General features: G+C 47.4%; 4 protein-coding genes across 6 annotated transcripts in view; 3 read left to right on the top strand and 1 right to left on the bottom strand.

Moving 5' to 3' along the window:
* The first annotated feature begins 269 nt into the window (after window positions 1–269).
* tbc1d13 (TBC1 domain family, member 13) lies at window positions 270–8,447 on the top strand. 2 transcript variants are annotated; one of them, XR_001571653.3, is made up of 13 exons: window positions 270–411; window positions 1,050–1,123; window positions 1,193–1,233; window positions 1,313–1,374; window positions 1,572–1,671; window positions 1,774–1,856; window positions 2,118–2,277; window positions 2,413–2,623; window positions 2,692–2,855; window positions 3,161–3,321; window positions 4,290–4,347; window positions 4,627–4,775; window positions 8,230–8,447. XR_001571653.3 is itself a non-coding variant. In XM_015943358.3 (12 exons), exons 1-12 carry the CDS (start codon window positions 389–391, stop codon window positions 4,693–4,695), a joined length of 1,206 nt encoding a protein of 401 aa, XP_015798844.1. In that variant the 5' UTR covers window positions 270–388; the 3' UTR covers window positions 4,696–4,895. The 2 variants fall into 2 exon arrangements, 1 of the variants encoding a protein (XP_015798844.1); XM_015943358.3 differs by lacking the exon at window positions 8,230–8,447 and having other exon boundaries at window positions 4,627–4,895.
* An 8,128-nt stretch (window positions 8,448–16,575) lies between these two features.
* thnsl2 (threonine synthase-like 2) lies at window positions 16,576–45,793 on the top strand. The gene is made up of 9 exons (XM_015943356.3): window positions 16,576–16,719; window positions 30,102–30,333; window positions 34,217–34,411; window positions 34,507–34,659; window positions 36,273–36,503; window positions 41,554–41,702; window positions 41,791–41,916; window positions 41,989–42,143; window positions 43,075–45,793. Exons 2-9 carry the CDS (start codon window positions 30,111–30,113, stop codon window positions 43,304–43,306), a joined length of 1,464 nt encoding a protein of 487 aa, XP_015798842.3. The 5' UTR covers window positions 16,576–16,719; window positions 30,102–30,110; the 3' UTR covers window positions 43,307–45,793.
* Window positions 45,794–47,395: 1,602 nt separating this feature from the next.
* LOC107375017 (DEAQ box RNA-dependent ATPase 1) lies at window positions 47,396–63,818 on the top strand. Of its 2 annotated transcripts, none has more exons than XM_070552512.1 (12): window positions 47,396–47,790; window positions 48,012–48,680; window positions 49,214–49,407; window positions 49,492–49,921; window positions 50,229–50,519; window positions 57,536–57,635; window positions 61,057–61,215; window positions 61,323–61,514; window positions 61,972–62,097; window positions 62,170–62,360; window positions 62,431–62,621; window positions 63,155–63,818. In XM_070552512.1, the coding sequence occupies exons 2-12, from the start codon at window positions 48,189–48,191 to the stop codon at window positions 63,345–63,347; spliced, it is 2,559 nt and encodes an 852-aa protein (XP_070408613.1). In that variant the 5' UTR covers window positions 47,396–47,790; window positions 48,012–48,188; the 3' UTR covers window positions 63,348–63,818. The 2 variants fall into 2 exon arrangements, with proteins under 2 accessions (XP_070408613.1, XP_070408612.1); XM_070552511.1 differs by having other exon boundaries at window positions 57,533–57,635.
* Window positions 63,819–64,738: 920 nt separating this feature from the next.
* LOC107375014 (histone-lysine N-methyltransferase Smyd1) overlaps window positions 64,739–70,561 on the bottom strand; it is a 15,295-nt gene continuing 9,472 nt past the window's right edge. The window contains exons 7-10 of the mRNA XM_015943352.3: window positions 70,422–70,514; window positions 70,188–70,351; window positions 65,060–65,228; window positions 64,739–64,985 (exon numbers count right to left, since the gene is read on the bottom strand). Of these exons, the coding sequence (XP_015798838.3) occupies window positions 64,842–64,985; window positions 65,060–65,228; window positions 70,188–70,351; window positions 70,422–70,514 (570 nt within the window). The 3' untranslated portion in view covers window positions 64,739–64,841. The remainder of the gene's footprint in view (window positions 64,986–65,059; window positions 65,229–70,187; window positions 70,352–70,421; window positions 70,515–70,561) is intronic.

The following is a 70,561-nucleotide window of genomic DNA, read 5'->3' as shown; positions in this document are numbered from 1 at the left end:
CCAAATTAAGTTTACGCTGAACCTCAACAAGGCCGAGTGAGCTAGAAAATTCTGATATCAGTTGGTTATAAAGACCGATTTGGAAATCCATCTTGTTTTTCCTCTGGAACCATATGAAGTCAGGTGCAACAGTCCCGTTGTGTTTTCAACAGTAAGCCGGTTGTTGCAACCGTAGGCTGCACAGAAACTCGCATAGCTGCTCTCTCTGCATGGTCTTTGGAGAGTGAGGAGACCCATCCAATATGGCGGCGACGCTGTTACGCTCTCCAGCGCCCTGATGGAAGTTCGGTTCCTGTGAAGGCGGAAGTCACAGGAATTTACTTCCCTGTGGCTAATAATTCTTCCCCTTCTGGAACATCTGAAGGAGTACAGCTTCACCTGTCCAGACATGTCTACTGCCTACAAGAACAGGTGAATTTTTCTCCTCACGTGGGATTCAGAATGCTCACAGAGGTTCCAAAGGTGCTAGCTGTTGCTAAACTTTCAGCCACAGAGCTGGCATTTCCTTCCAGCTAACATGCTAACCAACCAAAGGCTAACTCAGGCAGCTGAGCAATAATTTAAGTAACTATTCATAAATTATGTTAACGTCAGGTGTGGTTAAAATGTCGCGTGTCACCTCAAACCAAAAGCCGGTGTATTTTTAACGCTTACATGGTGGGTTTAATGTTAGCATTAGCTTCCTTCTAGCTAGCACATCAGCTGACGTCCTCGGCTATCGAAGTGCTGACAGCGTCCATCAGTCTGACACGTTTCTGGGTTTTAGACACAATGAGAATCAGAGCTGCAAGCTGTTTACATAATCAGCTGTTTACACGATCAGCTGTTTACATGATGGGGAACATTCTTGTCATAATCTCTAAAAAGCTGCAGCAAAGTCTGGCTGGAAGGGGAAGAGTTCTGTAGTAACGGGATTCTGCTCGGATCCTTTAGTGGATCCGGTTCTGTCTGGTAACCTGGACCGGACTGCTTCACCTCATCAGTCTGAACTTTAACCCCCTAAAGAGATTGAATCTGAAAAATCCTGACCTTTGACCTTTTGCCTTCAGGATACAAGAGTTTAAAGCAGCCTTAAGGGAAGAAAGGGTGAACCTGGCGACCCTGAGGGAGCTGTGTTTCAACGGTAATCCTTCCAGTAGTTATTCCACACTCAGGTGATGTCCTCTTTAACTCCTGCTTTGGGTTTTATCAGGAATCCCGTTTGAAGGAGGCATCCGGTCGCTGTGCTGGAAGGTCAGCTGTTGTCCTCCTGCTGCTTTGGGTTTTACCTACAACCTTATCGTAAACGGATTTCTGTTCTGAAACATTTTAGATCCTTCTCAACTACCTGCCCCTCGATCAAACGCTATGGGAGTCCTTCCTAAAGAAGCAGAGGTCAGTAGAAGTCACTGTTGTGTTTGAGCTTCTGCTCCTGCTGGAGGAGCTCTGGTGTCTCAGGGTGACGGGAGAACGTAGCTGTAGGTGAGGACGGACATCCTCCCTGTGGTACCTGGATGTGACCCCTGAGTCACTCGGACACCTGCTGGTGAGGGAACATCTTCCTGCTGTGACTGCTTCCTGTTTCCTGACAGGGAAGTTTACTCTCAGTTCCTCAGAGAAATGATCATCCAGCCGGGCTTGGCCAAAGCCAACATGGGCCTGTCCAGAGAAGACGTCACACTGGAGGACCACGTAAGTCTGATCCTAACCCGACCTGCTTCCCGTCACTCAGATCTGTTTCTGTCTGGATTCATTCGAGTCAAGTTGAGACGATAAGCCATGTTCTTGTTTCAGCCTCTGAACCCAAACCCAGACAGCAGGTGGAACACCTACTTCAGAGACAACGAGATTTTACTGCAGATAGACAAAGACGTCAGGTAGGACCTCCTAATGAAACCAAATCCAGCGGAGACATCAGGTTACTGTCATCTGGCTGTCATGTCTCTGCTGGCTGAGTTTGCTGTCGGGTCCTTCCTGACTCAGACGGGTTCTAGACCCATGGTGAGAACTTTTCTCACAGGTTTGAGACTCGAGAGGGAAACGAAGGACCCTGGGGAACTTTTTAAATCCTGGTTGTTTCTAAAGTTTCCTCTGCGTGAGGTTCTGAGTCCAGCTGTCCCCCCCCCCCCCCCCCCCAGGCGGCTCTACCCAGACATGGCGTTCTTCCAGAGACCGACAGACTACCCCTGCCAGCTGATCCTAGACCCTCAGAACGATTACGAGACGCTCCGCCGGCGGGTCGAGCAAACCACTCTGAAGGCTCAGACTGTGAACCGAAACCGCAGCGGCGTCACCAACGTGAGTCTGGGCCTCGGGAGGGGCGGCGACTTTATACGTGAACAAAGTGTAGAAGGCCTTTGAAGAGTTCATCAGTTTTTACTTCTCTGTATTCAGGTTGCTTTACGTTTGCTTAAACCCCCCCCCCCCCCACAGGTGAGCTCACCTGGAAAGGCTCTGAATCTGTACCCGTCTAATGAGTACGAGGTGTTGCCCAACGGCAGCGAGGCGCACTGGGAGGTGGTGGAGCGAATCCTCTTCATCTACGCCAAACTCAACCCCGGCATCGCCTACGTCCAGGGCATGAACGAGATCGTCGGGCCCGTCTATTACACGTTCGCCACCGACCCCAACAGCCAGTGGAAAGGTAGGAACAGCTGATTCGCGTTGGCGGCGGCGGCGGGTTCTGATGGTTGTGCCTGATGTGTTCTTCAGAACACGCCGAGGCCGACACCTTCTTCTGCTTCACCAACCTGATGTCTGAGAACAGAGACAACTTCATCAAGAGTCTGGACGACTCCCAGTGTGGCATCAGCTACAAGATGGAGAGCGTCTACGCCATGCTGAAGGAGAAGGACCTGGAGCTGTCGCTGAAACTGGTACCGCTGGGGTTCTGTTGGGAGGGGAGGAGGATGTGACCTGGTTGCCATGACAACCGCAGCCAGTCAGACTAGGGGCTCTGCTGGGTTTGTGGGAGTTAAATGTCTCCACATGTTTTAGTTTATTATGTTTGCTCTTCAGTCAGCCCAGGGGACTAAAGGTGTTTGTAATCTGCTGGATTAACTCTGGATTAGCAGCCTTCAGATCAGTTTAGATGTTTATTCTGTTAGCAAGCCAGAGTCTCTGGTCACTGAGACCTTCTGACCTCGGCTGCCGTGTGATCCGTGATGGTTTTGCTCTACAGGAGGAGCAGAACATCAAACCTCAGTACTTCACCTTCCGCTGGCTCACCCTGCTCCTGTCTCAGGAGTTCCTCCTGCCGGACGTCATCCGGATCTGGGACACCCTGTTCTCTGACAAGGACCGGTTCCACTTCCTGATCCTGGTCTGCTGTGCCATGCTCATGTGAGGGCTCGCTGGAAACTTTCTGAATCCACAGATCTGACAGAGCCGGAGGTCGCCGATCCTCCTGGATCTAACGTCTAAGAAGGTTCTCTGGGTTCTTTTCCCAGGATTTAGCCTGAAGAACCCAAAAGGACCTCTGTCCCACCAGAATCAGTTCTAGTCCACTAAGGACTGCCCGGGTTTCTAATGAAACTTTCTCACCTGGAGAAGGTACCTGTGTGTGTGTGTGTGTGGGGGGGGTATAGAGCTTACCTACTTCTGGTGCAGGACAGCTGACCCGCTACCATCTGGAGAAGTCTCCACCCGGCTCAGTGTTTCATCTGAACCAGCCAATCAGAACTTAGAACGCGTTAAGAGATGATGTTTAAAGCTTTGGCCCCACAGTCGAGGTGTGAAAATGTTCTCCGCCCTCCACCACCTGCTTCAGCCGCTGAGAGGAAACGGGTGGGACAGAAAAGTCTTCTAGGTCGCATGGAAAATTGGTACACATGGCTCCGCCCCCTTGGCTTAGGACCATCCACCGGAAGGAGAGGGCGGAGCGTGTCTCTTCTAGTGGAAGCTAACCATTAGCATTAGTAACTCCACCACACAGCAGAACTTCTCCAGGCTTGTGTTGTTTGTGGAGATAAAACGTCAATGTTACAGAGTCATGTTGCTGTTAGCCAATCAGAGAACAGGCTTCTCATATCATGAATATTAATGAGTATGCCCCCCCACACTCACACACACACATATACACTCTTCTGACTACCCCCTGAAACGAGCGCCACCGAAAAGGCCTCTGATTCATTCATTCATTCATTCTAGAGACCACCTCAGCGGACACACTAATGACTGAATGACACGTTTAAACCCTGAACTGGGTTCTGGGCGTTTGGGTTTTCCACCCAGTCTAATGGAGGTCACAGGGGTCAGCGTAGATTCTTCGGTTTTTCTCTGATTGTTTGTTTCTTCGTGTTTCTGCTCAGACTCATCCGGGACAACCTGCTCTCCGGAGACTTCACCACCAACATGAGGTCACTGCAGGTAGGAGTTTAAAGTGTTGTCCACGTCTGACCTCAGGGTCGGGTTCTGGTTAACCCCACCCGTGTTTAGAGCTCACTAAACCAGCTTCAGGAACCTACGGCGTTCTATCAGAACTGGAATCAGAACCAGGGATTCTACGAGTCCCAACCAGAGGATGCATTAAACCAGATCTCAGGAGGCGGGCCTTCTGCTGGTGGACCTCTGACGGTTCCGCTGAATAATCTGTTAAAGTCAGCTGATGATTTCCTCCTGACACCTCCTTTGCTCTTTCTGTTCCAGGATTATCCGATCTCAGATGTTCACCTAATTCTGACCAAAGCTAAAGACCTGCAGGACAACTCCTCTTAACCCCACGTCCTCTAGTGTCCCCCATGTCCCCCATGTCCCCATCCTCTCCAGATGCCAGCTGGACGTCTCCTGATCGGATCGTGAGTCCTGTTTCTAAACTCTGATGTTGAGGAACCATTGATTGTTTTGGCAGGAGACGCCGCGTCCTCCTTTATGCATACTGGGGACAACCCCCCCCCCCCAGACAGGGGAGGGGGGGTCTGCTGGTGGGTGGAGCCTCTGTGTTAGTTTGTCCTAAACTCCTCCCACTGATCGTGTCTTCTCATCCAATCAGAGCGCGTTGTTTGAATGTGAGGGACAGGATTTCCTCCCGTGTTTAAGGAGGTGAAGCAGGACGTCACGATGTTTTTATCCCGATGAACATGAGGAGCGACGTGCTCGACTTCCTGGAGTGGAGTTCTGACCCGGTTAGAGCTCCACTGCGTGATGTGAGGCTGCTCCAGAACCAGTTCTGTCCCATTCCCGTTGGCTGGAAGTTGTAGTGATGAAGGATGGAGAACGCTGAGGCCGTCCTCCTCGTGTGGACCAGAGACGGAGTGATGTCATCATTATCAGCTTCCTGTTTATAGATGCTTGATGGAAGTTTTCAGTCGCCACCCATTCTGGTATTTGGGTCGATGCTGACTTCAGGTGAAGATGAAGTGTTAGCATTGGTACCGTGAGTTGGAGCGTAGCGTGGCCCTTTCCTCCCATCCAGCCGTTTGTGTTTAAACCTGCTTCTGATGAAGGCGGCGGGGGAGGAGTCACCCACGTGCTTCTGTTGGAGTTAGGTGCAGCTTTTTATGCGGCGGTCACGGTGACGCGTTCTGGACGGGTATCGGGTATCAGGATGGGTATCAGGTATCAGGATGGGTATCAGGTATCAGGATGGGTATCGGGTATCAGGTACCAGGACGGGTATCAGGATGGGTATCAGGCATCAGGATGGATATCGGGTATCAGGTACCAGGACGGGTATCAGGTATCAGGATGGGTATCGGGTATCAGGTACCAGGACGGGTATCAGGATGGGTATCAGGTATCAGGATGGATATCGGGTATCAGGTACCAGGACGGGTATCAGGTATCAGGATGGATATCGGGTATCAGGTACCAGGACGGGTATCAGGTATCAGGATGGATATCGGGTATCAGGTACCAGGACGGGTATCAGGTATCAGGATGGTATCGGGTATCAGGTATCCAGACTGGTATCAGGTATCCGGACTGGTATCAGGTATCAGGACGGGTATCGGGTATCAGGTATCCGGACTGGTATCAGGTATCAGGATGGGTATCAGGTATCAGGACATGTATCAGGTACCAGGACGGGTATCGGGTATCAGGATGGGTATCAGGTATCCGGACTGGTATCAGGTACCAGGACGGGCATCGGGTATCAGGATGGGTATCAGGTATCCGGACTGGTATCAGGTACCAGGACGGGTATCAGGTATCAGGACATGTATCAGGATGGTATCGGGTATCAGGTATCCGGACTGGTATCAGGTATCAGGATGGATATCGGGTACCAGGACGGGTATCAGGTACCAGGATGGGTATCAGGTACCAGGACGGGTATCAGGGCGGGTATCGGGTACCAGGACGAGTATCAGGTACCAGGACGGGTATCAGGATGGTATCGGGTATCAGGTATCCGGACTGGTATCAGGTATCGGGATGGGTATCGGTTATCAGGACGGGTATCAGGTATCAGGATGGTATCGGGTATTAGGTATCCGGACTGGTATCAGGTATCAGGGTGGGTATCAGGTACCAGGACGGGTATCGGGTACCAGGACGGGTATCCGGTATCAGGACGGCATCTGGATCTACAACCTGCCCGTTGGCATCAGATCAACAACTCCGGGGAGGAATGACTGTGGCATTTTCTCTGACAGCTGAAGAACGTAGCCTCTTAAATGTGGTCTTTTTAATCATGTGTATGAACTTGGTGTTTTTCAGTCATTTCATCACAAATCAAAGCTCTTTTTCTTCTTCTTTTGCCAAACGAGCCTTTAGTGACTCTGACAGTAATTGTAATGAAAACATGGAACCAGTGTTTTGTTTCCATCCGTTGTTTAGCTTGGACCTGTTGTTCAGGTCTGTTGTGACACTAAGCGGTTAGATGTTCCACCACATCAGTGAACCTCCCAGTGCTGCCGTGTAACTTCAGGACCGTTTTTACTTCCACTACATTCAAAGTTCACGTGTAGGACCTGCAGGCTTTTGTTTTCGCTGCGCGTCGTAATGTTGCCGCCACGGTTCTGATGTTTTCCAGCCAAAACTCTCCTCCTTCCTCCCAAATCACCGGCAGGGAGGCGAGTGGAGAAGGTTTGGGTGCAGTCTGAGACCTGACCACTAGATGGCGCTCTTTCCCTGCACTTAGAGAAGCCTGATGAAGAAGCTCCAAACGGTTCTGCCCAGATTCTGGCTCTGTCATCAAACCTTTAAATCCAGAACCTCGCCCGCTTGTGGCTCACCTCCAACATTCACGATGAGGGTTCTTGGAATTTAAAAGTTTGGGAAAAGACGTGTGCAAGATGTGTGGAAACCGGAGAAAGGAGGCACGCTGGGAGGAGATGGAGACCAACGAAACTAAACCGAATGATTCATGGATCATATTTACAAAAACCACGTTTAAAGTCATAAATATGGATCTGCTACAGTCTGTAGAGCTCCTGACACACGCCAGAGTAGCAGCATGAATTTAACCCTCACCACACCCGAAGGTCCTTGTTGTTCTGGGGGTTGTTTCTCGTAAATGATGGGTGTACTGTGTGTATTTATTTCTACACTGACAGTTTTGAGATGATCGATCATAATTTCTGTTATTTGCATGTTTTCTATTTTGTAAGCTGTTTTAGTACGTGTTTAAATAATTGTACATAATTGTTTTTACATGTTTAAAGATGTGAAATAAAATAAAAGTGTCCTTTTAAAATCATTTATGTGTTTGTATATTATTCTCCTCAATTAGCGCTGAGAAATAAGCAGTTCTAGTTTGTCGAAGCTTATTTTTATAAAGCACAAGACTATTTTTCCAGGAGAAGTAGGACTGCTCCTGGTGTGTAGAGCGCCACGTTCTCTCCAAGTTTCTGGAGTTTTGTTTTAAAGTTCGTAAATGAGAATTAAACCAGGGAGCCAACTTCCTGTCCCTAATTACCTTCTCTTTAAAGGGGCAACATCATCTAATGCACCACGTATAGAAGAAGTAACAGTATAAACTAAGGCATCAATTTGTGAGGGGCTAGAAATGAGAATATTCCCTCTGCTATGTTCCTCTGAGATGCTGAAGATAGTAAAGATGCAGCAGCGTTGTCAGATAGAGACCCAACACACATCACTGTGGTGTTACTACGGCCTCAAGACCTTATAAAGCACCTGGGTTATTAAATCTGAAGCAAAGCTAACAATAGATGGAATATATCCATCTAACTTCATAGCCAGACTGAGGTGAACAGATGGAAATAAAATAATTATCTAGATGCATAAAAATAAAATTCAGTCACTAGTGACACGTGGATACTAATGAGTGCATCCTCTGGGCTGCAGGACTAAAAGCTCTGAATGGATCCAAGCAATGGCAGGCCTTCACGAGTGTGGACACGTGAGGATGTCCGCACGAATGACTCAAACAGAGGGAGGGGCCAGGGACTCCTACTGCCCCAAGATAAATCAGCACACCTGTACTTTACCAGTCTCAGTCAAGACTCCAAAGCGCTTTACCCTACAGTGAATCATTCATCCATGGATGTGAGGTGGTTTATAGCTGTAAAAGTGAATAATTTGGTTTAGAATCTCAGAAAATTTGAGTGTTGGTAAATCCCTCAAATGACCACTAGATGTCCTCCTTGTAACATGCCTGCGCTGGCAGTTGACCCAGAGGGTTTTTAGCTGGTGTGGCCATGTAGACTGGGTTGTCTAGACCAAGGTGACCTGGACCTGCTGATTATTATATTATTTTCTGTTTAGAGGTTTTTTTTTTCTCCTCCTATGTTGTTGTATTTGAACAAATGGGGCAGAATATATTTTATGTTAATCTGTTCTTCCTGTATTATTCTTTTCCTTTCTTTAGACCACACTCACCTACCAACATCCCTGTTAACTCTGGGTAATTCTTAATGAGTTGAATACTCATTGCTCAACCCTGCATCATTGTTCTGCGTGCCCCTGTTAGATTGCTGTTGCTACTACTTTTCACCTGAGAATAAAGAGGCCAAGTTGAAATAAAGCCTGAACTTGTGTTCTTACCGACACCCCAGGAAGACACCCTTTAACTCCCTCCCTGATGCAGTCCATCTACCTACCAACAACAGGCAATCTAACACTGGTCCTTCGAGCCAGATTTAGTGCATTTCCTGGAGACAAGTCAGTAGTATGCACTAAATCCGGCTCGAAGGACCAGTGTTCGATTGCCTGTTGTTGGTAGGTAGATGGACTGTATCAGGGAGGGAGTTAAAGGGTGTCTTCAAGGTTCAAGGTTGTCTTTATTAATCCCCAAGGGGGAAATTGAATTGCCTTGGACAAGTAAACACAACATGCACATCCACACAATAAAACCTTCACTGGTCCTGATAAAATATAAAAATATCAAATATACAATCATACGAAATGGTCATTGTAAAAACGCACTGCAGCTGGAATAAAAGAGTTCCTAAAACAATCAGTGGAGCACCGGGGCATTTACATTCGCCCACTGAAAGAGCTCCCAAGATCCTTAAAAATGTGAAGGGGGTGATCCTCCAGAGTCATAACTGTCTTAAGTTTACGCTTCATCCTTTTGTCGATGATCATGTCAAATCAGTCCAAGCGTTGCCCAACCACTGAGCCAGATTTCTTGATCATTTTGTTGATCCTGTTTTTGTCCTCAGCAGTGAGGCTCCTGCCCCAACACAACACAGCATAAAACAACACACTGGACATAATCCCTTGATAAAACACATTCAAGAGCCTCCTACTTATATCAAAGGATCTTAGCTTCCTAAGAAAAAACAATCTGGACTGGGCCTTTTTAACAACAGCGTCACTGTTCCTTTTCCAGTTTAACTTATCGTTGAGGTACACCCCGAGATATTTATATGTCTCCACAGTTTCTACAGGTTGGCCTTTGATGACCACTGGAGAGAATGTTTGTTTTTTCTTTCTAAAATCAATAACCAGCTCCTGTGTTTTGCCAACATTGAGCTGTAGAAAATTTGCATCACACCATCCAACAAAGGAGTTAACTTCCTCCCTGTAAGCCAGGTCGTCACCCCGGGAGATCAGGCCCAGTAGGGCAGTGTCATCAGAGAACTTCTGTAAGTGACAAGATGGTAGACTGTGCCTATAGTCAGCTGTGTACAGTGTAAATAAAAAAGGAGCTAAAACTGTCCCCTGTGGTGCACCAGAGTTCCTGGGGTGTCGGTAAGAACACAAGTTCAGGCTGTATTTCAACTTGGCCTCTTTATTCTCAGGTGAAAAGTAGTTGCAACAGCAATCTAACAGTTATACATAGTCACATGTTGTTGAATTAATATGTTTAAAGTTTTAATAATGTGAATACAGTAATGGTTGATGGGTTAACATCAGTATGAACACATTAACATTACCACATTATTGTTAATGCTTAATATATTCACTTCACATAAATGTTTGACATTTTGCTCCACGTTAGCTGAAATAACCTCTCTAAGGGTTACAGGAAGGAGAGGTGTCTGAGGGTTTTGATGACTTTCACTGATAAACAATAGTTAATAAAAGCTAGTTCACTTCCAGAACACTCCAGTTCTAGCGAGATGCCCGGTTCGGACGACTGGGTAAAGAGCATAAGGAATCAAATTCCCTCTGGGATTAATAAAGTATTTTTTGAATTTGAATTGAATTGAACTCTCTTTTGACCTCGGGGTCAGAGCCTCTGTTACCTGGATCAGATGAGAATAGTTCTGCCAGATTCCAGCAGACACCTGGAAGGTCTCAGACCAGAGGTTTGGGGACGTTGGGACCTACGTGCTCCAAATACCACAGAAGTCCAACTCCCATCGGCAGTCTCTCCGTACCGACTTCTGCAGCTCCTGGATCACACCAGGACCTCCACCACAAGGGTGTGGGGCGTGGGGCGGTTTTTGTTAATGATAGCGTGTTAAATCAGACAGTCAGCTTGATTTTACAACCAGACATCACAAGTTTCTACGACACTTAATCAGGTTCTGCTACAAACATCTACGCTTACATCCCATCATCTCATTCGTTGTCTCGGTTATCTTGTTCCAACCATCATTCATCACCATGGTTCTGTGTCAGCACTACTTTAGAAATATAGTACTACACTGACTTTTATAAACTATATTTTTGCCTGTAAATTATTACGAAGGCGTGGTTTCCCTGAACTACCACCGAGACCTGGTTTCATCTTAGATCAAATAGCAAAGGATCAGTAATTTTGATCATTCCTATTACATCTTATTGATCAATCATTAAAGTAACCGCTTACGTCACGTTACACAAGCCTGAATCTGCAGTCGCACTGGCCATCCCTCCAGAGAGGCTGGCCGCCCTTGTGCCCCCCAGAACTGAGACAATAAAACATCCAACGACACATAATCAACAAAATCATTAAATATAAAACTTATAAACAAAGTGAAGCTCAAAAGTCTGATTGTAAGTGAATGCACCGCTAGCAGTGGTCTCCATCCTCGTTGGCCCAGGAAGGCATCAGGTGACAGTGAGAGGACAAAAACATCCCAGTAAGTAAAATGAAGCTTAGATGAAATTATCACAGACCGTGCTGCCCTGACTATTGCTGCCTACAGCTCTAGTTACCTGGAGTAGCTAGCAAGAAGTTTGGTTGCAGGTCAACACTCCAGTAACAGCCCGACCAATCTTTACCTTTTGAATATTGTGGAGTTTTACTGTGGATAGTGAGATCGTTAGTTATTAATTTGTTTACTTTCACTTCCAAACATCACAGCAGCTGCAGCGCCACCAACACACACACACACACACACACACACTGAAAATCAGAGATGATGATGAACTGAAGCTGGTTTTGTGCTTTGACACATTTTGATTATGTTTGGTTTGGAGCCACTTAGATGAAAGCAGCACAGGTGCTTTTATTTTGAAGCACAGGTTAAAAACTTTGTCTCCAAAGTTTTAGAAAAAATAGTCGCTGCCCAGCTCCACACCCATCTGACACTAAACTCCTTCTATGAACCCTTCCAGTCCGGTTTCCGCCCACTTCACAGCACAGAAACAGCCCTCCTCAAAATAACTAATGATCTCCTCATTGGTGCTGATTCCGGTCTATCCATCCTGGTCCTCCTTGATCTGAGTGCGGCCTTTGACACAATATCTGACTCCATTCTCCTCCATAGGTTATCATCCATCGGCATTGCTAGCATCCCACTTCAGTGGTTTCAATCCTACCTATCAGGTCGCACTCATTTCATTACTATCAAATCCTCCCGCTCACAGCCCTCTTCCGTCTCTTCTGGTGTGCCCCAGGGCTCTGTCCTGGGGCCCCTCCTTTTCATTATATACATCCTTCCCCTTGGCAATATCTTCCGCAGATTCAATATTCAGTTTCACTGCTTCGCGGATGACACCCAGCTCTATTTGTCCAGTAAGCCAAATTCTGCACTTCCTCCCTCATCACCTGCCTTCAAGAAATAAAATCCTGGTTCAGTTCGAACTTCCTGAAATTAAATACAGACAAAACAGAACTTCTTTTGGTTGGTACCAAGAACACCCTCTCAAAATTTGACAGTTTCTCTCTCACAGTTGATGATACTTCAGTTTCCCCCTCTCCCCAGGTCAAGAGTCTGGGTGTCATCCTAGACAGCACACTATCCTTCCAATCTCATATCAATAGCATCACACGGTCAGCTTATTTCCATCTTCGTAACATTAATCGTCTTCGCCCCTCCCTTGATGTCCACTCTACTTCTATTCTTGTTCATAGTCTGGTTACATCACGTATCGATTATTGCAACTCTCTTCTCTCAGGTCTCCCTCAGAAAACCCTCCGTAAGCTCCAGTTGGTTCAGAATGCAGCAGCACGCATCGTCACTAAAACTCCCATCTCTCATCACATCACCCCCATCCTCAAACAACTCCATTGGCTACCAGTGCACATCAGGATTAACTACAAGATTCTCCTTCTCACCTTCAAGGCCATCCATAACCTCGCCCCTCACTACCTCACAGATCTCGTTCGCATCGTCACCTCGTCCCGTTCCCTCAGGCCAAAAGCGTAACGGCAGCTTCAATAGTAGGCTCGTGCACGAGGCGCGCATGCTGTACGTGCACACTCCTTAACGAAAATAACAGCCGAGACAGTCCCGTGTGTGTGTGTGTGTGTGTGTGTGTGTGTGTGTGTGTGTGTGTGTGTGTGTGTGTGTGTGTGTGTGTGTGGCCCGGAGGACAGAGGACAGGAGTACTCACAGCTAATTAATTAAATAATGTGGTTCTGTACCTTTCTCTTCAGCACAGCCGACAAAGGTTTATGATGGGTCAGTCTCCCTGCATGCTCAGATCATTCCCTTCCCTTGCTTGAAAAATTGTTCCAAAATGAAAGTTGAACCCACATCTTTTTTATCTGTGAATTCAATGCCGTTCGGCGAGTCTCAAATAAAAATTTGGGCATCTTACTGTAAAAAAATATACCATTAATGTAAAAAAGAAACTCTAAATAAACTATATTCACATCCAGAATCAAACCAGGGTCTTCTGCACGAGAGTCCGACATCTTTCTAGGTGAGATAAAGCGCTGGTGATGTCTTTTGTATCTGTAACATTTATATCCTTGATGACAGCTGAAACAACGTTCAGAGAATGGTTCAGAGCGAAAATGGCTATTTTGTTGCTAATTTGTAGGAAATATCTAGAAGAAAGTTCTACAGAAAGTAGCTAAGGGTGCTCAGAAATGTAGCTAGTGTGACAGTGTGAGCGTCCTGTCACAGTGTCCCGATTGATAATGCGCCCTGGCTACTTGGCCAAGGGGATGTCCCTTTGGCTGATTGGTTAGAGCGTATGACTCTCACCCGGGAGTCTGGGGATCGAATCCCGCCCGGGCCCTCGTTTCTCCACCTTGCCACACTAGCTTTGTCACTAGGCGTTAGGAACAGCGACAAAGTGGCACTACCTCACTCTCTGCTGCTAAAGCTACGGATAGCAAATGCTACGGGCTATGCCTGAGCGTGAACGCGCATGAAGCAGCCTGCTCGACCCGAGCATCTCTCTTTTTCTGTGATTTTACAGAAAAACAGGCAATCACAGTAAAAATGCCAGGGCTCATCCTACAGGACCAGGGCATTGCAGGAGAATGTATGAAGAAGACATTTATTATTTCTATACATGTTTTGGCTGTCAAACTTACATAATGTCCCTTTAAATATGATGGAAAAGACTGAGGTGGAGGCTGCTTGGGATCACACGTGATGACGCGCTGCATTCTGGGTAGCACATATTGATGGCCTCACGAGTGTAAACAAACCGCATAAACAAACGGTCCATCGCAGAGAAGAAGCAGATTTTGGGGTAAAGAAAGCTAAATCAGCATTATAAACACTTTGGATCTGTACAAAAGACCTGGACACAGGCAACGGGTCCTCATGGAAAAAAAGTTGGGAACCACTGTGCTGGGAGACCCAACACACACATTATCTAATCCCCATCCCACCTTCCATGGGTGGACTCACCTCTCCGAGCTCGGGTCCTCCAGAGGCCTGAGAGCTTGAGGGTTCTGCGGTATCTTAGCTGTCCGGTTGGTTCTCCATCACCATGTAGTCAGTCTGGATCTGGAAGTCCCACAGGAGCTGGACTCCCTCGTTCTCTACCACCTTAGGGGGCGTACGTTTAAAACAGCAGGTAAAATATGAGAGCCAGTGTCAGCGGTGTTGGGTAAAAGCTAACAAGACAAAAGAGTTTTCAAGCAGACGAAACACCTGCAGAGATGGCTACGTCAGCGCTAGCCTGCTGTTTTTACTGAAGACCAGGTAAGCTCATAGATCTGTCCCTAAAATTCTCAGGCACTCGCGGAGTACAGACGCTTCTCTTTTCGCTCCCTTATCTTTTTTTCCCCAAGGCTCTTAGTCCTGTCTGCCCACAGAGCGCTTCTCTGAATTTCTTCTGAAAAACTATTTTTACTAACCATGGATTTGATAAATTGGTCATTCAAAGCAATCGATAAGATTTTTTCAACAATGAGAGCGGAGCACGGGGCTCCCACATGCCCACGGGACACACCCGTTGGGATATATGCTGGATTCCTGGAAGGAATGGAAGATCATATGCCTCTCCCAGCTGTCCATTGAGGAGGTCGAAGATGTGTGGATATTTGGTCTGGTGATTACTGGATTTTTCCTGATTGGAGTGGGAGGATATCTGGTTTTCTGGAAATTTGGGAAGACGGGAGCGATTGGAGGGCGACCCGCACCCACGGAAAGCACCGCCCGTGTGGAGACTTCTCAGACTGGGACGTTACTCGAGGTGAATCGTAAGCTGGACAATGTTCTAGCTGCGATACCGGTATTAGTGCGCAAAATGGATGTCATCTCGAAGAGGGTCACCGGACGGTATGGACAAGTTTAAAAACCCAAAATTGGCTTCACTGAAGGACTGGAAATGATCAGTTTCAAGACTGAAGGCAGAGAGGAAAATTCTCAGCCTACCCAAACAAATTCTTGTTATCCGAATCTGACGCCCTGGTAGCCTTGAGCGACTAGGAACAAACCCCCACGAAGGAATGCAGACAGATGCTGTGAAAACCCGACCTACCCCCCCCCCCCCCCCCCCCCCACCACCACCACCACCTTTGGATTGGTGGACCTCAGCCTGGCGAGGTCATCAACCTGCAGGAGTCAATGCGCTTCTCCCGAGATCTCCCTCCCACCTGTGGCTACAGTGGCTGAGCGCCGTAGATGGCTGCTCTCGCTGGGGGAAACAGGATCCCAGCCCCCCCCCTCCTATTGGAGTATCTATAATGTGTTGTCTGAAGTCTGTTGCATATCTGAGGTGTTTTTTTTTGCAGAGCAAAGCTGCCCTCCTGGTGGGAGGGTAATTCTGAAGTGCCTTTTTTCCCTCCACCTGAACCAATCCTCATGTAACCCTCTTATCTCTATTAAGGTAGCGCGACTCAGGGTTGCGAATGACCACAGTCACCAATTCTTGTCATGTGTCTTGCCCATGTATGTCTGATCTCTAAATTGTGTGTACTGAAACTCTAATTTCCCTCTGGGATTAATAAAGTATCTTTGATTTGATTGATATGCTGTGGAGCACCTCTGGTGGCACTGGACTGAAGAGATTTCTGTGCAGAATATTTACTGTTGCTTTAGCCAGCAATTAGGAACAACGTGGAAAACATTTTATTGTAGGAATGATTTACAATAACGTAAACTTGTCTGTTTGCTAAAGCAACAATTTAACAATCTGAAAAGAAATGGTTAACAATAATCCTTTTAATTCACCAGATGGACTCCATACGGTACGTAACAGTTGTACTGGAGAGTAACAGCATCGTCTGGTTTTATCTTTCAAGCAAGAACCTTTTTTACATGTTGTAGATGTGTCAGGAGTACAACTAATGGGCTAGCTTGAGACGGGAGTTTGAATCACCTGCAGCAGCTCATCAGGCTCTCCAGAAGCCTGATGACGCTTACACTGCCACATAAATGTGCAGCAGAGCCGGTCTGAGCTCAGAGAAACAGGGAGGTAACAAGCAGAAATCAGCTGTAATCACTTCAACCAAAACTGATGAATGATTAGTTATTTACTAATAAATAAAAGTATGAGTTAAATAGTTCACTTTCACTCAGACTGAGAGGGGAATCCTGGATTTTTTTTTTTTTTGTTGTGCTCCTGGTGTTTTTTTCTTCGTGAGGAGGCTGATCCTGTAATCAGCAGGTCCAGAGTCCAGCCTTAATTGTCTCTGATAGCGGGGAGGACATCCTGTCAGCAGGTTTATTCAGCTGAGCAGAAATAATCAGAGACGGAGAAATAAAAGCTGGAGCAAGTCTGGTGTGATCCCAGTTTCTGGTAAATACACGGAGAGGAAACAAGGAGGTGAGCATGCACCGATAATAAAACATACCATTAGTGCATTTATACAGATTTATTAAAAATTCAGTATTCAAAAGAAAAGCTGTTTATCCATTTGATTCTGCTTTTATTTCATTTAAAAGCTGTTCAAACACTGAACACAGGCAGCTGCTCTGAAGTAGAAGAAACAATCTTTTCTAGAGCACTGTAAAAATCACGAGGCGCTTCACAAACAATTTTTTAATGAAAAAAAAAGAGAATGGGAAAAGTCAAAGTTGTGAATAATAATATAAAGAAAGGGAAAAAACAGCCCAAACGTATCCCGAGGGTCTGCTGGGAACTTCTAGAAGAGTCTCCTGTCAGAAGGAGCTTCAATTCCCACCTCCGACAGAACTTCCTAAATGTTCCAGGGGAGGCGGGGAACATTGGGTCTGAGTGGACCGTGCCTCCATTATTTAGGCGGCCGACAGAAGCTGCGGTTGCAGGATCGTCGGTGCCTGTCGTGGTGGTAATCCCCGAACCCGCTGGTGGACACCGGCGGTTAGGGATGTTGTCAAGCTGAAGAAAGAGTCCTATCAGGTCTTTTTGGCCTGTGGGACTCCAGAGGCAGCTGATGAGTACCGGCAGTCCAAGCGGAACGGCTCGGGTGGTCGCCAAGGCAAAAACCAGGTCATAGGAGGAGTTCGGTGAGACCATGGAGCAAGACTTCCGTACGGCTTCGAGGAGATTCTGGTCCTCCATCCGGCGCCTCGGGGGGGGGGGGGGGGGGGGGGGGGGAGCAGTGCGCTACCAACACTATCTATAGTGGGGACGGTGTGCTGCTGACCTCTACTCAGGACGTTGTGGATCGGTGGGCAGAATACTTCGAAGACCTCCTCAATCCCACCGACACGTCTTCCAGTGCGGAAGCAGAGTCTGGGGACTTTTGGTTTGGCCTCTCAAATCTCTGGTGCTGAGGTCATTGAGGTGGTTAAAAAGCTCCTCTATGGCAAGGCTCCGGGGGTGGATGAGATCCGCCCAGAGTTCCTTAAGGCTCTGGATGTTGTGGGGCTGCGTTGGCTGATGCGGCTCTGCAATATCGCGTGGACAACGGGGGCAGTCCCACTGGACTGGCAGACCGGGGTGGTGGTTCCCTTATTTAAAAAGGGGGACCGCAGGGTGTGTTCCAACTACAGGGGGATCACACTCCTGAGCCTTCCTGGTACGGTCTATTCAGGGGTTCTGGAGAGGAGGGTCCGTGGGATTGTTGAACCTCAGATTCAGGAGGAGCAATGTGGTTTTCGTCCTGGCCGTGGATCACTGGACCAGCTCTATACCCTTAAGCCGGGCATACACTGTGCGACTTTTTCACTCGCAGCGTTCAGCTTCAGCTCAAACTGTACGACTTCCTCGCAGAGCAGATCTCACGAGTCATGTGCTCACACTGCACGACCCAGTTCTCGCATGCGACCTGACTGCTCACACTGTACGTCTGGTAGCAACACGTCGGACCTAAAATATGCTAAAAATAGCAGTTTTTACTCAACATGTCAGACTTTTTTGTCTTGTTTTGCCTGTTGTCCTTCAGGAGTGCTGCAGGAGGACACACAGGGATTTATGGGAGTTGGATGAGGAAAACGAAATAAAGAAAGTAAATCTGTGTTTTGTGATCAGTTTAATTTGACATGAACACGACAAACACGTTTTCTTGACAATCTTTGTGAGTAAAAAAATGTGTAGAAACAAAAACGAACAGCGTGTGTTATTAGGGAAATAGCGAGCGGCGTTGATGAAGGATTGCGCATGCGCCGTGAGCGGTTCTGATACTTTTTGGGTCGCAGCTGCTCGCAGCGCCACTTCAACAGTGCGATATCCTCACGACGGACGAGCGAAATTTTAAACACGCCAGAAGTCCGTGCGACCTCACGACTGCTGATCGACAGCTGGTCACGTGGTGTTAATCGCCTCTCGTAACCCCCTGTACACTACACGACCGCTCGGCGCAAAACTCGCCCCGATGTCGTGGATTCTCGCACGACTGGAAAATCGGCTCAAAAAAGTGAAAAAGTCGCACAGTGTACGCCCGGCTTTAGGGGGATCCTGGAGGGTGCGTGGGAATTTGCCCAACCAGTCTACATGTGTTTTGTGGATTTGGAGAAGGCGTTTGACCGCGTCCCTCGGGGGGCCCTGTGGGGGGTACTCCGGGAGTATGGGGTACCAGGCCCTCTGATACGGGCTGTTAGGTCCCTGTATGACCCGTGTCAGAGCTTGGTCCTCATTGCCGGCAGTAAGTCGGGCTCGTTCCCAGTGAGAGTTGGACTCTGCAAAGGCTGCCCTTTGTCACCGATTCTGTTCATATCTTTTATGGACAGGATTTCTAGGTGCAGCCAAGGTGTGGAGGGCATCCGTTTTGGTGGCCTGAGGATCAGGTCTCTGCTTTTTGCAGATGATGTGGTCCTGTTGGCTTCATCAGAACGTGATCTTCAGCTTTTGCTGGAGCGGTTCGCAGCCGAGTGTGAAGCAGCTGGGATGAGAATCAGCTCCTCTAAATCTGAGACCATGGTCTTGATTCAGAAAAGGGTAGAATGCCTTCTGCTGGTAAGGAATGAGGTCCTGCCCCAGGTGGAGGAGTTTAAGTATCTCGGGGTCTTGTTCATGAGTGAGGGAAAACTGGAGCATGAGATCGATAGGTGGATTGGTGCTGCATCTGCAGAGATGCTGGTGTTGTACCGGTCTGTCGTGGTGAAGAGAGAGCCGAGTCAGAAGGCGAAGCTCTCGATTTACCGGTGGATCTATGTTCCTACCCTCACCTATGGTCATGAGCTTTGGGGAGTGACCGAAAGAACGAGATTGCGGATACAAGCGGCCAAAATGAGTGTTCTCCGCAGAGTGGCTGGGCTCTCCCTTAGAGATAGGGTGAGAAGCTCGGTCATTCGGGAGGGGTTCGGAGTAGACCCGCTGCTCCTGCACGTCGAGAGGAGCCAGTTGAGGTGGCTCGGGCATTTGGTCAGGATGCCTCCTGGACGCCTCCCTGGTGAGGTTTTCTGGGCACATCTAACCGGGAGGAGACCTAAAGGTAGACCCAGGACACGGTGGAGGGACTATGTCTCTCACCTGGCCAGGTGTTGCGAGTCCCCACATGCCAAAGACAGTGGCAAGTACGGGGTCAAAAGGTGAGCCACACTGGACTGGCTTGTGTGAGCAAAATCAGCCAGCCGACAGGAGCTGGGCTGCAGGTCAAAGAACTGTGGTCAGAAACAAGGGTCACACAAGGGTCACAGGGACAAGAGGACAGAACTGGGCAAAAGGTCAGGTTGGCTGGCCCCACCCCTGGATCCACCCCTGGCTTGGAAAGATGGGATTGGAGGAGAACAGAGTGAAGACAAGCCCATCAGATCCAGAAGCCCTCTCAGGAACATTGGAGAGAAACTGAAGAATACTGCAAAAGATGATGTAATGACCTGTGTTAAGAAGAATGCTGCATGTAGTGAAAATGACACCAAATGTTTTGTGTTGAGCTACAAAGTGTGTATCTGGTAAATGACCCCATGACCTTAAGCTGGTCCAGGAAGGGTATATAAGAACAGCTCTGAACAGCAGATGGACATTGAGAGAGAGAGCTGGGGCAGGCGACAAGAAGAGACAGAGCAGATTTGGAGGGGTCATCCCCCGTCCTGCTGGATGTGGGATGACAGGCAGTTTTTTGGAGAGAAGCAGAGCTTAGACAAGCTGTTGGAAGGAGACTGGACGGAAGATTCTCAGAAGACAGGAGCTAGTGTAAACTAACTCTTATTTAATCATTTTGAACTAATCCCTCCGTGGGGGATAGCAGTTGTTTTTTATTTACCCATTTTTGTATTTTTGATTTTGTAATAAACCTTTTTTGAAAAAGAAACATAATCCTGATTCTTTCAGGTTTTCTCTAAAGCTTCACGTTTGGAGCCCTGGCCATAATTGCACAGAGGTAAGCATGTCGATCATAGGTCTCTGAATTATCAGGACTTACTTTACAGTTTATAATAAAATAATATAAAGAAACCTTAAGATAAGGAGAGTTTAACTCCCCCCTCCTTGCGAGTAACGAGTTGTCTTAAGGGCGATAAAACCAGAATATTAGAGGTTATTTTTGGCTCTGATTGCAGGTTGAAAAAGTCTCTACCAGCTGGAGGGGTTGGATTAATTAAGTAAATTGATAAAACTTATGTTAGCCTGATCAACTAGCATAAATCATTTTATAGTTACCAACCTCCCACATAAGCTGTTAGAGGCGCAATTAATCCAGATAATCCAAAAAATTGCTGAGAGGCTTGGCTTGCCTCCAGACTTCTCTCTAGTATCTTAACCAAAAGGTAACGAGTTTAAAAGAAGTGGACTACTCTGGGGATTACTATTCGTGCAAGTCATTTCACCTTTAAAATAAAAGACACAATTCTAATTAGGTGGTCCAAACCCGGGTCTGATACGATAAAACTCGCCGACATCCCCTAGAACCCTGATGGATGCACCGTATCATAAGTTCTAACGGAACCGGTAAATGGGACGTGCACGCGACATGGCGCCCAACGTGGGGCTACAGAGCGAAGGTACAAATATTAGATACCGGACTATCCGACGTAGAACTAACTGTCTTTTAGGCTTATAAAAGCTTACGCACCATGGACCGGATAAGCTTATAACCTTGGAGTGAAAACCGCACCAATTTCTCGAAAAGGAAAGAAATTTGGGAGAACGGACGATTAACTCAAAGAGGTATAAAGAAATCACGGCTTTCCGACGTAAGAATAGCCAAGGATAAAAGCTAGAAAAAAAATAAAAAGGAATAAAGAGTAAGAATAAAGAATAAGACGTGAAAACGAATAAAAATAAAATAAATAATAAAAAAAGAGAAACTTTCAACCAGCCATGGCAGATAGATCTTTCAGTATCCTGTAACCAGAGCTTTCAGAATGAGGCTGGAAAAGCTAGTATGGAGCTGCGGCAGGGCGCTGTCCGGGTGCTGAGGCACAAGTGAGATGCGATTAAACGTCATGGCTGGGCCAAAATCTAGCGAAGAAATTACTTGTAAGATCCTAGGTACTCCGGGCCTCATTCTGTTAACGAAGGGGGATTTTGTTAACGATTGTAAAGTGGCTATGTTTCCGGGCTTCATAGAATCTGCAAATGTGTATCGTTACGCGCAATGGGGAGGCTGGAAGCCGGGAACATGTATAATGTGTGAACCTCTGTGTCGGGGCTCCGTGAGGAGAGAAACCGTGCCGCCTGTAAAGGAGGACGGACTTATAACTGGGAGCATTGGAACTCTGCTCCAATTAAACTTTGTTTTTAGAGGATCTGCTTGAGACAAGCACCTAGCTTCCGCTCTCGGCAGCCTGCAGATATGAGAAGAGACAGCTGAACAGAGAAAAAGCACTCAGTCAGCTGAGTAACAACAGACAAGCAGGATGTGGTGACATCACCCCTCCCCCTACTAGTTCTGTTGAGAAGGGAGAGTCCTGAACTAACAGCTCCATATGATTCTGACCTGACAGACAGCTACACTAATAAGGCGTAAGCATTTTTAACCTTGCCACATTTGGTGTTGTTGGCAGGATCCATGTAGTACTGTCAAGTAGGTCCGTGGATGTGAAGTTTGTGGCACCCTGAACGGGAGCACAAGGACGTGCTTGTGGAAAGAAGGGGGAAGGTGTGACAGTGTGAGCGTTCTGTCACGATGTCTCCATTGATAATGCGTCCTGGCCATTTGGCTAAGGGGATGTCACTTTGGCTGAGTGGTTAGAGCGTATGACTCCCACCCCGAAGGTCTCGGTATCGAATCCCGCCCGGGCCCTCATTTATCCACCTTGCCACACTTTATAGTTTTTAGCGTAAGCTTCCCACCAGCAGCTGCTAGCAGAGTTAGCTTGTTGCTGTTCAGGTGTGTGAGGAGAATATTTCAAGCTCTGCAGTAAAATATGTCTTCAGTCTGGAGGGAGAGAGTCTCTGCTTGAAGGAGGAGACTGAGATGTTCCAACCAGCAGCTCAGCTAACCAGATGGCAGCTGAAACTGGTGGAGAAGCAGGAACCTAGATCTGAACCCTCATGAACAAACATCTGGTTCTTCAGAGACTGAAGTGAGTGATGATGATGATGGTGTGTATCTGGACTCTGAGCTGTCAGACTCTGGGTCTGAGACTGGAGATGAAGTTGATCCAGAGGAGGAGGCAGCCCCACCCCAAAGAAGGCTGCTGCAGTCCCCTGGCTAGATTTTTCTCGCATGGGGGATGTTGCGAGTCCCCACATGCCAAAGACAGTGGCAAGTACGGGGTCAAAAGGTGAGCCACACTGGACTGGCTTGTGCGAGCAAAATCAGCCAGTCGACAGGAGCTGGGCTGCAGGTCAAAGAACTGTGGTCAGAAACAAGGGTCACACAAGGGTCACAGGGACAAGAGGACAGAACTGGGCAAAAGGTCAGGTTGGCTGGCCCCACCCCTGGATCCACCCCTGGCTTGGAAAGATGGGATTGGAGGAGAACAGAGTGAAGACAAGCCCATCAGATCCAGAAGCCCTCTCAGGAACATTGGAGAGAAACTGAAGAATACTGCAAAAGATGATGTAATGACCTGTGTTAAGAAGAATGCTGCATGTAGTGAAAATGACACCAAATGTTTTGTGTTGAGCTACAAAGTGTGTATCTGGTAAATGACCCCATGACCTTAAGCTGGTCCAGGAAGGGTATATAAGAACAGCTCTGAACAGCAGATGGACATTGAGAGAGAGAGCTGGGGCAGGCGACAAGAAGAGACAGAGCAGATTTGGAGGGGTCATCCCCCGTCCTGCTGGATGGGGGATGACAGGCAGTTTTTTGGAGAGAAGCAGAGCTTAGACAAGCTGTTGGAAGGAGACTGGACGGAAGATTCTCAGAAGACAGGAGCTAGTGTAAACTAACTCTTATTTAATCATTTTGAACTAATCCCTCCGTGGGGGATAGCAGTTGTTTTTTATTTACCCATTTTTGTATTTTTGATTTTGTAATAAACCTTTTTTGAAAAAGAAACATAATCCTGATTCTTTCAGGTTTTCTCTAAAGCTTCACGTTTGGAGCCCTGGCCATAATTGCACAGAGGTAAGCATGTCGATCATAGGTCTCTGAATTATCAGGACTTACTTTACAGTTTATAATAAAATAATATAAAGAAACCTTAAGATAAGGGGAGTTTAACTCCCCCCTCCTTGCGAGTAACGAGTTGTCTTAAGGGCGATAAAACCAGAATATTAGAGGTTATTTTTGGCTCTGATTGCAGGTTGAAAAAGTCTCTACCAGCTGGAGGGGTTGGATTAATTAAGTAAATTGATAAACTTATGTTAGCCTGATCAACTAGCATAAATCATTTTATAGTTACCAACCTCCCACATAAGCTGTTAGAGGCGCAATTAATCCAGATAATCCAAAAAATTGCTGAGAGGCTTGGCTTGCCTCCAGACTTCTCTAGTATCTTAACCAAAAGGTAACGAGTTTAAAAGAAGTGAACTACTCTGGGGATTACTATTCGTGCAAGTCATTTCACCTTTAAAATAAAAGACACGATTCTAATTAGGTGGTCCAAACCCGGGTCTGATACGATAAAACTCGCCGACATCCCCTAGAACCCTGATGGATGCACCGTCTCATAAGTTCTAACGGAACCGGTAAATGGGACGTGCACGCGACACAGGTAACGCCTTGGGATTCCCCCGGAGGAGCTGGCCCAAGTGGCTGGGGAGAGGGAAGTCTGGGCCTCTCGCGGCTACTGTCCCCACGACCCGACTCCGCATAAGCGGATGAAAATGAAATAATGGATGGATGGATGGATGGATGGATGGATGGATGATGGAAGGACGGACGGACGGACGGAAGGAAGGAAGGAAGGAAGGAAGGAAGGAAGGAAGGAAGGAAGGAAGATGAAAATAGAAGAGGTGATCAGTGGATCCCGGGAATGGCAGAGCGGTAAAAGAGCAGAACAAAGAGAGGGTGATGAAGGTCCCACTAAAGCCTGAACAGGTGAGTTTAAAGGAGTCCACTGAGTTCATTGATCTCAGGCTCAGTTGGAGAGAGGTCCAGAGTCTTGGGGCCACAGCAGCCGATGATCTGTCACCTTTAGTCTTTAGCCTGGTGCTGCACAACCAGTAGGCTTGTAGTATTTATGTAGTTGTGGTGGCTTGTCCATAGGGGGCACTAGAACACCATCCACCCCATTTTTTGGTGCCCCCTTCCTGATGTGAAGGCAAGACTATAATCTAAAAATTACAAATATTATGTTCTTATATTTACTTTACATGTATCCATATTTTTCTTAATTGTGTGCACCTATGTGCAATTTGAATTATTTACACATCAGTTCACCAGCTGTCTCTTACAAAAAGGCAAATTTCCTCCAACAAACTCACTAATATCAACCCTGGGGCACAGGGAAAAGTGCCCCTGAACTGCAGCTAAACAGCCTGTCATGTTTTGTTGCTAGGGAGAACTGGAGAATTTTTGGCCAATTGGTGGAACTGAGCATTGCTCTTTGAGGTGCTTTGAGCAGATGATTGTGACATAGAATTTAAATTTAAATACAGAAAAGAAACTAATGTTAAAATAAAATATGGATTAAACAAAAATGGACATTGTGGAGTTCAGATACTCTTAACGATACACCATATGCTGTGTATCTTAGTCTAATTTATCTGTAAATTACTTTGTTGCACATTTAACTAGCTCTAATGTGATTAATTAAACTAGCACCTCACTGTTAAGCGCTCATTTTAAATTCAAGTGTGTGTTTATATATTTATGGATATGAACAAAAACAGGAAATGAAAATTGAGATTTATTTCATAAAACAAATATCAATAACTGTTTAGAGGAGGTAGGAATCCTTCAAAGCAATTTCTTCTGGAAGAGCCTGATGACAGCACAAGAGAACTAGCTGCTGACACCAGAGAAGAGCTACTAGAAGAAGAACGAATCAGTGTGTTTCCTGTTTGTTTAGCAGATGCCATTCCCTTGACTTTACTTCTGAGGTTGAATCAAAGTCAAAGTCGTTTTTATTGTCATTTCTACCACATGTGCAGGACATACAGAGAAATGAAATTGAGTTTCAGTACACACAATTCAGAGATCAGACATACATGGGTAAGACACATGACAAGAATTGGTGACTGCGGTCATTTGCAACATGAGTCGCGCTACCTTAATAGATAGATGAAAAGGGTGTTACATGAGGACAATTGGGGGTAAGGTAAAAAAAAAGGCATAGCAGAGTTAGACCCAGCGGGGAGTAACTCTATTATACAAAAAAACTCCTCAACATAGAAGCACAAACAGCACAAATACAAACATCAGAGTCCGATGGGGAGGCGGGGATGGGCGGGATCCTGAAGCCTCCAATGGGAGCTGCCAGTACGGCGCATCAACCAGCTGCAGACCAACAGGTGGGAGGGAGAGATAAGGAACAGAGAGCACATTGAGTTTCCCGCAGGTCGCTGACCTCAGCAGAAGTCAGAATCTGAAGGCCGGGGGGTAAGGTCGGGACACAGCATCTGTCAGCATTTCTCCTTTTGTGGGGGAGTGTTGAGCAGCCTTGAGAGGCTGTCTTGGCGTCAGATAAGGGATAAACATGGCTTTGTTTGGGGCAGGCAGAGATAATTTTCCTCTCTGCCTTGGAGTCTATAAGTGGTCATTCATGTCATGGATGCTAGAGGATCTGGTGTCGGGCAGCTGTGAGAACGTTTTGTCGGTTTGACTTGGCCAGGAGGGGCATTTGAGGAATCAGCCAACAGCCTATATAGGTCCTGTACTACGGTCTTCCAACTATGCTCCCGTTTAATCTCTCTCAGTGGGTAAGGGGCGGAAGTCTGGTGGAGGAGCCTGTTCCACAATGCAGGTGGAGAGCTGGGGTGCCACGAAGAGAGACCGTGGTGACTTGTCGCCAGTTGATGTTGCAGCGGATGGCTCTGCTAAGCAGCAGACGACTGGTGGCGTTGGTGCGTCTGGCCTGGTCGTTCACTTGCGGGCGTCAAGCGGTAGAGGTTTCTCTTCCTCCAGTCCTCTTCGAGTGTCTAGGGAACTGCAGGACACGGTTGGGGATGTTGTGAATGCCACAGTCCTGCCTGGTGGTGTGTTGTCTGTTTTTTGGTGGAGCAGCAGGATAAGGTGCTTTGGTTTGAACAGTTTTTGGATGTGGCAGTTGTCGTTTCTGTGCCGAGTGTCAAAGTTGGAGTTGGGGGGGACAATTTACAATGTACTGAAAGAAGTCTCCGGGACGGAGTTGTTGCACAATCCGAGAGGAGGCACTGTTGCGGCCGTGTGGCGATTAGGCTATAATGCTAGTGGGTTGACTCCCTTGCTGATAATGTTTGGCGGGTTGGTGTTGGCTGATCGTGTTATGTTGGTTTTTTTTAGTTATTCTGTCAAGGCTTTTGAGAAGGCCCCGGTGCGGTGTTTTTGGTGCCAAAGGTTTTGCCATGTGGCCAGTGTCTGTAAGGAGGGTCTTGGTGGTGTTCCTAGACATTGAAAATGTCTTTGATATGCTGTGGAAGGACAGATTTTTGATTTCCCTGTATTTGTCTGGGGTTCGTGGGAGGATGTTGCGCTGGATCTGGGATTTCTTGCGGGACAGGACGATCCAGGTTAGGGTGGGTTCTGTGTTGTCGTTCTCTGTGGGGTTGGACAACAGGGTTCCACAGGGGAGCTTGGTTAGCCCGGTGCTTTTTAATGTCATGGTCAATGGCTTGTTCGACTCTTTGAGTGGTGATGTGGGGAGGCACTTATTTGCTGATGGGGCGTTTTGGAAGTGGGGCCGGAACCTTCCGTTTCTGTTCTGTAGGGTGCAGGACAGCTTGGAAGGTATGGTGGTCTGGTCGAGGTGTTGGGGCTTTTAGTTGTCCCCAACCAAGTTTATGGTTTTTGGTTGTAAGCTGAACGTCCCGACGGTGGGTTTGCAGTTGGGTACGCTGCAGCTGGAGCGCGTGCCCTCTTACAAGTACCTGGGCTTGTGGGTGGATGAACGGCTGACCTGAGGTGTTCATGTTCGGAGCCTGGAGGCCAGGTGTGGTTGTATTCTGAATGTGATGCTGTGCTTGGCCGGCTCTAATTGGGGGGCAAGCCGGTGGACCTTGCTGATGGTGTATAGGGGTGTGATTGTGTCGGCCCTGGATTATGGGTGTTTCCGGTATGGATCGGCTGCCCCTACTACCCTGAAAAGCTTGGATGTCTTGCAGGAGGTAGCTTTGAGGGTATGACGGCGTTTTGGTCAACCCCAGTTGCTGCCCTTCAGGTTGGTGGGGCTTCCCCTACATCAGGCCTATTCGACCTACATTGGGAGTTTGAAGGGTGGGGTGGATTTTCTGACCAGTTTAGGGAAAAGGCAGACACCTTGGGTTACCTCGGTTGGCCCGTCTGTTCACACCTGGTCTGGCCTGTGGATTTTACCTTTTTGAGGTGTGGCCATGGTGGTGGAGTGGCTGGTGATTTCCAGGATTTCTTGGGGTTGGAGTGGGGCTGTTATTTGCAGCTGCATATGGACGGTTCTAAGGATCCTGACAGTGGATAAGTGGCAGTGGGTTTGGTGGCCCACAACTGAACTTCAGTTATGGATGTTGGATCCGGGACCGTTGCTTTGTTTTTACAGCTGAGTTGGTGGCTATCATGTGTGCCTTGCATTGGGTGGAGGAGCATATCCCGGAGCATGCTGTTGTCTGCTCTGACTCAGTGGCTGCATTGGAGGCTCTGTCTGGGACGGGTTCTAGTTCTAGATGGGATCTTGTGACTTCTGCCAGGGTCTTTGTGCATGAGCTGCAGGCTTGAGGCTGTGAGGTTTGTTTTGTTTGGGTTCCTGCTCCTGTGGAGGTGGTGGGCAACAAACGGGTGGATTCTGTGGCCAGGGCAGCCTTGACGTGCTGTGGGACTGGACGTTGACATGGGCTCCCCTGAATTTTGTTCCGTGATAGGCAGGGAGGCTATGAAGTTGTGACAGGCCTCTTGGGATGGGTGGAGTGGTGGGTAGGGGGTTTTATGGGTTGCATTGGTTGGTGGTGGACGTGGGCCGGTCCTTGCTTTTGGGAGGAGGGACTCAGTGGTCCTGATTCGGCTGAGGTGGGGTCTTGTGGACTTCGAGGCGGGCTGTTTTTAGTGGGGAAGCACTGGGACGGGAAGTGTGATTGTGGGGAGCTTGAGACTGTGTGTCACGTTCTTCTGCAGTGTGGACTGTTTGATTGTGTGAGGGGGACCTATTTTTGGAGGTTGGGGGCTAGCAGACCTTGCTGTGATTGGAGGACCAGCATAGGGTGTGGGCTTTGTTAAGCTTTCTGCATGAGGCTGGGGTATATGAGAGGCTGTGACGTCTTTTGGTTGTTTGTTCGTGCAGCTGTGGCAGCAATACGCATTGTGGGTGTGTAGCCTGCCTGATCCACCGGAGAAGAAGAAGACACCAGAGAATCACGTATGACCAAGAGAACAGCTGGTATTCGTGAATAAATAATGAACTCAGGGCAATTTTAATGGGATGCTTGTTATTGTGGAACATAAATGAACACATTACAGAATCATTTTCTCCTGGGGTATTTTTATTTCTAACTGGCTTTTCTCTGCAGCAGACAGTAACTTTAGCTAAGGGTAGGTGGCCGTGTCCTAGAGAGCTGCTATCCACCACGTTTCAGTGGCTTTCCTGCTTTAACAGGTTAGGTTAGATTAGCTGTTCAGCAGCTCAGCAATTTTCTGCTGATTAAAACCAGGTGTGTTGAAGCAGATAAACCTCTAAAGCATGCTAGATAACAGCTCTTTAGGGCCGTGGAGCTGAACCCTGCAGCTAATCTAATGCTATGGCTAATGGCTACCTACCATTCAGAGCTGGTTCATTTGGGTCGGTTCTGGTGGTTTCAGGCAACTCACAAGCTCAAAACAATAAGACTCAGGTCCGCTTGTCTCCTCCAAATAGACTTGGTCCCTTTCTTCATTGTCTGGGTAAGAAGGGGGAGAAAAGTCCTCCACTTGAAATGACAGCTCAGAGTGAAAAGAGCTAGCATTGCCTCATCAGCCATCGTCTCCGTCACTGCCGCGGCTCCGCCCTCACGGTCCACCAGGCAACGCCTACTAATGTTGCATTTTTCAAAATTGATATGGGTGAAGAAGGACTCTAAGGCAGGGTTGACGACCAGGCTAAGGCAGTAGATGGTTCAGAGCTATGATTCTGTGTAAGTTTGGCAACTGTACTTAAAAAAATTTAGGATTATTCTTATTCTTACAGAAAATTCCTATTTATTCTGCACAGTTTGTTTAACAATAAAAAACGCCATTACGTTTATTAATGATCTTAAACTATTAAGTTAGGAAAATGCAGTGAAAATCAGTCAGAAGCAACTGACTCTGTGAATCAGCTCAGGAGTCCTTCCTGTGCAGCAAATCTGAGTGTCTGATTCTGGGTTTGTAGGCCTCCAGGATGCGGTTCTGCAGTACTCGTGGTGGAGTGAGAGGATGGGACTTCAGGGATGTTCTGTTCTCAGGCTACGCTCCAGATGGAGGGATGTTTATGCCGGAGACCCTGCCCCAGCTAAGTCCTGAGACGCTGCAGAGCTGGAGGGAGCTGTCCTACACCCAGCTGGTAGTGGAAGTATCCGCTCTCTTTGTTCCAGATCAGCTGATCCCCAGAGAAGACCTTCAGGGTGAGGCCTTCAGCTTCTCAGCTACAAAAAAAATTAATTAAAAAGGTTATTAAGAAATTAAACCAGAATCAGAAACCTGACAACTTCTTTCTGCTTTCCACTTGTATGCTGACGACTGTCAGATCTATGTCCCTCTTCAGAAAAAAGGCGGATACCGCATACAGCCATTACTTCAGTGTCTTGAGGACATAAAGGCTTGGATATCTATTAACTTTTTAAAATTCAATGATAAAAAGACCGAGGTGATGAATTTTGGTAGTCCTACTGAGACCCCCAATGTGTATGTTGATTCCCTGGCCCAGTTTGTTAAGCCAACTGTCACAAACCTGGGGGTCAAAGTGGACTGTGATCTGATGTTTGATTATCAGATTAGGGCGGTGGTAAAATCTAGCTTCTTTCACCTCAGGCAGCTGGCGAAAATAAAGCCAATTCTTTCACGGCAGCACTTCGAGACAGTGATCCACGCCTTTGTTACCACTTGGCTGGATTACTGTAATGCATATTGGGGTCAGTGCACCTTATATTAGTCATCTACAGAGGGTGCAAAATGCCGCAGCCCGTCTTTTAACTGGCACTCCAAAGTTTGAGCACATTTCCCCTGTTTTAGCTTCACTTCACTGGCTGCCCATTTCTTTTAGGATTCATTTTAAAATTCTTTTGTTTGCTTTTAAATGTCTCCATGGCCTTGCACCTTCTTATCTCTCTGTCCTGTTACAGCCTTACACACCCTCCCGCGCTCTCAGGTCAGCTGATCAGCTGCTCCTGAACGTACCCAGGACTGGGCGTAAACTTAGAGGATATCGCGCCTTTGCTGTAGCAGCTCCTAAACTGTGGAATGAGCTTCCTTTAGAGATAAGACAGGCCAGTTCCTTACCTGTTTTTAAGTCACTCTTGAAAACACACCTCTTTACCCTTGCTTTTGACACCATGTGAGATGTTGGTTACTATTTTTTGTGCCTTATTTTAGCTGTTTTTGTGTGTTTCAATGCTGTTTTTATGTAGTTTTTATTCTTATTATTGGGCTGTTTTAATTTTATGTCTCCTGTGTTTTATTTATTTCTCTTTGCTGCTTTCTGTTTATTCTATTGTTTTAATGTATTTTCTGTACAGCACTTTGTTCCTGTGCTGGGTGTTTTAAAGTGCTTCATAAATAAATGAACTGAACTGAACTACTGGAGCTAAGATTCGCAATACACATAATGCTTCAGTGGTAACCGTTACTAGTGTCTGCATTAGATCTAAACCTTTAAATGACCATCCACCATCCACCATCCATCATCCATCCATCCATCCATCCATCCATCCATCCATCCATCCATCCATCCATCTATCCATCCACCCAACATCCATCAATCAAATCAATCAAATCAAAGATACTTTATTAATCCCAGAGGGAAATTAGAGTTTCAGTACACACAATTCAGAATTGGTGACTGTGGTCATTCGAAACCCTGAGTTGCGCTACCATCCATCCATCTATCCATCAACCATCCATCCATCATAAATCTATCCATCCGTCATCCATCCACCATCCATTATTTATCCACAATCCATCCATCCATCCATCCATCCATCTATCAATCATCCATCCGCCATCCATTATTTATCCACAATCCATCCATCCATCCATCCATCCATCCATCCATCTATCAATCCGCCATCCATCCATCTATCAATCATCCATCCGCCATCCATCCATCTGCCATCCATCCATCCATCCATCAACCATACATCCATCCATCATCCATCCGTCCATCCATCCACCCATCATCTATTCATCCGTCATCCATCCACCATCCATAATTTATCCATAATACATCCGTCCGTCCATCCATCCATCTATCTATCAATCATCCATCTGCCATCCATCCATCTATCCATCAACCATACATCCATCCATCATCCATCCACCATCCATAATTTATCCATAATCCATCCGTCTGTCCATCCATCCATCCATCCATCCATCTATGTCATCCATCCATCATCTATCCATCCATCCATCCATCTATCCATCAACCATACATCCATCCATCCTTCCATCCATCCACCCATCATCTATCCATCCATCTATGTCATCCATCCATCCATCCATCCATCCATCAAGCATCCATTATCCTTCCAGCCACCATCCACCATCCATCCATCATCTATCCATCCATCATCAATCCGTCCATAATTTATCAATAATCTATCCAACCTTCCATCATTCATCTGTCCATCCATCCATGCATCCATCCATCAACCATCCATTATCCATCCATCCATCCATCATAAATCTATCTATCCATCATCCATCCACCATCCATTATTTATCCACCATCCATCCATCCATCCATCTGTCAATCCATCCATCTATCTATCAATCATCCATCCACCATCCATCCATCCATCCATCAACCATCCATCCATCCATCCGTCCATCCATCCATCCATCCATCTATCTATCAATCATCCATCCGCCATCCATCCATCCATCTATCCATCAACCATACATCCATCCATCCGTCCATCCATCCACCCATCATCTATTCATCCGTCATTCATCCACCATCCATAATTCATCCATAATCCATCCATCCGTCCATCCATCCATCCATCTATCTATCAATCATCCATCCGCCATCCATCCATCCATCCATCCATCCATCCATCTATCAACCATACATCCATCCATCATCCATCCGTCATCCATCCACCATCCATAATTTATCCATAATCCATCCATCCATCTGTCCATCCATCCACCCATCATCTATCCATCCATCTATGTCATCCATCCATCATCTATCCGTCAAGCATCCATTATCCATCCAGCCACCAGCCACCATCCATCCATCATCTATCCATCCATCATCAATTCGTCCATAATTTATCAACAATCTATCCAACCATCTATCATTCATCTGTCCATCCATCCATCCATCCATCAGTCTATCATTTTTCCAACATGAAGTCACGAATGGGATAAATCACAGCAGATGGCGCTGCTGGACAGACAACACTTAACTCTATTACTGGGACGCAGCATATGAACACACTACATTTGTTAAATCATCTAAATAATCAATGGACTCTTTAAACTTTTCCCAATCTGGAATGATAAAATGTCCATGAAGATATTTTCAACAGCTCCATCCACAACCAGGAAACGTGAGAAAAGACAGAAAACTGCAGACAAATAGTTTTATTTGGACTGATGCTGACTGAGAGGAAATAATCCACAAAAGTATGATAATAGTAATGATAATAATTATTATTATTTGGTAAATTAAATAATAAATAACTTAAAAACAAAGCCTAGGCTCTTGCTGCGTGGTTACTGCGTGAGCATCAGTAGCTAATATCTAACTGAAGCTAAACATGTCAGAAACTGACGTTTTCTGGCAGAGATGTTCGAAGCGTGGCCCAGGGACCATTTCTGACCCTTGGAGTGGTTTTGTGCCGCCCCCAACTGTGTTTGTGGAAAGTTGGACTTTTGTTTCTTCAGCAGGCTACAGCTGTAGATAAACTCTTCTAATGACCAGATTCCTACTAGTAGGCCCATTTTAGAACAGCACAAATAAAAAAATCACCTTAAAAAAATATTTTTGCATTTTTTTTAAAAATCCCATTTTGTGGCCTGCAAAGATTCTGAATTTAACTCATTTGGTCATCATCTTGGAACGTTTGGAAAGGCCTGTTTTAAGGTAGGAATCGCCTGAATCAACAGGATGCAACACATGGTACCGGGGATTGAGGGGGCGGAGCTTAAATCTGCAGCTACTAGAGAGCGTTTGTAACTGTGTCTGGTCTCCAGAGGATTTTAGTAACTGGTAGTTAATCTGTTAATCCAACAGTAACCACTCCCTGTTAATGACACCATTTCCTGTTTTGTGTGTAGTGTTGGTCTCTGACGCCCTGGCAGGTTTCTCCGTACCTGAGGTGGTCCGTATAGCACGTCTCAAAGACGGTCTCTCCATCCTGGAGCTCTTCCATGGAGACACTTTGGCCTTTAAGGACCTGGCTATGACCTGCACCGTTCACTTCATTAACTACTTCCTACAGAAGGAGAACCGCAGGGCCATTGTTCTAGTTGGTAAGAGACTGGGACATCCATTCCTGGCAGATCATGATGTTTCTTTAGGGCAGATCCAATGTCTGTAAAGGTCTTTAGGGATCTGATCCTCTCAGGAACGTCTGGTGACACCGGCGGCTCGGCCATCCACTGTGCTAAAGGTCTCTCAGAGTTGGATGTCCTGGTTGTCTTTCCTCGAGGACGCGTCACTCCGGTTCAGGAGAAACACATGACTACCTGCCTGGAGGACAACATCCATGTGTTTGCAGGTAGAAGCTGTAAATCAGAGGTCTGCAATCTATGGCTCTGGGACCACATGTGGTCCTGCAGAGTGTCTGCTTGGACCTGATGAATGTTTCTGTGTGATTTGGTAGCAGGTCAGTGGAGTTTTCTGACCTCTTTCAGCTGCTTGTGGGAACTTTAACAGGAACAGATTATTAATATTCACCTAAATCTTTGCTTTAGTGTTGGATCTAAAACGTTAGAGGACCAACAATGTAATGTAGTTTGAATTTTTTCTGTTTAAAGAGCAAGTCACCCCCAGATCACCTTATAAACGAGTGTCTGATAGTGCTGCAGACATGTGCATCTTATTTAAAATGTATAAGTTCAGCTTAAAACCATCAATATTGTGTCTTCGTCAGGTAAAACTCTGCTCTACATTGATTTTTTTATCAGCCATCAGTTGGCTAAAGCTTAATTTACATTTCTCCGTCGGCTCCAGAGACATTTTGCTCTCGGACTTCTCCGTCTCCTGGTGAGTGTTGCAAAGCACTTCCCCTCCAGGACAGCAGAGGGCGTAGCGCTGTTCTGTGGTATCCGGTCCCAGATAGTGCATTAACTAGTGTGTTTATATTGTGTATTTTTTGTTTAAGAGACTTTAATGTGTCCCTCATCCTCCTCCACCCCTCCATGCACGCGCCACCTCTAAATCCACGTTTCCCGTCATTTTCGTCTGCGAATAAAAGGTTTGCTACATGTCTTTTCCCTCCTCCAGTCACGGGTGCATAAACATTTATGTTTTGAGAGTTTTTCCACAAAGTATTCTTCAATCTGCTCCATGTCTGCTGCTAGATATCCTTGGCTCTCTTTCTTTTTGGTGGCACAATGGCACCGCTGTCGATGACATTAGCGTCCTGACCAATCACAAGCTTGCATTCTCCATCTCGTTGGACGGATGTTTAGAAAAGAGAGCTCGACTCCGTGCGTCCTTGCAAGCCTGCTGGAGAGCCCTCGAAAGGATGGATAATGGCGTGGCATGTGTGTCTGTCCAGACGCAGACGAAGTATAAATTAGGCTTTAGAGGCACGCTGTGACGTTGCCCATACCATGTCACATGGCTGCACTGATGCAGAGTCTCAGCCACGCCTCCAGACGGCTCGGCCACGCCTCCAGATGGCTCGGCCGCTCACGACTCTTCAGTCAGAATTGACAAAGCTCCTCGTATGAGAAGCAAATTGTCTTCAAGAAACAAAAGAAGTCCAGTTGTCTTCATTCGGAGCCGTTTGGGCCGCTCACGAGCGATGCAACACAATACGCCTCAGAGCTGCTCGCCTCTAAAAAACATCGTCTTTTCTATTGAAAAACCGGGAGGAGACCTAAAGGGAGACCCAGGACACGCTGGAGGGACTATGTCTTTCAGCTGGCCAGGGAACACCTTGGGATTGCCCCGGAGGAGCTGGCCCAAGTGACTGGGGAGAGGGAAGTCTGGACCTCCCTACTGAGGCTGCTGCCGCCGCGACCCGGCTCCGGATAAGCGGAAGAATATGGATGGATTGTTGTGTGGCTCCATAAATAAAGTTGGTCGGAATGTTTTAGGAGATTCCAGGTCTGAAGAAGCTCGTCTGAAACCAGGCTCACTTCTTGTTTCCTGTTTCTACAGCCGACGGCAGCTCCGACAACATTGACCAGCCCCTTCGTCGTCTGTTTGCGGATCAGAAACTGGTGACGTCACATGGCCTCATGAGCCTCAACTCGGTCAACTGGTCCAGAGTCATGGTGCAAATCGCCCATTTCGTCTATGCCTACATGCAGCTCAGCGGCGTGGAGAGGGGGCTGGAGCTACCAGAGTTTGAGGTGGTGGTTCCAACCGGAGGGGCAGGAAACATCACAGGTGGGTTCAGGTGGTTCTGTTCCAGCACTAATCTGGGATGGCTGGGTTTTCCTGCCTGTTCATGTTATTTGTTTTAAAATTCACCTCCACGAGTGAAAATCCAAATTATCACTGGTAAGTCACCTATTCATCTGCTCTTCATTTATTTTATAAAGACCTTCATACTCAGTAGTGTTGCAGGGAGCCAAAGGACAGGTCTCCATTCCAACACAGGGACAAACAGAGACAAACAACCAGTCACAGCTAGGGACGATTTATAGTCTCCAGTTAAGGTGACAAGAATGTTTTGGTCCATGGGAGGAAACCACAAAAAAAAAACACTCAAGCATGAGGAGATCATGCTAACTTCACACATGCATGAGAAGAACATGCTAGCTCCACACATGCATGAGAAGAACACGCTAACTCCACACATGCACGGGGAGAACATGCTATCTCCACGCGTACATGTGCAGAACATGCTATCTCCACACGTGCATGAGAAGAATACGCTAACTCACCACATGCATGAGGAGAGCACGCTAACCCCACACATGCATTAGGAGAACATGGTAACTCCACACGTGCATGGGAAGAACATGCCATCTCCACACCTGCATGGGGAGAACACGCTAACTCCCCACATGCATTAGGAGAGAACTCTAACTCCACACATGCATTAGGGGAACATGCTAACTCCACACGTGCATGGGAAAAACATGCCATCTCCACAAGTGCATGGGGAGAACATGCTATCACCACACGTGCATGAGGAGAACACGCTAATTCCACACATGCATGAGGAGAACAAGCTTACTCAACGCATGCATGAGGAGAACATGCTAACTCCACACATGAGTGGGGAGAACATGTTTACTCCACACATGCATGAGGAGAACACATTTATACCACACATGCATGAGGAGAACACGCTAACTCCACACATGCATGAGGAGAACACGCTAACCCCCACACATGCATGAGGAAAACATGCCAACTCTATACATGCATGAGGAGAACAGGCTAATTCCACACATGCATGAGGAGAACAATAACTCCACACATGCATGAGGAGAGCATGTTTACTCCACACTTGCTTTAGGTAAACATGCTAACTTCTCACATGCATGAGGAGAACACAATAACTCCACACATGCATGAGGAGAACATGCTAACTCCACACATGCATGAGGAGAACACACTAACCCCACACATGCATGAGGAGAACATGCTAACTCCACACATGCTTGAGGAGAACATGCTAACTCCACACATGCATGAGGAGAACATGATAACTCCACACATGCATGAGGAGAACACGTTATCTCCACACATGCATGAGAAGAACAGACTAACTCCACACATGCATGAGGAGAACACGCTAACTTCACACATGCATGAGGAGAACAGGCTAACTCCACACATGCATGAGGAGAACACGCTGACTCCACACATGCATGAGGAGAACAGACTAACTCCACACATGCATGAGGAGAACACGCTGACTCCACACATGCATGAGGAGAACAGGCTAACTCCACACATTTATGAGGAGAACATGCTAACTCCACACATGCATGAGGAGAACACTCTAACTCCACACATGCATGAGGAGAACACGCTAACTCCACACATGCATGAGGAGAACACGCTAACTCCACACATGCATGAGGAGAACACGTTAACTCCACACATGCATGAGGAGAACACGCCAACTCCACACATGCATGAGGAGAACAGACTAACTCCACACATGCATGAGGAGAACAGGTTAACTCCACACATGCATGAGGAGAACAGACTAACTCCACACATGCATGAGGAGAACACGCTAACCCCCACACATGCATGAGGAAAACATGCCAACTCCATACATGCATGAGGAGAACAGGCTAACTCCACACATGCATGAGGAGAACAATAACTCCACACATGCATGAGGAGAGCATGTTTACTTCACACTTGCTTGAGGTAAACATGCTAACTTCTCACATGCATGAGGAGAACACAATAACTCCACACATGCATGAGGAGAACATGCTAACTCCACACATGCATGAGGAGAACACACTAACCCCACACATGCATGAGGAGAACATGCTAACTCCACACATGCTTGAGGAGAACATGCTAACTCCACACATGCATGAGGAGAACATGATAACTCCACACATGCATGAGGAGAACACGTTATCTCCACACATGCATGAGAAGAACAGACTAACTCCACACATGCATGAGGAGAACACGCTAACTTCACACATGCATGAGGAGAACAGGCTAACTCCACACATGCATGAGGAGAACACGCTGACTCCACACATGCATGAGGAGAACAGACTAACTCCACACATGCATGAGGAGAACACGCTGACTCCACACATGCATGATGAGAACAGGCTAACTCCACACATTTATGAGGAGAACATGCTAACTCCACACATGCATGAGGAGAACACTCTAACTCCACACATGCATGAGGAGAACACGCTAACTCCACACGTGAATGAGGAGAACACGCTAACTCCACACATGCATGAGGAGAACACGCTAACTCCACACATGCATGAGGAGAACACGCCAACTCCACACATGCATGAGGAGAACAGACTAACTCCACACATGCATGAGGAGAACAGGTTAACTCCACACATGCATGAGGAGAACAGACTAACTCCACACATGCATGAGGAGAACATGCTAACTCCACACGTGGATGAGGAGAACAGGCTAACTCCACACATGCATGAGGAGAACAGGCTAACTCCACTCATGCATGAGGAGAACAGACTAACTCCACACATGCATGAGGAGAACACGCTAACTCAACACATGCATGAGGAGAACAGACTAACTCCACACATGCATGAGGAGAACACGCTAACTCCACACATGCATGAGGAGAACAGGCTAACTCCACACATGCATGAGGAGAACAGTTTAACTCCACACATGCATGAGGAGAACACGCTAACTCCACACATGCATGAGGAGAACAAGCTAACTCCACACATGCATGAGGAGAACAGACTAACTCCACTCATGCATGAGGAGAACAGACTAACTCCACACATGCATGAGGAGAACAGGCTAACTCCACTCATGCATGAGGAGAACAGACTAACTCCACACATGCATGAGGAGAACAAGCTAACTCCACACATGCATGAGGAGAACAGGCTAACTCCACTCATGCATGAGGAGAACAGACTAACTCCACACATGCATGAGGAGAACAAGCTAACTCCACACATGCATGAGGAGAACAGACTAACTCCACACATGCATGAGGAGAACACGCTAACTCCACACATGCATGAGGAGAACAGGCTAACTCCACACATGCATGAGGAGAACAGTTTAACTCCACACATGCATGAGGAGAACACGCTAACTCCACACATGCATGAGGAGAACAGGCTAACTCCACACATGCATGAGGAGAACAGTTTAACTCCACACATGCATGAGGAGAACACGCTAACTCCACACATGCATGAGGAGAAGAAGCTAACTCCACTCTTATGAGGAGAACACGCTAACTCCACACATGCATGAAGAGAACAGACTAACTCCACACATGCATGAGGAGAACACTAACTCCTTACATGCATGAGGAGAACACTATCTCCACACATGCATGAGGAGAACACTAACTCCACACATGCATGAGGAGAACACTAACTCCACACATGCATGAGGAGAACACTAACTCCACACATGCATGAGGAGAACACGCTATCTCCACACATGCATGAGAAGAACAGACTAACTCCACACATGCATGAGGAGAACATGCTAACTCCACACATGCTTGAGGAGAACACGCTAACTCCACACATGCATGAGGAGAATGTGCTAACTCCACGCATGCATGAGGAGAACATGCTATCTACACACATGCATGAGAAGAACACGCTAACTCCACACATGCATGAGGAGAACATGCTATCTACACACATGCATGAGAAGAACAGACTAACTCCACACATGCATGTGGAGAACACGCTAACTCCACACATGCATGAGGAGAACAGGCTAACACCACACTCATTAGGAAAACATGCTAACTCCACACATGCATGAGGAGAACAGGCTAACTCCACACTCATTAGGAGAACACACTAACTCCACACATGTATGAGGAGAACAGGCTAACTCCACACATGCATGAGGAGAACACGCTAACTCCACACATGCATGAGGAGAACAGACTAACTCCACACATGCATGAGGAGAACATGCTAACTCCACACATGCATGAGGAGAACACGCTAACCCCACACATGCATGAGAACAGGCTAACTCCACACATGCATGAGGAGAACATGCTAACTCCACACATGCATGAGGAGGACAGGCTAACTCCACACATGCATGAGGAGAACATGCTAACTCCAGACATGCATGAGAAGAACAGGCTAACTCCACACATGCATGAGGAGAACACGCTCACTCCACACATGCATGAGGGGAACACGCTAACTCCACACATGCATGAGAAGAACACGTTAACTCCACACATGCATTGAAAGGCTGAATCCAGGATCTAAACCTCTCAGCAGGGGTGCCAAATATTGGTTCTGGAGAGGCTTTAGTTCAATCAGCAGGGGCCTCATTCATCAAGCTTGCTTACGCACAAAACGGGGTCGGAAAACTGCGTAAGCTACTTTCCTCGCAAACTTTGGGATTAATGAAAGAAAACTTGGTAGAAAAATGTGCGCAACTTTAAGTTGACTAAGGACCTGGCTTACACACATGTTGGACATGGAGAGCACCTGCAGTGCTGCTGCTGAGAAGATACAGTTATGAAATCCTGCAGCATTATCACTTGTACTGCTTCATTCTCACACAGAACAAGACCCCCACATGCATACACACACACACACACACAGCCTGAAGCGCAGAATAGGGAATGCAGAATATCAGCAGGGGGACAGATTGAGACAGAATGTCATGCGTCTGTGACAGTGTGTGTGTGTGTGTCCTGTCACTGTGACCCGATTGATCATGCACCCTGGCTACTTGTATCCTTTCTTCACCAACATGCATCTGGTATTCTTTGATCCAGCTGCCTACATGTTGAAGCTGATGGGTTTGCCTCTGAAGCTGGTTGCCATGGTGAACGCTAACGACATTGTGCACCGGACGGTAACCAAAGGTGACTTTTCCATGACGTCGGACGTCACACAGACTCTGGCTCCTGCCATCGACATCCAGGTGTGTCTGTAGACTCCCTGACCTGCCGAGAGGAAGACCATTGGGTCCGTGTGATTTTCCTCTCAGAACATCTGTTTGTGTTCTGTAGGACCCGTACAACATAGAGCGGATCTTCTGGCTGCTGCTGGACAGCGATGGATCCTCAGTGAAGAAAATCATGGAGGAGTTCCAGCGTTCACATCGACACAGTCTGTTGGAGAACCACCGCAGGCTGGTACCAGTCTCTGAATCTGTCTGTCAACCTCAGAACCCATCAGTCGGGTTCTCATCTCCGTTTCCCCTGTAGCTGTCAGAGGTTCTGCTGACTGGGACCGTGGGTGACGAAGAGATCCTGGAGACCATGAGGAGGTGCTGGGAGGAGAACCAGTATGTTATGTGTCCTCATACAGCTGTGGCCGTGTGGCACCAGTACCATCATCCTCACACCGCTGGAATAAACAGGTTCAACACACACACACACACACCCCATGTCTGGGTTTCGTGGGTGGACTGAGTTATTGTTGCTGCAAAAACAGCAGGATGGTTGGCGTGCCTGCTGTCGCGGCGCACTAACCATCACCGCCTCATTGTGAGAGCACCTCAACAATAAAAATATGAAACGACTGAGAAATAAATCCCTCAGAAATAACATTTTGTCAACGTCATCAAAGACAAACGCTTGTATGACCTTCAGAAAGACACGTGAACATAAAACTAGAGGAGCACCAAAAACTCGCCCGGTGATCCGAATCAGTCGATATTCATTATGATTGGCCCAATTAGTGAACAGCTGATCTGGAGCTGGACTGAACTCACTATGGCAACGCTAACTAAAACCGAGAGCTCTTTGAGCTAAGGGTCTTCCCGCTGTGAATCAGAAGAGTGGGCATTTCAGCGCAGCAGCAGCAGAGCTTCTACTCTGGCTTTGGTTTGATGAACCTGGATTTTCCAATTCCCAATAAATGTGGAATTGATTGAAATGATTAATAAAATCCAAACCTCGTGTAAAACTAATGAGAGCTTGGGTTTTAGGGCCAATACTGATTCCTGATGGCAAATAATCTCAAAGAACCAGAGGGAAGGGAAAACAACATTCCCTCCTTTCAGATGATCCTGAAATTTCTGATTCTGGAAGGAAAATTTTCCACATGGAGTTGTTGTTGCCGTTAGCGACGGTGCGTTCACGAGATTTGTTTCTCTTCCTGCGTTTTAAACTTTCTCTCTGAACCAAACATCTGACTTCTTCTGTCTGAACTTCAGTGTCTAACCCTGTGTTCTCTGTGGAAACCACTCCTCCAAATGCATTGTGGGAACAGAGACACACCTGTAAGGTGATATTACCTGTGAGCCTTTTCTTACCTGAGCCGTTGTTTTTTTATGACTCTGGTTTCAGGTGTTACGTCGCTACAGCGTCTCCAGCCAAGTTCCAAGAGGCGGTGGAGAAGGCGGGGCTGCCCTTTGACCCCCCTGAGGCGGTGCTGGCTTTGGAGTCGCTGCCCACTCGGTACCAGAACCTGGAGAGGAGCCAGAACTGGTGCGAGGACTGGGAGGACAGACTACGGGCGTGGATCCAGTTTGTGTACTGCGTCAGGATGAAGAGAGGAGTTTGTTACAGCAAGAGTTAATGAAACAGCATCCAGATGTTTCCAGTTCCTCAGGGAGCCCGGTTCCTGTAAAACGGGTCACATCTGGCTGGTTACTATGGCACGGTATGGGGGCCAAAATTAAGACTGCTGCCCAGCAGCAGGAGGCTATATAAACTCCGAAGCAAACTACTGGTCTGATTAATGATAAGCTGGCGCCGGTAACTGAGAGGATGGCGCTGCTTACTGAGAAATATGTTTATGTTTATGTATTTAGCAGACGCTTTTGTCCAAAGCGACTTACAAGTGATAATCGGCATTTTGCCCTTGAGGCTAACAACAACAACAACAAATTGACATCAGTCATGGAGAGGAGGGAACAAGGAGTGGACAGTAGAGAGGGGGGACAGGTGCAGACAAGGTGCTAGTTAAGAAGATGCTCTCTGAAGAGCAGGGTCTTCAGGAGTTTCTTGAAAATAGAAAAGGAAGCCGCAGTTCTGGTAGTGTTAGGAAGGTCATTCCACATTTGTGGAACGATGCATGAGAAAAGTCTGGATTGTCCTGAGCGTGGTGTAGGCACTGCTAGCCGACAATCCTGTGATGACCGGAGCGGCCGGGCTGAGACGTAAGCCTTTGCAAGAGGATTCAGGTAGATGGGAGCCGTACCGTCTCGGACTTTGTATGCTAGTGTTAGCAATTTGAATTTGATGCGTGCTGCTAGCGGTAGCCAGTGGAGCTCAATGAACAGAGGGGTGACGTGTGCTCTTTTAGGCTGATTGAAGACCGCACGCGCCGCTGCGTTCTGGACCATTTGAAGAGGTTTCACAGTACAGCCTGGAAGACCAGTTAGAAGGGCATTGCAGTAATCGAGGCGGGAGATGACAGTAGATTGCACCAGGAGCTGGGTGGCATGTTGTGTTAGGTATGGTCTGATCTTACGTATGTTATACAGCGCAAAGCGGCATGAACGGGCAACAGAGGCAACATGATCTTTAAAGGCCAGGTGTTCATCAATCACAACACCCAGATTTCGAACTGCCTTTGAAGGAGCCAGAGATAGAAAGTCATTCTGGATTGAGATATTGTGCTGAATGGATGGTTTTGCTGGGATGACAAGTAGTTCAGTTTTAGAGAGGTTGAGTTGGAGATGGTGGGATTTCATCCATTTTGAGATGTCAGAGAGACAGTTTGATATTCGTGCTGAGATAGTGTGGTCGTCCGGTGGAAATGACAGATAGAGCTGGGTGTCATCTGCATAGCAGTGGTAGGAGAAGCCATGTGATCGAATGATCTCACCCAGTGAGGTGGTGTATATGGCAAAGAGAAGAGGTCCTAGTACAGAGCCCTGGGGGACTCCTGTGGCAAGGTGGTGCACGGTAGAGGACTGTCCAAGCCAAGATACGCTGAATGATCATCCTGTGAGGTAAGATTCAAACCAGGCGTGTGCTTTCTCTGTGATGCCCATGGTAGAGAGTGCTGACAAAAGGAAGCCATGGTTGACAGTGTCAAATGCAGCCGATAAGTCGAGCAGGATAAGCGCTGAGGATTTGGCAGTCGCTCTAGCTTCTTTTAAGGATTCAGTCACTGCTAACAGAGCAGTTTCAGTGGAGTGGCCCTTTTTGAACCCAGATTGGTAAGGGTCAAGCAGACAGTTTTGTGAGAGGTATTCTGTTATCTGCTTGAAAGCCACCCTTTCAATGATTTTGGACAGAAAAGGGAGGAGAGAGATAGGTCGGTAGTTCTATAGGTAGAAATAGCACCTTTACCGGCGTTACTACTAGATACGCTAGGGACTAGCAGCCCTCGGCTGGTTATTGACTGGTTCACACACTCCCTCTGCTGTCTATTAGCATGGATAGGCTAGCGTTAGCCTGGATGGGCTGGTGTTAGCATTGGAGAGGCTAGCCATTAGCATGTCTCGGAGAGTCACTAGTCAGCTAGTGGCCAGCCCAGGCACGCTAATGGCTAGCCTCTCCAATGCTAACGCCAGCCTATCCATGCTAATGGTCCATCAAGGGGGTAGGAAATCCAGCTAGTGGCCAGCCTAGGCACGCTAATGGCTAGCCTCTCCGATGCTAACGCCAGCCTATCCATGCTAATGGTCCATCAAGGGGGTAGGAAATCCAGCTAGTGGCCAGCCTAGGCATGCTAATAGCTAGCTTCTCCAATGCTAACACCAGCCCGTCCAGGCTAACGCTAGCCTATCCATGCTAATAGACAGCAGAGGGAATGTGTGAACCAGTCAATGACCAGCCGAGGGCTGCTAGTCCCTAGCGTATCTGGTAGTAACGCCGGTAAAGGTGCTATTTCTCAGTAAGCAGCGCCAGCCTCTCAGTTACCTGCGCTAGCTTATCATTAATCAGATCGGTAGTTTGCTTCATAATTTATATAGCCTCCTGCTGCTGGTCAGTAGTCTTAATTTTGGCCCCCATACTGCGCCATAGATTAGGACCGTTAACCAGAAACCTGATGTTACTGTAAACTGCAGTAAATTCATGTTTGGAAACAATAAAACCATCTGGTCACCGTCTGGTTCTTTATCATTAAAACACAGAATGACTGAAACTCGGAGCTGGTTATAGGAGCTGCTCCGGAGCATCCAGGCGTGTGTTAACATCAGCAGGATCCTCGGAGAAGAAACTTTTGCTGCTGATCATTCTGGTAAAGGTCAAAGGTCAGAAAACCTGGTTTAGACCTTCAGACAGCTGATCCTGAACCAGTTTAACAGGCTAGAGGAAATGTTAGAGACTTCTTTATCCCGGTCCGAGTTTAAATGCTCGACCGGACCGGAACGTTTCCCGGCTGGAATCAGGAATGCCAACATGTAACTTTACCGGGAAGGAACCAGAACATCACATGATGTTTTCAGCCAAGATTTTAGGAGGGAAAGTTAATGAAAATTACACATTTTATTTTAAACTCAAAAACATTTCACAGCAAACTTTATTGAACTTAGGAACAAAACAGCAACGTTTATCAGTTAAAGGACTCCAACGCCGGTCCAATATGGAAGTCATTCTGATGTTTGAAGACTACCAGCAAACATTTCATCCATAAACATCCTCCTGCAGAGATTTAACAGCTACGTTGACCTCCTGGTGACCCGAGCCAAAGAAATCATCACCAGATCAAGGCCCAGTCCCAAAACTCGCACTTCCACACTTGTGCGATCCCGACCGACGGTGCAAGAGCGTAGGGTGTCCCGATTCTCAAAAGCGGAAGTTGTTCACACCTCTTTTGCACCCTTGATCCACACTTAACCCAAGTCTGCATCAATGTGGACTTGGATGAAGGCTGTTACCCACAATCCATTAGGGATAAACGGCTCAAGTTCCTTTCCTGAAAATATTCATTTTCTAATGAAATTAGTTAATTTCAGGATGATTACTTGATGCTCTGAATGTTTTCGACGAAGCAGCCATGAATGTAAATATGTTTCAAATAACTGTTTGGTTGTTTGTTTGAAAGTTGTTTATAAAGGTTTTTGACAAAAAGATCACAGCGACCAGCATCCCGGCATGGTCGATGGCACAACGCTTCCCGTTTTCCACATTAATGAACCGCGCACATGTTGCTGACGACCACAGGGTGAGTGTTGGGGTTGGGTCTGAGTCCACACCTCACTGGTGTCGCGTGAGCTGAGAAGTGCAATTTGATTGGTTAAAGCCACTTGACTGGATAATTATAAAGATGGCTTTGGTCAGGCGGATGTCGCCTCAGTTGATGTTGAGTTTTTGTTCAAATGCTGCAGTTTATTTTTTACTGACAGATTTTTTGTTGATGCAATTTTATGAAATATTTTAAGTAAAAAAAAACAAATTCATAATTTCACTGAACAAAAACTTCTAACTCGTGAATGCCACGACTAAAAAGTCATATTCTAGTTGTAATTTTTCCATAGTTGAACAATAAAGGTCATTTTAAATTTACAAGAAGGAAATAAAAAACCATCTGTTATGAAGTCAAAAGAGAATAAAAGACATTTACATGAAATCATCTTTATTCATTTACATGATTAGATTTTAACTATTTTAAAATTTATTGTTTCTCATCAGGCTTGGACTTTAAAACTTCATTTATGAAAATATGAGATTTATTAGTTTAAAGGTCAATGTTTTTATTGATTAAGTGAATCCCCTTTGACCCACACTCCCTGCTGGTCAATGAATACGTAACTGCGTATTAACCGAGGGTCCATGAACGCACCGCGGGCTCTGACTGTAAACCATCCGAGGGTCACTGAACGCAACGCACCACAGGCTCTGACAGCTAAACATGGCGGCTGTTGGATGAAGCAGCTTTATTGTCTCTGTCAGCAGACAGGAAACAACCCGAACCGGTTTGGACCTACTGAGCGGTTCAGAGGACATCTCCCCTCCTCCTCTGGCAGGTTTCAGCCTGGGTGTTGTGGCGGGAGAAGGGAGCGGACCGACGTGACAGCAGCGGGGGTTCCTCACCTGTCCCCTGGGATGTGTCCCAGGTAGGAGACGTGGCAGCTGGCGAACGTCTCGTCGTTTCCCGCTCCGGTAAGCGGACACGAGTCTAACCTGTTCGGTGATCAAACCCACTAAAGTTTTCTTGTTGGGTTTAAAAACAGACACGTTTAAATGACCCTGGTCACGTGACCCCGCCCTCGGGTCTCAGGTAAACCCAGAACAGGTAGAGTGGTTCTGGTTGTTTTCCGTCACAAGGACCAGAACTGTTGTGGTTCCGTTTGAGTCGTGTCTTCTGTCCTTTTTCCCATCAGCCACTGCTTCCAGCTTCCAGCTCCCACAGGAGCCACACTTACCTGACCTCCGGTGTGACGCAGACTCACTGGACTCTGGTTCCGGATCGCCACGACAACACCGGGACACAAACTTCTTCTGCTGGGTCTGAATCTCAGAGACTTTTACCAAAATTCCTGCCCCCCCATGTGAGGAAAATGCGAGTCCTCGCAGACGTCTGGAACATCCGGGAAACTCCCTGGTGCATGGCTACTGTCACTCAGCGAGACCGGTTCTGGTTCTGGCCCAAGAGAAAATTAATTCTTCCTTTTGTCTTTGTCTCTGCAGGTGACGCACGCACGCGCACACACACACGCACGCACGCACACACACACACACACACACACACACAGCTGCTGAGGATGGCCTCACCCCCATCGAAACCTCCCACAGCCCTGGACTCCCTGTCTGTCTCCTCCCTGCTGTCTGGAGACCTGGACGATGGGGGAGGAGAGGAGGGGGAGGCGGGTCTGGGAGACCTGGAGGTGAACCCGTACGATGGTTTACCGTTCTCCTCGCGGTACTACTCCCTCCTGGAGGAGAGGCAGCAGCTTCCTGTGTGGCGTCTTCGGCAGAGCCTCCTGGAGCAGCTGGAGAGCCGCAGCATGCTGCTGCTCAGCGCTCCCGGCGGAGCTGGGAAAAGCACCCAGGTAAGCAGTCCCACACAGATCTCACAGAACTGGGTACCTGACATCATGAACCCATCCGGTTCCGGGTTAGGGTTTAGTTTTAGGAGACAGGTGTGACCCAACGCTTGATGTGAAGCATCTACTGGCCCGGAGGCAGGGGATGCTGGGTAGTGTTTCCATGGAAACCAGACTCGGCTGACAGTGTTGGTTGTCCTGACACCTGGAAATGTCCTCACATGGACACTGTGGCAGAGAGAACACAGGACACTTGTTTTGGACTGGTGTGGTGTGATGACATCATCTGACATCCTGACCTTTGACCCTCTAACTGCTGACTGATGGGATTATGAAATCGTGCGTCTGGGATTTCACCGACAGGGACGTTAGGAAGGCTTTTGTTTGTTTTCGTTCAGCTCAGCGACCTGCAGGTTCTGAGCCAAGCCCGGTTCTGTGAGTGCTAGGGTGGAGCTGGGCCAGAACCTTTAACCCACCTCCCTCAGCCCCACCCCCAGGAGGGGAGACACCTCATCACCTCCTGCTCCTCCTCCCTGCAGGTTCCTCAGTGGTGTGCGGAGTTTGCGCTGTCCTTTGAGTTCTGCCACGGTCTGGTCTGCTGCTCGCAGCCGTACTCGGTGGCGGCGCAGAGTCTGGCTCTTCGTGTGGCCGACGAGATGGACCTCAGTCTGGGCCTGGAGGTGGGCTACAGGGTGTCTCATGACAACAGCTGCACACCTGACACCCTACTCAGGTAGGACTCTGTGGCTGGGAGGAACAAAGGTCTTGGGGGGGTTTGGACCTGTGGTCATGTGCCGGTTCTGTGTGTTCTCTGCAGGTTTGTCAGCGACTTCCTGCTGCTGGAGGAGATGATGTCAGACCCTCTGCTGCACCAGTACGGGGTGGTGGTTCTGGACGAGCTGCAGGAGCGGACCGTTCCCACCGACGTGCTGCTCGGCCTTCTCTGTGACGTCTGCCGCCAGAGGCCCGACTTCCGGGTGGTTCTGCTCACTGACCCGACGCTGGCTCCCCGCCTCGCTGCCTTCCTGGGACCCTCCGTGCCTCACCTCCACCTAGAGCAGCCTCTCCCTGAGGCCCCGGGCCAGGACACTGGAGCAGAGGACGGGAGGTCTGTGGACAGAGTGGACATCATGTACAGGGAGCTGTCCTCTGGGAAGGAACCAGTGTCTGCGTCCTGCCACTTGGTTCTGGACCTCCACCGACGAGGAGAGGGAGGAGACGTGATGGTGTTCCTGGCTGGTGCTCAGGTGAGCATTCCTAATTTATACCTGGATCAGGACTTTGGTTCTGGTGCAGAGTCGGGTCAGGCAGCTGGAGACTCCCAGTAGAACCCTGAGGTTCTGGAGGTTCTCCTCCTGGCTGTGATGTCATCAGAGCTGCTTTGTTCTGGTTCTGGTCTACTCTGTGATTAGCAAAGATAAGCGGGTCAGACCCGGCAGGTTCTGTTTTAGGTTTTGTTTCTGACGAGTGTGACCCGAGACGAACTCCTGCATCATGTTCCTTCTGCCGTACGGTCTGGTTCTGGTTCTGATGCAGGTTCCTGTTTCCCTGTAGGAGATAGAAGAGTGTTTGGTTCTGTTGGAGAAGGAGTCTGTAGCTCTGAGTCCTCAGCTCGGCCCGCTCCGGTTCTACCCCCTCCACGCTGGACTGGCTGGTCTGACCCAGAAGGTCTACGAGTCAGAACCTGACCCGTCGGTGCTGAACGAGACCCATGGCTCTGAGGGTCTGGAGACCGAAGGCGTGGGCGTTCAACGGAAGGTGTTCCTCACCGACACACTCGCCGAGGCGTCATTCTCCCTGAGAGGGGTCCGCTACGTCATCGACTCGGGTCTGCAGATCAGAACCGTGAGTTTGTCTGCTGGTGTTGTTTTGTTGAAACGTGTCGCAGAGATGCCAGATGCATCGGTAGAAGAAAGGCTAAAGGGGACAGAGTGTGTGGAGGACACGCTTCTCTCCAGAACACGACTGTTTAACCTAAAATGACCTAAAATGACCCGAGTCAAAGCAACCTTGGATCGAGTCAGGTGGCGTTTAGCCAACCAAATGACACGTCTGTGCTCATGTGACTCCAGTGAGGCGTCGACCTGGTTGAGTGACGGCTGCTTTGGCCCGGGTCACCAGGAGGTCACCTCAGCTGTAGAATTTTTACAAATACATTTTTTCTGGTGTTTAAACAATAAGCGTAATTTTACGGAATAAATATTTGACATCTAAAAAAAGTCATTTTCTGGTGAGACCAGGGGCGGATTTAGGACTGAAGAAGATCCGGGGCTAAACACACACACACACGCGCGCGCGCACATACACGTGACACGCACTAGTCAGCATCATATGTATTTGTCTTGACCTGATAGGACTCTTTCTTCAGCCTGACAGCATCCCTAACCGCCGGTGTCCACCAGCAGGTTTGGGGGTTGCCACCACGACAGGCACCGACGACCCTGCGACCAGAGCTCCGGTCGGCCGCCTCAACAATGGAGGCACGGAACAGGGTCCATTCAGACTCAATGCCCCCCGCCTTCCCCGGAACATTTTGGAAGTTCTGTCAGAGGTGGGAATTGAAGCTCCTTCTGCCAGACGTTCCCAGCAGACCCTCGCGATACGTTTGGGCCTGCCTGGTCTGACCGGCATCCTCCCCCACCATCTGAGCCAACTCACCACCAGGTAGTGGTCAGTTGAAAGCTCCGCCCCTCTCTTCACCCGAGTGTCCCAAGTCATGCGGCCGCAGGTCAGATGAAACAACAACAAAGTCGATCATCGAGCTGTGGCCTAAGGTATCGTGGTGCCAAGAGCACATATGGACACCTTTATGTCTGAACATGGTGTTCTTTATGGACAATCCATGACTGGCACAGAAGTCCAATAACAAAACACCACTCGAATTCAGATCAGGGGGGGACGTTCCTCCCAACCACACCTCTCCAGGTCTCACTGTCGTTGCCCACGTGAGCGTTAAAGTCCTCCAGCAGAACGAGGGAGTCACCAGAAGGAGCGCTCTCCAGCACCCCCTCCAAGGTCTCCAAAAAAGGGTGGGTAGTCTGAACTGTAGTTTGGTGCATGAGCACAGACCACAGTCAGAACCCGTCCCCCCACACGTAGGCGGAGGGAGGCTACCCTCTCATTCACTGGGGTAAACCCCAACGTACAGGCACCAAGATGGGGGGCAACTAGCATGCCCACCCCTGCTCGGCGCCTCTCAGTGGGAGCAACTCCAGAGTGGTGGAAAGACCAACCCCTCTCAAGGAAACTGGTTCCAGAGCCAGAGCCATGCGTTGAGGTGAGTCCGACTATATCTAGTCGGAACCTCTCAACCTCACACACCAACTCAGGCTCCTTCCCCACCAGAGAGGTGACATTCCATGTGCCAAGAGCCAGCTTCTGTAGCCGAGGATCAGACCGCGAAGGTCCCCGCCCTCGACTACCACCCGTCACACACTGCACCGACCCCTTTGGCCCTTCCCATGAGTGGTGAGCCCATGGGAAGGGGGACCCATGTTTCCTCTTCGGGCTGTGCCCGGCCACCAGGCGCTCGCCAACGTGCCCCACCTCCAGGCCTGGCTCCAGAGGGGGGCCCCTCAATTTATCTGATGGTCTAAAAATGGTAGTTTAATAATTTTAGTATAACTCTGGTTTAACTTGGGCTATTAACAGAAATAATAACTGGTGTGTGGTTTGTAATCCACATTTTAAACATGAACTGAAACCGAAGCTCAGAGAGGCGGAGTCTTGCTGCTGCATCTCAAGCTTCTTCATTAAACTACAGCTTTGTTAGCTGCTGAGCTGAGGCGGCACCAGGGAGCCATATGTGATCATTTATGAGTTTTCAGGCTGTGGCGGGAATGTGGGGTGTCTGTGTGTTTAATTTCACTAAGATGGTGGTGACAAGCTCTGATATGACAAAACGGTGATAAAATGCATTAAAAATTGTGGTCACCATGGTTATCATGATGATTGTTCAATAATCAGAATGAAGGACCCTAAATAAAAATCGAATCATGAGAAACCTAAAATTGCACTCTCCTGTCACAGTCTCTTGTTTTCATTTTTTGCAAATAAGTCAAATGATATGAAAAATAATACTGTGATAGAATATTTTTCCATTTCACCCAGCCTAGTGTCTATGTGATGTTTAGTGTCTATGGGATCTGTTGGTGGGATGTGTTTGTGTCTATGGAATGTTTTGGTGTCTTCGGGACGTGTTGGTGTCCACGGGGCTTGTTTGTTTCTATGTGACGTGTTGGTGTCTATGTGACGTGTTGGTGTCTATGTGACGTTTTGGTGTCTACGGGACGTGTTGGTGTCTATGTGACGTGTTGGTGTCTATGTGACGTGTTGGTGTCTATGTGACGTGTTGGTGTCTATGTGACGTGTTGGTGTCTACGGGACGTGTTGGTGTCTATGTGACGTGTTGGTGTCTATGTGACGTGTTGGTGTCTATGTGACGTGTTGGTGTCTATGTGACGTTTTGGTGTCTACGGGACGTGTTGGTGTCTATGTGATGTTTAGTGTTATGGGACCTGTTGGTGGGATGTGTTGGTGTCTACGGTATGTGTTGGTGTCTATGTAACGTGTTGGTGTCTACAGGGTGTGTTTGTTTCTATGTGACGTGTTGGTGTCTATGTGACGTGTTGGTGTCTACGGGGCTTGTTTGTTTCTATGTGACGTGTTGGTGTCTATGTGACGTGTTGGTGTCTACGGGGCTTGTTTGTTTCTATGTGAAGTGTTGGTGTCTATGTGACGTGTTGGCGTCTATGTGACGTTTTGGTGTCTACGGGACGTGTTGGTGTCTATGTGATGTTTAGTGTTATGGGACCTGTTGGTGGGATGTGTTGGTGTCTACGGTATGTGTTGGTGTCTATGTAACGTGTTGGTGTCTACAGGGTGTGTTTGTTTCTATGTGACGTGTTGGTGTCTATGTGACTTGTTGGTGTCTATGTGACGTGTTGGTGTCTACGGGGCTTGTTTGTTTCTATGTGACGTGTTGGTGTCTATGTGACGTGTTGGTGTCTACGGGGCTTGTTTGTTTCCATGTGACGTGTTGGTGTCTATGTGACGTGTTGGCGTCTATGTGACGTTTTGGTGTCTACGGGACGTGTTGGTGTCTATGTGATGTTTAGTGTTATGGGACCTGTTGGTTGGATGTGTTGGTGTCTACGGTATGTGTTGGTGTCTATGTGACGTGTTGGTGTCTACGGGGTGTGTTTGTGTCTATGTGACGTGTTGGTGTCTATGTGTTGTGTTGGTGTCTATGGAACGTTTTGGTGTCTATGGGACGTGTTGGTGTCTATGTGACGTGTTGGTGTCTATGTGACGTTTTGGTGTTGGTGTCTACGGGACGCGTTGGTGTGATGTTTAGTGTTATGGGACCTGTTGGTGGGACGTGTTGGTGTCTACGGGGTGTGTTTGTTTCTATGTGACGTGTTGGTGTCTATGTGACGTGTTGGCGTCTATGTGACGTTTTGGTGTCTATGTGATGTGTTGGTGTCTACAGGGCTTGTTTGTTTCTATGTGACGTGTTGGTGTCTATGTGACGTGTTGGCGTCTATGTGACGTTTTGGTGTCTACGGGACGTGTTGGTGTCTATGTGACGTTTAGTGTTATGGGACCTGTTGGTGGGATGTGTTGGTGTCTACGGTATGTGTTGGTGTCTATGTGACGTGTTGGTGTCTACGGGGTGTGTTTGTGTCTATGTGTTGTGTTGGTGTCTATGGAACGTTTTGGTGTCTATGGGACGTGTTGGTGTCTATGTGACGTGTTGGTGTCTATGTGACGTTTTGGTGTTGGTGTCTACGGGACGCGTTGGTGTGATGTTTAGTGTTATGGGACCTGTTGGTGGGACGTGTTGGTGTCTACGGGGTGTGTTTGTTTCTATGTGACGTGTTGGTGTCTATGTGACGTGTTGGCGTCTATGTGACGTTTTGGTGTCTATGTGATGTGTTGGTGTCTACAGGGCTTGTTTGTTTCTATGTGACGTGTTGGTGTCTATGTGACGTGTTGGCGTCTATGTGACGTTTTGGTGTCTACGGGACGTGTTGGTGTCTATGTGACGTTTAGTGTTATGGGACCTGTTGGTGGGATGTGTTGGTGTCTACGGTATGTGTTGGTGTCTATGTGACGTGTTGGTGTCTACGGGGTGTGTTTGTGTCTATGTGACGTGTTGGTGTCTATGTGTTGTGTTGGTGTCTATGGAACGTTTTGGTGTCTATGGGACGTGTTGGTGTCTATGTGACGTTTTGGTGTTGGTGTCTACGGGACGCGTTGGTGTGATGTTTAGTGTTATGGGACCTGTTGGTGGGACGTGTTGGTGTCTACGGGGTGTGTTTGTTTCTATGTGACGTGTTGGCGTCTATGTGACGTTTTGGTGTCTATGTGACGTGTTGGTGTCTACAGGGCTTGTTTGTTTCTATGTGACGTGTTGGTGTCTATGTGACGTGTTGGCGTCTATGTGACGTTTTGGTGTCTACGTGACGTGTTGGTGTCTATGTGATGTTTAGTGTTATGGGATCTGTTGGTGGGATGTGTTGGTGTCTACGGTATGTGTTGGTGTCTATGTAACGTGTTGGTATCTACAGGGTGTGTTTGTTTCTATGTGACGTGTTGGTGTCTACGGGGTGTGTTTGTGTCTATGTGACGTGTTTGTGTCTATGTGTTGTGTTGGTGTCTATGTGACGTGTTGGTGTCTATGTGACGTGTTGGTGTCTATGTGACGTTTTGGTGTCTACGGGACGTGTTGGTGTCTATGTGATGTTTAGTGTTATGGGATCTGTTGATGGGATGTGTTGGTGTCTACGGTATGTGTTGGTGTCTATGTAACGTGTTGGTATCTACAGGGTGTGTTTGTTTCTATGTGACGTGTTGGTGTCTACGGGGTGTGTTTGTGTCTATGTGACGTGTTTGTGTCTATGTGTTGTGTTGGTGTCTATGTGACGTGTTGGTGTCTATGTGTTGTGTTGGTGTCTATGGAACGTTTTGGTGTCTATGGGACGTGTTGCTGTCTATGTGACGTGTTGGTGTCTATGTGACGTGTTGGTGTCTATGTGTTGTGTTGGTGTCTATGGGACGTGTTGCTGTCTATGTGACGTGTTGGTGTCTATGTGACGTGTTGGTGTCTATGTGACGTTTTGGTGTCTACGGGACGTGTTTGTGTCTATGTGACGTGTTGGTGTCTATGTGTTGTGTTGGTGTCTATGGAACGTTTTGGTGTCTATGGGACGTGTTGCTGTCTATGTGACGTGTTGGTGTCTATGTGACGTGTTGGTGTCTATGTGTTGTGTTGGTGTCTATGGAAGGTTTTGGTGTCTATGGGACGTGTTGGTGTCTATGTGACGTGTTGGTGTCTACGGGGTGTGTTTGTGTCTATGTGACGTGTTGGTGTCTATGTGTTGTGTTGGTGTCTATGGAACGTTTTGGTGTCTATGGAACGTTTTGGTGTCTATGTGACGTGTTGGTGTCTATGTGACGTTTTGGTGTCTACGGGACGTGTTTGTGTCTATGTGACGTGTTGGTGTCTATGGAACGTTTTGGTGTCTATGGGACGTGTTGGTGTCTATGGGACGTGTTGGTGTCTATGTGACGTGTTGGTGTCTACGGGGTGTGTTTGTGTCTATGTGACGTGTTGGTGTCTATGTGTTGTGTTGGTGTCTATGGAACGTTTTGGTGTCTATGGAACGTTTTGGTGTCTATGTGACGTGTTGGTGTCTATGTGACGTTTTGGTGTCTACGGGACGTGTTTGTGTCTATGTGACGTGTTGGTGTCTATGGAACGTTTTGGTGTCTATGGGACGTGTTGGTGTCTATGTGACGTGTTGGTGTCTATGTGACGTGTTGGTGTCTATGGAACGTTTTGGTGTCTATGGGACGTGTTGGTGTCTATGTGACGTGTTGGTGTCTATGTGAAGCTTTGGTGTTGGTGTCTATGGAACGTTTTGGTGTCTATGGGACGTGTTTGTTTCTATGTGACGTGTTTGTGTCTATGTGTTGTGTTGGTGTCTATGGAACGTTTTGGTGTCTATGTGACGTGTTGGTGTCTATGGAACGTTTTGGTGTTGGTGTCTACGGGACGCGTTGGTGTGATGTTTAGTGTTATGGGACCTGTTGGTGGGACGTGTTGGTGTCTACGGGGTGTGTTTGTTTCTATGTGACGTGTTGGTGTCTATGGAACGTTTTGGTGTCTATGGGACGTGTTGGTGTCTATGGGACGTGTTGGTGTCTATGTGACGTGTTGGTGTCTACGGGGTGTGTTTGTGTCTATGTGACGTGTTGGTGTCTATGTGTTGTGTTGGTGTCTATGGAACGTTTTGGTGTCTATGGAACGTTTTGGTGTCTATGTGACGTGTTGGTGTCTATGTGACGTTTTGGTGTCTACGGGACGTGTTTGTGTCTATGTGACGTGTTGGTGTCTATGGAACGTTTTGGTGTCTATGGGACGTGTTGGTGTCTATGTGACGTGTTGGTGTCTATGTGACGTGTTGGTGTCTATGGAACGTTTTGGTGTCTATGGGACGTGTTGGTGTCTATGTGACGTGTTGGTGTCTATGTGAAGCTTTGGTGTTGGTGTCTATGGAACGTTTTGGTGTCTATGGGACGTGTTTGTTTCTATGTGACGTGTTTGTGTCTATGTGTTGTGTTGGTGTCTATGGAACGTTTTGGTGTCTATGTGACGTGTTGGTGTCTATGGAACGTTTTGGTGTTGGTGTCTACGGGACGCGTTGGTGTGATGTTTAGTGTTATGGGACCTGTTGGTGGGACGTGTTGGTGTCTACGGGGTGTGTTTGTTTCTATGTGACATTTTGGTGTCTACGGGACGCTTTGGTGTCTGTATGATGTATTTTCTCTTAAAGTTTTTGTATTTCCTGAAGCAGGTCTATAATCCTCAAATCCGAGCCAACTCCCAGGTTCTGAGGCGCATCAGCAGACACCAGGCAGACATGAGAGCTCAGAGGGTCACCAGTCACCTTCCAGGTACATTTTCTAACAACTCAAAGAAAACGTGAACCAGCCAGAACATTATGACCCCTTGTTACCTGGTTACCATGGCAAGAATCTCCTGGCTGCAGAACTCCGGAGAACTTCAAAATCACAAGGGTTTTATTGCCATATGTGTGAGAAATCACAACATTAGGAAATTGCTACGGTACTTGGTGCAAGAACAAATAAACGATAAGCAAAAATTAGAATGAAGAAATAAACACAATAAAATTATAATATAGGGAGACAATAGTTAATGAAGCAGCTACTTTATACAAGTCAGTGTAGGTACTGGTCAGAGCGGGTCAGTTCAGGTGCAAACACAAAACAGGGTCATGTGACTGAAACAAAGCAGCTGGAGTGGGCGGGTCTACGAATGTCATCCGTGAGGCCAACTACAGAGGGGAAGAAACTGTTCTTGTGGCGAGAGATTCTGGTCTGAATGGAAAGTGTGCCCGCTGTCTTCTGGGTGTTTAGCACCAGGTTGTCGTGGCTGCACCAGGGACACCAGCCGTTCCACCTCAGTTCTGTAGGCAGACTCATCCCCGTCAGAGATGAATCCGATGACGGTGGTGTCGTCTGCAAACTTGATAAGCCGATAGATTATATATTTTCTTCATCAAGTTGACGCAGTGATAGCTAGATCTTGTTGTATTATTGTTGTGTCCCTTTTTTTTTTTTGTCTTTCTGCAGGTCTAGAAGCAGACTCTTGTTCATTGTTTATTTTTGTGGAACACCCCCCCCCCTCTCTCTCTCTCTCCCCACCTTTTCTTTTCCTTTCTCTTTCACCTCTGTCTCCGTGTCTGGTCGGAATTACAAAGCATTCAACAACAATAACAATAAAGTTTTAAGTATCAGGCGTGACATTAAAAGCAAACGCTTTGATGCTCCACCTGAGAATAAATCTGTAAGGCTTGTCACCAGCATTCAGACATCAATTCTGCTTGCTTCACAGCCAGACAGGACACGGTAAAAAAAAAAAAAAAAAGAGATGAATCCGATGACGGTGGTGTCGTCTGCAAACTTAATAAGCTTGACCGACTCATGGTTGGAGGTTCGGCTATTGGTGTACAGGGAGAAGATCAGAGAGGAGAGAACACAGTCCTGAGGGGAACCGGTGCTGATGGTCCACAGGTCCGAGACATTCAGGAGGACCAAAACAAATATATTTATAAAGCACATTTAAAAACAGTATGACAGCTGACCAGAGTGCTTCACAAAGGAGCATGAATGCTCTGTAAATGTATGGCAAACAACGATAATTCACAATGCCAGGATCCTAAGATAAAATACACAGAAAAACAGAATACTAAAACAATGTGCAAAAGCAAGAGTGTCAATGTACAGTAAAAGAGCTGAAGTAGAACACAATAAAAGCCGGCTTAGGGTACAGGAAAATAAACGGAGAGTAATGAAACGTATAGCGAATTTGAACAATCACTGGCCAAATGCCAAATCATAGAAGTGGGTCTTCAGTAGGGACTTGAAACGGATGAGGGAAGGTGTCTGACAGACATGGTAAAAGCATTCCAGAGTGTGGGGGCCACAAACACAAAAACCCGTTCCCACCCACGATTTATAATTCATGGTATGTGTGGGAAGTAACAGAAGGTCAGCTGACCTCAAGGTGTGTATTGTATTCAGGTCCAATAAATAGAACAGGGCCAGACCATTTAAGGCTTTAAAGACAAGTGTCAGTGCTTTGAACCTCACCCAAAAGTGAACTGGGAGCCAGCGCAATTGAGCCAGGACCGGAGTTAGGTGGTTTCATCGGTTAGAGTTTGTTGAAAACCTTGCAGCCGCATTCCACAGTCTATCGAGGGCTGAGGAAGGGACACCAATGAAGGTCAAATTTGCATAGTCCAGGCGTGATGTTTTGAAATCGTATATGACGGACTCCAAATGATGCCTCTTTACAGTTGGTTTATGGTGAGTTAGGCCACGCAGTTGAAAGAAGCATGTTTTAGTTGTTGCAATGATCTGGGGGCCAGTGAAAGGCCTGCATCCAATTTAACCCCAAGGCTGGTCACGCATTGCTGTGGAGTGATACCAAAAAATTCAGGGATGGAGGGCGATTGTGAGGGTTATGTAGATCGAAAAGAACCTCCTCTGTTATTGACTTTTAACTCATTCACTGCCAGCCGTTTCCTGATCGGTAAAGCCCTTCGCTGCCAGCGTTTCTCACCGTTTTTACTGTTTTTTTTTAAGAGTCAGAGAACGTTGCGTGCTAGGATGATGTTGACGCCAAAACAAAGCGGAGACTCACCTCTTACATCAGGAAGAATCAGCGTGTTTCGAGCGTTATCCGTTCTTTCATAATCCGTTGTCGAATTGTGATCGGCAGAAGCTTTTCCAGGTTCACACCTCACTTTGTTTTTACAGCAGTGGCCTAAAACGATCTCCTAACACATGGATGTTCTGCTTCCTGATCACGTGACGTGTGACATACGCGGATGAAGATCGGCTTCTGAGCTGAGATGTTTGTTCTCATGGCACAGGGGCTCGCCCGACGCCCAAACAGTAAAAAAAAAATGCAAATGACGACTTTAGTCGTCATTGGCAGTGAACGGTTGGATCTAATGGCAGTGAATGAGTTAATTACAGAAAATTAGCAGCTAACCAACTCTTCACTTTTGTAAGGCAGTTGTGAAGGAGTGGGACAGCATTGGGTGTGTTCATGGTCATATTGATTTGGCAATCATCAGTGTACGTATGATAGCTTAGGTTTAATTCATCCAGGATTCACCCCAAGGGGAGAATGTAAATGGAAAAAAGCAGTGGCCCAAGGGCAGAGCCCTGTGGCACACCCCAGGGGAGAGGGAGAAGTATAGCCACCAATGTTTACACGGAAGGACCTACCCCGAATATAGGAACAGAACCATTCCTAGAACACATCAAGTAAAGAATTATTGTCATTGTGGGTAGAGGTTTTGTTGTGGACTATTTTCTCAAGGGCCTTAGACAGAAAATGGCCTTTTGAGATGGGGTGGAAATTGGCATAGTCAGATGGATTGAGCCCACGTTTTCTCAAAATCGCCTGGACAACTACTGCCCTGAAAGCTGTAGGAAACACTCCGGTCGTCAGACTAGTATTGGAAATATGGTGAGGCTTGAGATTGGGAGGATATCACATACCAATTTCAGAGGGAGGCAGTCCTCTGGAGAATCAGCCAATTTCATTGATCTAATGAGAGTTTCAAGATCTTTGAGCGAGGCCGGATCAAAGTGTGATAAAGTTGGGGGGTCGAGTGGCACAGAAGGATTAGAGAGTCCAAGGGGTAGAAGAATATCCCCAATGCCTTGAACTTTGAGGAGAAAAAAGTTCTGAAATTCGATACACAGAGAAGTGGAAGGCGTGAGGATGGTTCCTAACGTTTTGGCTGGTTCTAGATGGTTAAACTGTTGTTCTTCTCAGGGTTGTGTCTCCGTCTCTACCCCCGGTCCCTGTATGAGGACGGGATGGAGGAGGCTTGTTGTCCCGGTGTGATGGAGGAGAACCTGAGCCACTTGGTTCTGCTGCTGAAGAGGCTGGACATTGCTGACATGGGACAGTGCAAGTTCTTGGACAGGCCAGGTACGAGCCACTTCCTGTGTCTTTAGGTTACTCAGACTGTCAGTGATGTCACAGAAACGTCACAATTATGAATGAATTCCCCCCCACCCCCACCCCACCCCATCCAGCCCCTGAGGCTCTGATGCAGGCCCTGGAGGACCTGGACTACCTGGCAGCACTGGATGATGATGGGAATCTGTCCGAAGTGGGAATCATCATGTCTGAGCTGCCGCTCGAGCCGCCGCTGGCTAAGTCTCTGATCGCCGCATGCGAGTACGACTGTGTGGACGAGCTACTGACGGTAGCCGCCATGCTCACAGGTAGAGGATGAGGTGTTCACACGAACATCCACGTTAAAGACCAAGTTCACTGACACAAGGCTAAATGTGAAAATAGTCTTCTACCCCTAACTCCTGGATCACCCCCGATAGAAAATAGACGGGGAAGCGCGCGGGTCAGAAAAGCTCGACAGATCTACGTCTCACTGAAAACCAGCAGAGCATGTCTCAGCTAATAGAAGCTAACTGTTAGCATTAGCAACTCCACAACACAGCAGAGCAGGTTTGTGTTTTTGTGGAGATTAGAACAGCTTTTTTAAACGTGGGTTTTATTTAAGGTGAATGACAGCATTGGGGAAGGCGGGGTCACATCACCCCCGTCCGAGCGTTATCAGAGGTGTTTGGGGTAAAAGCGTGTCTGGTAGCAGCAGAAGTTCTGGTCCAGTTGGACAACATGTCTAACAGGACGATCCTGTTTGTCTTTTCCGTCTCGTCTCAGCTCCTTCCTGCTTCGCCGCAGTAGAAGCCAGCAGAAAGGAGGCCGCCGTCGCTCTCTGGCGACCTGTGATGCACGACGCGGGCGATCACATGACCCTCATAAATGTTTATAATGCCTTCGTGGAGCGTAGGTACATCTCTGTCCTGACTGAGTGTTGCTGCTGAAGAAGCTAACGGATGTGTTTGTGACTGATTCCAGATAATCAGGATGAGGCGTGGTGCTCCGCCAACTTCCTGAGTCACGCTGCCTTACGCCTGGCAGTGGTCATCAGGGCGGAGCTTCTGGACGTGATGCAGAGGATAGAACTCCCAGTTTCGCCCCCGGCGTTTGGATCCCCCGACAACTGCACTAATATCAAACGTGCACTTCTCTCCGGCTTCTTCCTCAGAGTATGGCTCTTGTCTCCAGGTGAGCTGAAGGTCCAGCTGGTTCTGATCTCTCCAAACGTTTCCTCCTCAGGTGGCTCATGACGTTGATGGCTCCGGTAACTACCTCCTGCTAACCCACCGTCACGTGGCCCACCTCCACCCGTTCTCCTCCTACCTGTGTCTCCAGCCGAGCCCGAGCCCCCCCAGCTGGGTCCTGTACCACGAGTTTACCATCTCCAGTGATAACTGCATCTGCATCGCTTCTGAAGTCCACCCTCAGATGTGAGTCTGTCGCCGAGAACGCCGTACCTGAGACCATCAACTATTGGTGGATTCTTCTGTTTGTTTCTGTTGCTGTCCAGGATCAGGAAGTCCATATATGTTCATCTCATACCGAGTCACCAGCAGCACGGTTTTAAACTTTCCTGTAACCCCACAATTCCTGTTACATAACAGTTAAGCTGCTGTCCTCTGATTCTGACCAATCAGCCACATCTCAGCTGGTCCTTCTGATGGAGACACTTAAACAGCTTCTTTAAATGTTTACGTTCATCCCAGAATTCCTTCAGGATTAAAGATTAGCTTTTGGTTCTGTGAGAATCTGAGATCCTGGTGGAACCGGTTCCTCTGAGCTCCAGCTGCTGGAGACCAACCAGATGTCTCAAAACATGGTTCTCAGGTTCCTCCGAGTCTCACGTTCACTCTGTTGTGGGGTCAGGGTCACTGGAACCTGTCTGTCTCACTTTAGTGTCAGAAAGTGGAAATGTGTGCGACGACATGGGGAGTAAGTGTGTGTGTGTGTGTGTGTTTTTTAGGCTAGTGGAGTTGGCGCCTCAGTACTTCCTGGGGAACCTGCCAGCTAGCGATGGTAAGGAGCTGCTGATGGACCTCAGACAGAGTCTGGCGCCCCCTTCAGCTGATCTGGACTCCCAGGAGCACAACAAGACTCAGAAAGACTCATCAGAGACTCACAGCCAGCCCAGCACCGAGCTCTGTGCTGTCCAATGAGAAGGAGGAAGGGGCGGAGCTTCTCAGGTCTCTAAACAAACATTTGTCACTTTATCATTTGATCTGAGTGTTTTTATCTATTATGCAGTGAAATATTTTAGTTGTTTTGATGTTTTTTTGAACTTTTGCTGGGAAACTTTAAATCTGGAGTTTTAAAACGACTCCCGGCACACCCGAGGGAGACTCGCACTCCTGTTCTTTGTTTTTAATTTAAGACTTCCTTTTAGGCTCTTTACTTAATGAGTTTGTAATTGCTGTTTTTGTGACTAAGTCTTTTTAATAAAAACATGTGAAAGATGAAGGGAAAGCTGTAAAAGTTTCTGCTAAAAGCAACAAACGGCTCATCAGAGCTGACAAATTCAGTTACTCTATGCAGATGACATGCTGCTTTACTGTGATCCTCTGGACTGCTCGCTGTTTGCGCTGCCCTCTCCTTTTTTATTACGGAATAAAATGAGATTCGAATATAAATGTTAATGTTTGAGTGATTATTACTTCATAAACAACCTCTGAGCTGGTGTCCTGCAGGGTTTAGGTGTTTCTGTTCCAACAGCAGAGCAGGATGCAGCCGCCTCACGAGGGAGTTGGCGTGGAAACTTGAGCACTCCCTGTTTGCTGCAGGGAGACGGTGACTTTTGGTTTACTTTACCTAACTCGCTCAAACGGGTCAGTACCGGACCTCTGCAGAACTTTATGGGTCAGTAGGTTATTTAAAGCGAGTGAGTTGGAGCAGAAAGAAAGAAAACGATCTTTAAAATAGCGTCTCAAGATAAAAATCACGAGGCGCATCACCAAAACAAAAAAATTTAAATATAATTTTTTCTTTTAAAAAATGTTTAAAAAAATAAAATAAATAACAGTGATTAAAATTTTAAGGGAAAGGAGGAATAAGAGCAGAATAAGGAGAGGGAAGTGATGAAGGTCCCACCAGAGCCTGAACAGGTGAGTTTAAAGGAGACCACCGAGTCCACTGATCTCAGGCTCAGGGGGACAGAGGTCCAGAGTCTGGGGGCCACAGCAGCAGATGATCTGTCACCTTTGGTGCAGCAGAGAAACTTCTAACATCTGCAGGGTGGTTGACTCTAAAGACCAGGACCCGACTGAACCCTTAGACTTTGTGGTTTCTGTTTTCTCTTCGTAATCATCAAGTCTTCATGGTAGATGTTCTTTGGGAAGGAACCAAAGGTTCCATCGAACCTTGTGTATAAATATAACGTGTATTTGAAACAAGCCGGATCCATGAGAACTGAAGATGTTTGTAGCTTTGGAAGTCTGTAGAACTTGTGATCCAGAACTCCCTCACTGGGAGAAGATCAGAACTGGATCAGAAGTTCTGGGTTGTTCTATTTGAACCAAAATGATTAATCTTGAAGATATTAATAAAGTCCATCTTTGTTGGAGATAATGTACAGTTTTATTTCTTCTCATGACTAAGACTCGGACCAGGACCTGGTCTAGATCTGGTCTGGTCTCATATCAAGACCTCTGGTTCCTTTACTGTTTGCGAAGAAACTCTTTAACGTTTTCTTCAGCAGAGCTGCTGCTGGTGGTCATCTGCAGCTTCTTCTCAGCAGCTTTCATGTTGAGGTCATTCTCCTTAAACATCTTCAGCTCCATCTCGGTCTGTGTCCTCATTGACTGAAAAAAATGGAGGGAGGTCATCGTCAGTGATCCGGTTCTGAGAGCATTGTCATCCATTTGTACCATGGTACCTCTAGGTCTTTGGTGATGGAGTGGTTGGGTCCATGGGTGATCATCAAGATTCTGTAAGCCTCACAGATCATCTTGTGGCCCTCCTCGATCTGACCTGCATGCCAGTAGGTGACACCTGCCCTCATCAAGGCCATGCCCAGCTGGGCGTTGTTAGGGTGGTACAGCTTCCTGTCAGAGGGGGGAGGAGGGGTCTGTTACATGAAGGTCCACTTTATCATCCATTCATCCTCTTCCACTTATCCAAGGTCATGTCGCGGGGGCAGTAGCCTAAGCAGAGAGGCCCAGACTTCCGTCTCACCAGCCACTTGGGCCAACTCCTCCGGGGAATCCCAAGGCGTTCCCTGGCCAGATGAGAGACATAGTCCCTCCACCGGGTCCTGGGTCTACCTTTAGGTCTCCTCTGGGTTGGACGTGCCTGGAAAACCTCACCAGGGAGGCGTCCAGGAGGCATCCTGACCAGATGCCCGAGCCGCCTCAACTGGCTCCTCTCGATGTGGAGGAGCAGCGGGTCTACTGCGAGCCCCTCCCAGATGGCCGAGCTTCTCACCCTATCGCTAAGGGAGAGCCCAGCCACCCTGCGGAGAAAACTCATTTTGGCCGCTTGTATCCGCGATCTCGTTCTTTCGGTCACTACCCAAAGCTCGTGACCATACAGGTGCTGGCCAGTAAATTAGAATATCATCAAAAGGTTGAAAATATTTCAGTAATTCCATTCAAAACGTGAAACTTGTACATTATATTCATGCAATGCACACAGACCAATGTATTTCCAATGTTCATTACATTTAAATTTGATATTCATAAGTGACAACTAATGAAAACTCCAAATTTGGTATCTCAAAAAATTAGAATATTCTGAAAAGGCTGAATATAGAAGACACCTGCTGCCACTCTAATCAGCTGATTTACTCAAAACACCTGCAAAGGCCTTTAAAAGGTCCCTCAGTCTTGTTTTGAAGGCACCACAATCATGGGGAAGACTTCTGACTTAACAGCTGTCCAAAAGACAATCATTGACACCTTGCACAAGGAGGGCAAGACACAAAAGGTGATTGCTAAAGAAGCTGGCTGTTCGCAGAGCTCTGTGTCCAAGCACATTAACAGACAGGCGAAGGGACGGAAAAAATGTGGTAGAAAAAAGTGTACAAGCTCTAGGGATAACCGCACCCTGCAGAGAATTGTGACGACAAACCCATTCAAAAATGTGGGGGAGATCCACAAAGAGTGGACTGCAGCTGGAGTCAGCGCTTCAAGAACCACCACGAGGAGACTCATGAAAGACATGGGATTCAGGTGTCGCATTCCGTGTGTCAAGCCACTCTTGAACATGAAACAGCGCAAGAAGCGTCTCGCCTGGGCCAAGGACAAAAAGGACTGGACTGATGCTGAGTGGTCCAAAGTTATGTTTTCTGATGAAAGCAAGTTCTGCATTTCCTTTGGAAATCAAGGACCCAGAGTCTGGAGGAAGAGCGGAGAAGCACAGAATCCACGTTGCATGAGGTCCAGTGTAAAGTTTCCACCGTCAGTGATGGTGTGGGGTGCCATGTCATCTGCCGGTGTTGGCCCACTCTGTTTCCTGAGGTCCAGGGTAAATGCAGCCGTCTACCAGGAAGTTTTAGAGCACTTCATGCTTCCTGCTGCTGACCAACTTTATGGGGATGCAGACTTCACCTTTCAACAGGACTTGGCACCTGCACACAGTGCCAAAACCACCAGCACCTGGTTCAAGGACCATGGTATCCCTGTCCTTGATTGGCCAGCAAACTCGCCTGACCTTAACCCCATAGAAAATCTATGGGGTATTGTGAAGCGGAGGATGCAATACGCTAGACCCAACAATGCAGAGGAGCTGAAGACGACTATCAGAGCAACCTGGGCTCTCATAACACCTGAGCAGTGCCACAGACTGATCGAGTCCATGCCACGCCGCATTACTGCAGTTATTGAGGCAAAAGGAGCCCCGACTAAGTATTGAGTGCTATACATGCACATTCTTTTCATGTTCATTCTTTTCAGTTGGCCAACATTAGAGAAACAAACATTTTTTCATTGGCCTTTAGAATATTCTAATTTTCTGAGATACCAGATTTGATGTTTTCATTGGTTGTCACCTATAAATATCAAAATTAAACGTAATAAACATCGGAAATACATTGGTCTGTGTGCATTGCATGAATATAATGTACAAGTTTCATGTTTTGAATGGAATTACTGAAATATTTTCAACCTTTTGATGATATTCTAATTTACTGGCCAGCACCTGTAGGTGAGGGTAGGAACGTAGATCCACCGGTAAATTGAGAGCATCGCCTTCTGACTCAGCTCTCTCTTCACCACGACAGACCGGTACAATGCCCGCATCACTGCAGACGCAGCACCAATCCGCCTATCGATCTCACGCTCCAGTTTTCCCTCACTTGTGAACAAGAACCTGAGATACTTAAATTCCTCCACTTGGGGCAGGACCTCATCCCTGACCCGGAGAAGGCATTCTACCCTTTTCCGAATCAAGACCACGGTCTCAGATTTAGAGGAGCTGATTCTCATCCCAGCTGCTTCACACTCGGCTGCAAACCGCTCCAGTGAAATCTGGAGAACACGTTCTGATGAAGCCAGCAGGATCACATCATCTGCAAAAAGCAGAGACCTGATCCTCAGACCACCAAAACAGATCTCCTCCACACCTTGGCTGCACCTAGAAATTCTGTCCACAAAGGTTATGAACAGAATCGGTGACAAAGGGCAGCCTTGGCGGAGTCCAACTCTTTATCACCCAGTGAACCAGAAATAGAGTTTATCATTTATTTCAACTTAGAATTTAAAGACGTCAGCTGGAAATAATCAGAAATCTCTTTCATGTCCTGCTGTGAAACACTGCTCCATCATGTTGCTACCACCACCGTGCTGCACAGTGGAATTCATCATTGTCCTCATGAAAAGTTTCACCTCCTGATCCCTGCAGAAAACTTCCTGATGAATTTCTGTTGGGATGATCTCCAGATGAGGGTTAGGACTAGGATAAGCTCCAAACACCTTTTGATGTTAGGCACAATGTCTGAAAGTTCTGTGAAGCGATCAGGATGGACACATTTTGTAAATGGCTCATAACAGGTTATCATTTCTCACATTGGGGCTACGGTGGCTCAGGGGTTAGCAGTTCCCCGTGCAATCAGTGGGCTGCAGGTTTGAATCCTGGCCCTGTGAGTCATAACATTGGGCAAGACACACCACCCTCTTTACCTGCTGGTTGTGGATGGAGGGAGTGCTGGAACAGCTGTGGCTTCAATGGAGTCCTCTGACTCGGAAAGATGCTTTAAAAGTACAGGTAACTTATCGTTTATTATCGTGAAAACGCAGCCTGGGTCACTGAGTACTGGTCAGAATACTTTAACGATGGTTAAAAGTGTTTGGAGCTTTTTGAAACTCACATCAGCCTCCAAAAGATCTCTCTGATCAGTCTCAACTCTTCGGAGTTGCACCAAACAGCCTTTATGCTGCACCCACGGGTGCAGCCACTCATGATCATGACACGCTACACAAAGCCAGATCAATGGTGACAGAGGGGCGTGGGCATGGGCATCCGAAGCTGTCAATCAGCTGGTCGCACTGGCACAGCAAAAATTGTTTGTCAGATGGGTGCATGGTTTCTCTCATTGGAGGAAATGTAACAGGTTTACTAATGCTTAATAAGGCCATAATTATTGTTAATAAAGGGACCCTTGTAGCCACAGCTGCTCCAGCGGTCCCACACATTGTTTGATCCTAAACTCAAAGAGAACACGCCAACTCCACACATGCATGAGGAGACAACACTAACTCCACACATGCATGAGAACATGCTAACTCCACACATGCATGATAACATGCTAACACCACACATGCATGAGGAGAACACGCTAACTCCACACATGCATGAGAACATGCTAACTCCACACATGCATGAGGAGGACATGCTAACTCCACACATGCATGAGAACATGCTAACTCTACACATGCATGAGGAGAACACGCTAACTCCACACATGCTTGAGGAGAACAGGCTAACTCCACACATGCATGAGGAGAACACTCTAACTCCACACATGCATGAGGGGAACAGGCTAACTCCACACATGCATGAGAACATGCTAACTCCACACATGCATGAGAACACGCTAACTCCACACATGCATGAGGAGAACACGCCAACTCCACACATGCTTGAGGAGAACAGGCTAACTCCACACATGCATGAGGAGAACACTCTAACTCCACACATGCATGAGGAGAACATGCTAACTCCACACATGCATGAGAACATGCTAACTCCACACATGCATGAGAACACGCTAACTCCACACATGCATGACAACATGCTAACTCTACACATGCATGAGGAGAACACGCTAACTCCACACATGCATGAGGAGAACAGGCTAACTCCACACATGCATGAGAACACGCTAACTCCACACATGCATGAGAACATGCTAACTCCACACATGCATGAGGAGAACACGCTAACTCCACACATGCATGAGAACATGCTAACTCCACACATGCATGAGAACACGCCAACTCCACACATGCATGAGAACATGCTAACTCCACACATGCATGAGGAGAACACGCCAACTCCACACATGCATGAGGAGAACACGCCAACTCCACACATGCATGAGGAGAACAGGCTAACTCCACACATGCATGAGGAGAATATGTTAACACATGCATAAGGAGAACATGCTAACTCCACACATGCATGAGAAGAACATGCTAACTCCACACATGCATGAGGAGAACATGCTAACTCCACACATGCATGAGGAGAACATGCTAACTCCACACATGCATGAGGAGAACATGCTAACTCCACACATGCAGAACATGCTAACTCCACACATGCATTAGGAGAACGTTCTAACTTCACAGGCATTTAAACCAGCAACCTTCACGCTGCAAGGCAGCAGAACCACCATGCATCCTGTTCATGAGCTTGTTAGATTATATATTATTTATAGATATAATTTCCTGGTTCTAGGTAATCAGAACTGGCACCAATCACCTATAAAACCCTGGATAAACAAACAATCTGCTGAAGTTGGTTGTCCAACACCAGAACCGTGCCTTTTACTATGGATCACTCACATGTACCCTTCCACCATCTTCTGGGCCAACTCTGCAGCCTCAGAAAACTTCTTGAGATGAGAGAGCACCTGAGACGCCACACTGAGCACACGGAGTCTGGACAGATGAGTGTTGGCCACAACCCCCTCCTGCTTCTCCAAACATTCCTGACACAGCTTCAGCACCTGCAGCCCAACAGGAGGATTTCAGAGGAAGGAGAACTAGAGAGAACCTACAGCAGAACATCACGGTTACCTCACTGTGATCTCCAGCATCACGAGCCTTTTCTATCTTCTCCAGACTCTCCTTACTGAAGGCTGTGACCTCTTTGACCTTCTCAGCAGGAGGCTGAGGGTCAAACACACATACAGCTGTTTAGGGATTAGAGTTTTGAT

Source organism: Nothobranchius furzeri, chromosome 6 (assembly GCF_043380555.1).
Source record: "Nothobranchius furzeri strain GRZ-AD chromosome 6, NfurGRZ-RIMD1, whole genome shotgun sequence".
NCBI lineage: Eukaryota > Metazoa > Chordata > Actinopteri > Cyprinodontiformes > Nothobranchiidae > Nothobranchius > Nothobranchius furzeri.
The sequence above is the reverse complement of the archived record's forward strand: the minus strand, read 5'-3'. Positions and strand labels throughout refer to the sequence as shown.

Coding starts and splice junctions, on each gene's coding strand:
- thnsl2 (XM_015943356.3), top strand. CDS start 30,111: ATGCGGTTCTGCAGTACTCGTGGTGGAGTGAGAGGATGGGACTTCAGG. Junction 30,334..34,216: donor CCCCAGAGAAGACCTTCAGG/GTGAGGCCTTCA, acceptor TTTTGTGTGTAG/TGTTGGTCTCTGACGCCCTG. Junction 36,504..41,553: donor AGGGGCAGGAAACATCACAG/GTGGGTTCAGGT, acceptor TCTTTGATCCAG/CTGCCTACATGTTGAAGCTG.
- tbc1d13 (XM_015943358.3), top strand. CDS start 389: ATGTCTACTGCCTACAAGAACAG. Junction 3,322..4,289: donor GTCTGCTGTGCCATGCTCAT/GTGAGGGCTCGC, acceptor GTTTCTGCTCAG/ACTCATCCGGGACAACCTGC. Junction 4,348..4,626: donor CCAACATGAGGTCACTGCAG/GTAGGAGTTTAA, acceptor TTTCTGTTCCAG/GATTATCCGATCTCAGATGT.
- LOC107375017 (XM_070552511.1), top strand. CDS start 48,189: ATGCGAGTCCTCGCAGACGTCTGGAACATCCGGGAAACTCCCTGGTGC. Junction 62,361..62,430: donor TCTCCGGCTTCTTCCTCAGA/GTATGGCTCTTG, acceptor TTTCCTCCTCAG/GTGGCTCATGACGTTGATGG. Junction 62,622..63,154: donor TCTGAAGTCCACCCTCAGAT/GTGAGTCTGTCG, acceptor TGTGTTTTTTAG/GCTAGTGGAGTTGGCGCCTC.